Source organism: Schistocerca serialis, chromosome 1 (assembly GCF_023864345.2).
Source record: "Schistocerca serialis cubense isolate TAMUIC-IGC-003099 chromosome 1, iqSchSeri2.2, whole genome shotgun sequence".
Lineage (NCBI taxonomy): Eukaryota > Metazoa > Arthropoda > Insecta > Orthoptera > Acrididae > Schistocerca > Schistocerca serialis.
In genome coordinates, this window is record NC_064638.1 from 48,084,112 (window position 1) to 48,156,200 (window position 72,089).

The window sequence follows — 72,089 nt, forward strand, 5'->3', positions numbered from 1 at the left end:
TAGATCCTACTAATACCATGTGAACACATTTGTGTAGCTACTGTTGCATTTTTAGCATTTGCAAGGAAGAATGCTCTAGTCACTAACACTAGTAAGCATAACCCAGGGGCAAGAAGTAACACCATTCAAAGCAGAACTAAATACCCAATCTGTGACAAGCTGGTGTCCACGGTTCTTCAAATTGTCATGGTGTAAAGACTGTTCCATTAAATTTTTGGCATTCACCCACATAAATTCTGCTTTTTCTTCTTCTTCTTCTTCTTCTAATATTTTGGCTGAATACCATCCAGCCATCTTCAGAGAGATCAGAGGTGACTGACACTCAAGCACTTGCTCTGTCATTTTTAACTCTAAGACTGAGCCACTGAATATGCGGCCTTAATGAGCTACAACAGATTTCTGCTTGTAATGCATTGAATGAGGTTTGCTAACATTTCCACTCAAAATGAAAGGAAAAACTTGACAGCATAACCACTGTCAGAAAGTGTCCACATTCCTTTGCAATCAACCTGAAGTGATCATATAATCCTGCTGATTATGTGACAATCGATGAAATGTACACAAGCTGCCAGTAGTGGAAGACATGTTAGAGAAAAAAATTGACCATCCTAGGCACTCTTCACAAGAAGGAAAGAGAGATCCCTCCTGAATTTCACATCTAAGAGATCAACCTGTGGAGTTTCAAAACTTGGCTTCCAAGCTAATAAATCCCTTGTCTTGTACCCAACAAAAAGTAATTGTTCACTGATACTCGTGTCCACAATGCATGATATCAACCCTGAAACAGGAAATCCAGGTATCACTATTAAATTACAATCACACCGAAGGAGGAATGGATACTGTGGATAAAATGATTATAGGTTATGCTGTTTCCAAATTTAGGAGTTGGCCTATGGTGTTAGTTTATAGTATGCTGAACATGTGTGTTGTGTTGTGGTCTTCAGTCCAGAGACTGGTTTGATGCAGCTCTCCGTGCTACTCTGTCCTGTGCAAGCTTCTTCATCTCCCAGTACCTACTGCAACCTACATCCTTCAGTATCTGTTTAGTGTATTCATCTCTTGGTCTCCCTCTACGATTTTTAGCCTCTACATTGCCCTCCAATACTAAATTTGTGATCACTTGATTCCTCGGAACATGTCGTACCAACCAGTCCCTTTTTCTTGTCAAGTTGTGCCACAAACTCCTCTTCTGCCCTATTCTACTCCATACCTCCTCATTAGTTATGTGATCTACCCATCTAATCTTCAGCATTCTTCTGTAGCACCACATTTCGAAAGCTTCTATTCTCTTCTTGTCCAAACTATTTATTGTCCATGTTTCACTTCCATACATGGTTACACTCTATACAAATACTTTCAGAAACGACTTCCTGACACTCAATGTTAACAAATTTCTCTTCTTCAGAAACACTTTCCTTGCCATTGCCAGTCTACATATTATATCCTCTCTACTTTGACCATCATCAGTTATTTTGCTCCCCAAATAGCAAAATTCCTTTACTACTTTAAGTGTCTCATTTCCTAACCTAATTTCCGAACCTAATTTGCTCAGCATCACCCGATTCCACTACATTCCATTATCCTCATTTTGCTTTTGTTGATGTTCATCTTATATCCTCCTTTCAAACCACTGTCCATTCCGTTCAACTGCTCTTCCAAGTCCTTTGCTGTCCCTGACAGAATTACAACATCATCGGTGAACCTCAAAGTTTTTATTTTTTCTCCTTGGATTTTAATACCTACTCCGAATTTTTCTTTTGTTTCCTTCACTGCTTGCTCAATATACAGAATGAATAACATTGGGAAGAGGCAACAACCCTGTCTCAATCCATTCCCAACCACTGCTTCCCTTTTAAGTCCCTCGACTCTTATAACTGCCATCTGGTTTCTGTACAAATTGTAAGTAGCCTTTCGCTCCCTGTATTTTACCCCTGCCACCTTCAGAATATGAAAGAGAGTATTACAATTAACATTGTCAAAAGCTTTCTCTAAGTCTACAAATGCTAGAAACATAGGTTTGCCTTTCCTTAATCTTTCTTCTAAGGTAAGTCGTAGGGACAGTATTGCCTCACGTGTTCCAATATTTCTGTGGAATCCAATCTGATCTTCCCTGATGTTAGCTTCTACCAGTTTTTCCATTAGTCTGTAAAGAATTCGCGTTAGTATTTTGCATCCATGACATTTTAAACTGATTGTTTGGTAATTTTCACATCTGCCAGCACATGCTTCCTTTGGGACTGGAATTTATTTATTCTTCTTGAAGTCTGAGGGTATTTCGGCTGTCTTATACATCTTGCTCACCAGATAGTAGAGTTTTGTCAGGACTGGCTCTCCCAAGGCTGTCAGTAGTTCTAATGGAATGTTATCTACTCCCAGGGCCTTGTTTCAACTCAGGTCTTTCAGTGCTCTGTCAAACTCCTCACGCAGTATCTTATCTCCCATTTCATCTTCATCTACATTCTATTGCATTTCAATAATATTGTCCTCAACTACATTGTCCTTGTATAGACCCTCTATATACTCCATCCAGCCTTCTGCTTTCCCTACTTTGCTTAGAACTTGGTTTCCATCTGAGCTCTTGATATTCATACAAGTGGTTCTTTTTCCTCCAAAGGTCTCTTTAATTTTCCTGTAGGCAGTATCTATCTTACCCCAAGTGAGATAAACCTCTACATCCTTACATTTGTCCTCTAGCCATCCCTGCTTAGCCATTTTGCACTTATGCTGAACATAACTGGGCCAAATTGCCAAATTTTGTATTCACTTTCGCAACCAAAAGGAAATGTCATAATTCAATGTATTTATCTGAAGAATTTCCATTGGCAAATGAACACTTGAAGAATAGAAATTCAGGTATCAGTCCTCATTGAGATGATTTCCAACCTAAGAAAGAAATTCCCTTCAGAAGCTGTCATTGACACACCAGAGCCATCAGAGATGATGGTTCAAATGGCTCTGAGCACTATGGGACTCAACTGATGAGGTCATTAGTCCCCTAGAACTTAGAACTAGTTAAACCTAACTAACCTAAGGACATCACACACATCCATGCCCGAGGCAGGATTCGAACCTGCGACCGTAGCGGTCTCGCGGTTCCAGACTGCAGCGCCAGAACCGCGCGGCCACTTCGGCCGGCCATCAGAGATGAAGAAGAATGGGTGTTACATGTGTGTGGAAGGAAAAAAAAGGCAACTCCATGATAAAAGTTTGTATGAAGTGCAGCATGTTTACTTGTCAAGCACATCTGACTACAGAGCCTTTGTGTGTTGCATGTCATAGAGAGGAGACTGACTAGATGTGTTGTGTCAGCTGTCTAATGACACTCTTATCAGTGGTCATGTGAGTATTGTCACACCCATTGCTCGGTTGGTTGATTTGGGGGAAGGGACAAAACAATGAGGTCATTGGTCCTACTGGATTATGCAAGAATGGGGAAGAAAATTAGCCATACATTTTCAAAGGAACCATCGCAGCATTTGCCTGAAGTGAATCATGGAAAACCTAAATCAGGATAGCTGGACGCAGGTTTGAACCATTATCTCCTTATCTCCCAAATGTAAGTCCAGTATGCTAACCACTTCACCACCTCCCTCGGTGTGTCACTCACATGAAAGAGATCCTGGACCTACACACCGCACAGACAACTGTATAGACAGACATATGGTAAGGGATCCAGTGGCAGTTCATAGAGCTACCACACACAGATAAGAGGTCTTGTGAGCCCACATGTGCCAACATGAACTGTTGAAAATTGGTTATTAGCAGTCGGGCTAGCCTATCTCCCAACCACGGCACAGCATCGATTTGCACTGTTCATGCTATCAGAGGATCATTTGGATGACAGCATGGTGTGTCATAGACTTCAATGATGAAAGCAGATTCTGCCTGCAAGCAAGTGATGCTCATTTGCATGTATGACAGACCTGGTGAGCGATGTCTCATAAACTTATTTCATTCGAGGCACACTGGTCCCACCACAGTCCTTACGTTTGGGGTTGCGATAAGCTACAACTCTCGTTTATCTTTGCATTTATGAAAGTGATGTGAACCATTGATCTGTATGGGCAGAATGTTGTTAGCCCAATTTTTTTTTGCCATTCTTGCACCATGACAATGATGTGTTATTCAAACAGGATAACGCTAGCCCAAACAGTGCCCATGGAACTCAACATGCTCTGCAAGACCTGAAGAAAATTCTTGGGAAAGCACTTTCTCCACACTTGTCCCCAATGGAGCCCGAGCTACAGATGATGGTTGATGAATGGCACGAGTCATTGCTTGTCCCAACAGCTCTTACAAAACTGCAAGAACAGGTCTGGCAGGTGTAGCATAATGTATTCCTGTACAATATTCACCATCTGTATGATGGAATGGATGCCAGAGTCAGTATCCGCATTGACACATTTGGAGGCTGCACCACATACTAAAACGGAAATTTCAGCATGGGCCGATATCTGAGACCTCAGTACCACTTCGGCTACCAACCTGTAAATTTAGTCATTTCATGTACTCTATACACACTGTTGCAACAATAAATCTTGAGTGTGAATGTTTCAACAAATCTTGAGTGAATTGGAAACCTCTGAAAGGGTTTACCTAATTCTTTTTCCAAGAGTGTATTTCACACAAGTCACTCTTACTTTTAATTATGACAAAATCTGTATAAACCTGAAGTAAATATGTGGATAATGTCAAATGCATGGAAGAAACCAACACAGTTGCTCTCACAGCAGCAAAATACATAATACACATTGGACATACATATAGCTACGTGTAGCGACAAACACATTTTCTCTCAAAACATTAACAGCATCATGTTAACAGGGACATTATGCAACTAATTCTGATGTCCACATCATATCAGTGTTGAAGATGATGCTGGGAAGGTGGTTAAATTAGCTTACATTGCAAACTCTGATAATTGTAAAAACCTGGTAGGGAAATACGTGGAGGCCATACCGCATATGATTAACAAACCAGAGGTGCAGTCAGCCATCTATTATTTTTACTCATGTCTCTTGCACCTGTACTCGATACTCTAGTGACAAATTCTCTACTGAGTCTACCAAGAAGGATCTGTCCCCACAGATTGGGGATCCTGCATTAACTCAACAGAATGGCAGCACTTGTCTGACACTGATGAGTGGATGATGCTAATGTAATTAGAGGCTCGTGTGAGGAATCCTTGTATGAGCAAAGAATCCACTTTCAGGACAAAAAGCCAATATTGGCTGAAGCTGGCAAAATTCCTCAGAGTGCAGTGAAAGAACTATGCTCGAAGAGTTTAGCCTGTTCAGAGAATGTAGTCCTCAAATTATGGCCTAATCAATGTAGTTTTAATTTCAAATTCACCTAGTAAATGATGACAAGAAGTAAAACACAGCAGTTATTAGAAGAAAATAATCAGTTTTTGAATATATAATGTAACTGAATAAATGAAAAGTCTACTCAGCAACCTTTGGCAGGAGAACAATCATATAGAGGGTATTACAGTTTGTAAGTTTTGGGAGCCAGTGGCCCCTCTCCTGGCAGAAGAGTTGAAGGGGAAGGAAGAGGGGTGACGGAGATGGCCTGATGAATTTTAGTAAAAGTAGTAAATTTGGAAAAGTCAACCAAAACAAGGGGGTATGGCTGCATGAAGTCTTCCAAATTTTCCCATCTCTACTCCTTTTTTCTAAACCTCACCAGTTTTTTCCTTGACCACTCTTCCTTCCCCTTCAACATTTCTGCCACAAGGAAGGTCCACTCGCTCCATGAGCTTGTAAACTTTAAGACCTTCTATATATTAGACTCTCTATGTATCCAATTACATTATGAATTATCAGAAGAGTAAGTCAACTGAGGACATAAAGACAAGATAGACACTCGACACAGTGAAGGTGGGACATTCGATGCGCTCCGAGCATCGGTCAACCACAAAATACCCCGACCCAACTGAATTATGGCTCCTCCTCTCAAATGTCGTCAACCTTCTGTCATTACCTTCTTATGACACAATACAATTACAGCCTTAATTAATCATGTTTCCCCTCTCTTTAAGTCATCTGAAAACATCACCATTCCCTTTTACTTATTTATGTAGATAGTCCCTGTGAGTTAGTATGGATAGGTTATATTTGACAACTTGAACAAATTAATGACTAGCTCATTTTACCAACCACCTGGAAGAGTTGCTGAACAGCTCAAAGACATGCTCAGTCATTTCAAATTGGTACCCCAGTCATAGAATTACAGATGGTGATGACTTCAATCTACCCTCCATATGTTGGCTAAAATAGACATCACAAATTGATTGTAAGTATAAGATGTCATCTCAGATCGTACCAAAAGCATTCTCAGATAAGTATTTCAACAATAATTATTAGCTCAGGGTCCCACTTTAAGCATAAATTGTTTCAAAAGCATAATAGACCAATTACCAACAAATAATCCTGAGCAAATAGGGAGCATTATGACTGATACATGGGTTAGCGTCCAGACATATATTGTAGTGAATCTAGATATCATAAGATCCAAGCACACAAAAATAAACACTATATAAACGCTATATACATATATAAAAGCAGATAAAAATTGTGGTTGACCCCTTTTTAAGAGACAGCCTCAACTTCTTCTAATCTGACTATGTAGACCTAGACAAGACGTTATGGATTTGAATAAATAGAATCGGTGGCAGTTGTGGGCTATATATCAAATGAAATGATAAAAGAACCTTCATAGTACACAAAACAGGTCAGAACACTATTACAGGAGCTATGAGGAAATGCATGCCAAATGTAAAATAATGTAAAATCCCAAAACTGGCAAAAAAGGTTTTACAAAAACTGGAAATTTAGTGCAAACTGCAGTGAGAGAGGCTTTTAATAGTTACCACAATGAAACTGTCCTTAAATCTGGCAGAATTGAAAGTGATTCTGGTTGTATGTAAAGTACAACAGTGCCAACACGCAATCAATACCTTCACTGCATGATAACACTGGTGATGTTACTGATGAAGTGCCACAAAAGCTGAGTTACGATGCATAGTTTTCTTTGCTGACACAATTTCAAAAACCAAGTAAATATTCCAGTATTCAAAACAAGAATGACTGCCAACATTACTAACTTAGTTATAGGTGTCCTCCATGTTGAGAAGCAGCTTACATCACTCAATAAAAGCAAGGCCTCCAGTCCAGGTTGTATACCACTCAGGTTCGTTTCAGAGCATGCTGATACAATAACTCCATGATTAGCAATCATACACAGCCGTTTGCTCTTCGTAAGATCCACACCTGAAGAATAAGCTGCAAAATTTGCACCAATACAAAGAAAAGGAATGGGAGTAATTTGCTCAATTACAGACCTATATCAATAATGCAGATTTGGTGCAGGATTTTTGAACATAAACTGTGTGTGTTCATCATGAATTTCCTCCAGGAAAACAATCTGTTGACACACAGTCAGCATGGATTTGGAAAATATTTTTCTCATGGAGCACCGCAATACAACTAGCACTTTAGTTCCATATAGTAATGAGTGCTATCGACAGGGGGATCTCAAAATGATGCCATAATTTTAGATTTTCAGAAGTCTTTCAACACTATTCCTCAGACGTGACTTCTAATAAAATTGCATCACATCTTAGTTGTGCACTGGATTCATGATTTCCTGTGAGAAAGGTCATAGACTATAATAATTTATGGAAAGCCATCAAGTATAATGGAAGTAATATCTGGTGATCTCCACCAGAGCGTTAAAGGCCCTCTGCTGTTCCTGATCTACACAAATGAATTAGGAAACAATCTGAGCAGTCCTCTTAGATTGTTAGCAGTTGATGCCGTCATTTACCTTCGTGTAAAGTTGTCAGATGATCAATACGAATTGCAAAATGTTTTAGATAAGATATTTATATGGTGCAAAGTGTGGCATTTGTCTCTCAATAAGGAGAAATGAGATCATCCACACGAGTATGAGGGGATACCCGCCAAATTTTGGTTTCACAATACATCAAAATAAAGGCTGCTAGTTAAGCTTAATACCTAAAATTAGAATTACAGATGAATAAAATCAGAATGATCATATAGACTATGCTGTGAGGAAACCAAACCAATGACTGCAATTTATTGGCAGAACACTTGGAGAGTGCCAAAGGTCTACAAGAGAGACTGCATATAATCAAGCACATCCTCCATCTTCTGAAGTATTGCTGTGCTTTGTGAGATCTGTGCAAGATATTATTGACATAGGACAACAATCAGTTCAAACAAGGGCCGTTCGATTAGTATTATAGTGAAATTAGGGGAGACAGGGTCATGGATATAATACGCGAATTGGGGTGTCAATCATTAAAACCAAGCCCTTTTTCATTGCAGTCAGATCTTCTGATGAAACGTCTGTGGTGTCTCCGCCAGACACCACACTTGCTAGGTGGTAGCCTTTAAATCGGCCGCGGTCCGATAGTATACGTCGGACCTGTGTGTCGCCACTGTCAGTGATTGCAGACCGAGCGCCGCCACACGGCAGGTCTGGAGAGACATCCTAGCACTCGTCTCCAGTTGTACAGCCGACTTTGCTAGCGAAGCTACACTGACAAATACGCTCTCATTTGCCGAGATGATAGTTAGCATAGCCTTCAGCTACATCATTTGCTACGACCTAGCAAGGCGCCATGACCAGTTTATATTGAGATTATATAATGTATCAACAAGAGCGATGTTCTCCAATTATGGGTTAAAGTTAAGTATTACATCAACTCCGTACTTTATTTATTAGAATCAACTACTTTAATCTGTTCCAGACCTCACACCAGCCTGCGTGAGTTAAACACATGCTATTCGGCTACAAGTCATAGTGGATTGGCTGTCTGGTCAGTCCACTACAACTTCAATCACCAGCTTTCTCCTAGAGTGTGAAAATATTTTGTTGCCACCCACCTACATAGCGAGAAATGATCATCATCTTCACCAACACCAAATAAATTAGAGCTCACAGGGTGTGACTGAAGTGTTCATTTTCCGCTCATGCTGTCCGTGAGTGGAATGGAAAAGATAGCTTGAAGATGGGTAGACAAACAATCTGCCACACAGTTTATTGTGAACTCCAGATCAGTCATGCGGATGTAGATTGTGTCAAGCATCACAGTACTGTATTTGAACATTAATGGCTTGTTTCTCCTACTCATCCACATTCACTTACATTTTTGTACATGTAAAACAAGCTGCCATTCATCACAATAAACAGAAATTCAGTCCAAGTCAACATATTTCCTCCTAGAATCCCTAAACAATGTTACTTTTCTGTGTATTACAGTGTCATCAGCAGATGGTACTCTAGGTAAAGTGACCAAAAGGCGAAGCAGCTGAACATAATGCATGTAAGTATAGAAGAATATAAAGATATCCTATTTGCTAATGGTTCTACAGGTCTACTAAAAGTTGAAAACAGCGAGAAGCTGCAACAGGCTGTTAACTGATCTACAAATCGAATCAGCAGTCTGGCAGACCACATCCACCAATGAGATTGTATACAACAATAGAACAACCCATATAATCTGCAAACATTCACTGCAACTGTGTTTTCCTTAAGGGTGATACAGTGGTGAGTAGCCCTGTTACAAAAGTCAGTGGTGTTTGGCTGTGAGAGGCTATGAAACAGCTTCCTACTGGCCCACTTATTACGTTTAATCCACCACAGAAAATCTTGTTCCTAGAGACTGGATACTTGGTGACAGAACTCAACAATTCACAAGTGTGGCAGTAAACAAAACAATTATGTGCAGTGTCTCTGCTGCAGAGAGATGCTATGTATGCTGCTGTAAAAAATTTTCAACCTCCTTCCCACTGAGCTGAAAACCTTATGTTGTTTTCTTATTTAGTTCAGCTTTGAATAGTTATTTACTATTCCATAATTGTCCCTTTAATCACTATGTTGTACAATATGTTTATAAACAACTTATCCAACAGAAGATATACCTAACAAGTTGCATAACTGACAAAAGATTAATAAAAGTATTTCAGCTGACAATGCAGCTTCACATGCACACATATCAATCTTAGACGACTCTTCACATGATCCCTGGGTGGTACTACAAAACCAACACATCAAAAGCCCTTTACCAGGTCCAAACATCTGCAGAAGTGAGACCAAGTATTAAAACATGTCAACTGAACACCTAAGGCATTAGTTGAACCTAATGCCAAATTCTAGGGAAGATGCTGTCTAAGCATGTTATCAACATGGTTGCCCAACACAAAGTCATACAAGTAATGGAGATCAGCTATGGGCAAGAGGAAAGTGGCTAGCAAGCATCAATGTGCAGTAGCGTGTGTGGCAAGAAAGGTCAGTAGAGGTTGTGGGCAAGTGCTAGAGTGTACTGGAGAATATGAAATCCACTGGCAATCCACAGTCTGTGACAAAGGGTCAAAAGGAATAAATAAAGAGCTTCTTCTGCACAAGATTAATGCAGCATTGAATGAAATAGAGACTAACATTGACAATGCACCTCAAATAAATGTAGATAATGGAACTTTCAGGAGAATCAAAAAAGGGCACAGGGTGTTCACCTTGCTTGGGTTCCAACAGTTCAAACTTTTCAAACATTTATTTCACAAACATTAAACCAAACAGGCAAAGTAGACACGTGCGTTAGCCACATGTAATGTTAAGCAAATGTATGTGTCATTTGTGTAATCAAAATTTATTGCAACTGTGAAGAATTTTAACCACATTCTTAAAAAAAATTTGGTTGTGTGAAAAAGAGCAGGATTAAAAATAAAAATTTCCAACATATGCCAGAGACAGAGTGCAAAACAAATGGCCAGAAATTCCACAAGTCAAAGTCATAATATGTGAAGTCTTTATTCAGTAAACTAAATGAAGTTATCAAAGGAGGCCGCTCAGAAATTCAAATTGTCAGAAATGCGTCAGAAGTTACAATGAACACTACCTAGCGCAAACCTGTCACTGAAGTGAAAGAGGATTGATAGAGGGAGGAAAAATAGAATCATGAATACATTTTAATGTCTTTCGTGTGAGGAAGATGGGAGCTATTACAGAAAATCTACATCCTTGCATTTTCAATATTTACTCTTAATGATCTGTGTATTGACACTGCTGTAAACAATCAAAGTAAACCCACTAAAGGCCAGGCACTGTTAAAGTTCAGAGTTTAGGAGAGTATGTATGAGCAGAGTGTATTCATTTTTGGATGACTTAACATCAGTTTGGTTCTCAGAATTCACTGATTCTGAATAGGTTTGTCAATGCATTCTTTCACACTTCTGTTCCTTCCACTAGTCAGACAGAAATGAAGAGGAGAGTGTTTCAGGATTCGTCAAGGGAGACGATTAGGTTACTCCATTCGTAAATATGAGTTTGGGAACTGCATCTTTAAGTAAGTCGGGGGAAGACGCTGGGCTCCAGGAGAATAATGATGATTAAAATGCTCTGACCAGCACTCAAAGTATGACTCAAACATTAGGGGACATGCCTGAAGCTAAACAGAAGGAACAGGTAAAAATATAAGGGTGTTATGTCGATCTATTTTAAGAACATCTTGTCCAATCAGATGATGTGCTTATAAAACTCAAGTTAAGAATCATGAGCCATTCCATAGTAACTTGTACCCATTACCCTTGCCCTAGAAAGCCATAGTTAATAAAGCAATTAAGGGTGTGTAGAAGAATCAGATTATTTAACACTCAGATAGTGAAAGTTCTAATGCAATCCACACTGTAACAAAAAGGGATGGCAGTGTGCATTTACTAACTGATGCCCATGGAGAAATGATGCAGTTTACTGTACAATGTGACCAACTGGAGGATGAAGGTATAGCAGGAAGAACACAGCCTTTCTGTGGAATGGAAGGTGTTAGCAGTTTAAAACGATGGCCTTCGGGCTGTCAGTATCATCAGTGGCCTTTATGACAGCACTCACAGAAGTTCTAAGAGAAGAATTATTGATACACTTATCACCTACATAATGTTATTCTAATTAGTACTACCTTTAGGGAGAACATTTATACATTCTATGTCGTGTAATGTAAGCGTTTAGTGGCTGGGTAAATAAGAATTTGCCAAATCGCTTGTTTCCTTGGGCATGTAATTTCTTTGCATGGAATCAAACCTGATCCAATGAAAATGGAACCAGTGAGAAATTTTCCTGCACAAAAATGATGTAATCAACTGAAAATCTCTCAGTTTGTGCAATTTCTATCACAGTATTTATCCTCGATTTTTTTATCTTCACAAGTACATCTCCACTGGAAATGGAATAAGGAAATCCAGAAGCATTTGAGTTAATTAAAAACCAATTGCATGAGGCACCGATACTTCATCATCCTGATTGAAGCAAAAATTTCTACACTGGAACCGATTCAATTTATTCCTACTGCTAGCTTAGTACATTTAATCCACCACGGAAAATGAATGAGTATAGCAGTCTCTCTAAATAGCCACATTACAAGTATTTAGAATCATTCTAGAGAAACACTCCAGCACTTTGCCTTCTTTTCAATTGGAAATGTACTGAATCACAGTAATAGAGGGGAACAATGAAAGAATGGAAGTGCGCAAACGTGTCATCGCAGTACTCAGGCAGCAGTAGCTTACTGCGACAGATGCAGCAACAGATAAGTAACCACATTTGTCATTTACGAGTTCCTAACCAGGAGCGAATTTTATTATATCATCTGTCTACTTTAATAGTTTAATTTCTTGAGTTTCTGCGTGTAAATTTAACATCTAATAGCCACAGTTCCCGTGTTTTCATTTGCGTCAGAAAGTAAACTGATTTTGTGACATATTACAAGTTCCAGATCAGGGTCAAATTATTTAGTTTGACCTGAGTGCTTCGGTAGTTAGGTTTCTGAACATACACATATTACTAGTCACAGTTTGTATTTTTGGCAGGTTCTATAGTAGAATTGCACAGCATGTGCTGACAGTTTGTTTATCTGCATAGTTTAGTCTTCCATGGTCTTTTGTATGGACAGGGACTGTGATTGTTGTGTGTGAATGTGAACCGAGTTGGTGACACTTCGCTCTCAGCTTCAGTTAGTGTTTTTGGCAGGTTCTATAGTAGAATTGCACAGCATGTGCTGACAGTTTGTTTATCTGCATAGTTTAGTCTTCCATGGTCTTTTGTATGGACAGGGATTGTGATTGTTGTATGCGGATGTGAGCCGAGTTGGTGACACTTCGCTCTCAGCTTCAGGCTGTGATGGCTTCCGTTACAGAGCTTGAGGCTGCAGTGGATGGGCACCACTGTTGTGGGCCGGCCATGGGGACACAACAGACGCCCAGCATGTCAGAGTCTTCTGATCAGTCCTCACCAGTGGCCAACCCAGTTACTGCTCGCACTGAGGCTGACCCCTCACCTGTTGTCGAGTGGGAGGTTGCCCCGGGGCGAAGCACATGGTGAAACACTTCCCAGGTGGCCACACATAATGCCTCTCCGGTTTGTCTGACAAACAGGTTCCGGGTTCTGTCTGTGGCTGACACTGTCACTGAGCCAGATGCTGTCACCTGTCCTGTTTCAGAGGAAACCACTCAGCCTCCAAGATCTGGGCAATCTCAGAGGCTGAGATTATTGGTAGTTTGGAGCTCCAAGGTTAGGTGCATTATAGGGCCCCCTTAGGGACTTGGATGACAAGAATGGTAAGAAATCCAGTGTGCATTTCGTGTGCATACCGGGTGGAGTCACCCCAGATGTGGAAAGGGTACTCCCAGATGCCATGAAGAGCACAGCATTCAGCCAACTGTAGGTGGTTGCTCAAGTTGGTACCAATTACACATGTCACTTTGGATCAAAAGAGATTCTCTTTGGTTTTGAGCAGCTAACAGAAGTGGTAAAGGCTGCCATTCTTGCTTGCAAGATTAAAGCAGAGCTGACCATTTGCAGCATAGCCGTCAGGGGCAATTCCGGACCTCTGGTACAGAGCCGAGTGAAGGGTCTGAATCAGAGGCTCAGACGGTTCTGTGACCGTGTAGGCTGCTGATTCCTCGACTTGCGCCAAAGGGTGGTTGGGTTTCGGGTTCCACTGAATAGGTCAGGTGCCCACCACATACAGGTGGCGGATACACAGGTAGCAGGGTCTGTGTGGCTTCGACTGGGCAGTTTTTTACGTTAGAGGGTCTCGGGAAAAAAACACAAAAAGCACTTCAGTTACAAAGGGTGGAGGCTGAACACAGCAAAAATGTAGATACAGGAACCACTGGTATAACAGTTGTAAATTGTCGTAGCTGTGTTGGGAAAGTACCAGAGCTCCAAGCGCTAATAGAAAGCACTGATGCTTAAATTGTTATAGGCCCTGAAAGCTGGCTAAAGCTGGATATAAGCTCAGCCAAAATTTTTGTGAAGAACCTAATGGTGTTCCAAAAGGATAGGCTAAACATGGTTGGCGGAGGCGTGTTTGTTGCTGTCAGAAGTAGTTTAACTTGTCACGAAATTGAAGTAGATACATCCTGTGAATTAGTATGGGCAGAAGTCATTGTTGGCAAATGGAATAAAATAATAATTGTATCCTTTTACCGACCTCCCAATTCAGATGGCACAGTTTCTGAAAGGATCAAAGAAAACTTGAGTTTGATTTTAAACACATACCCGAATCATATGATAATAGTTGGTGGTGACTTTAATTTACCCTCGATATGTTGGTGAAAATACATGTTTAATTCTGGAGGTACGCATAAAATATCATCTGAAATTGTGCTAAACACATTCTCTGAAAATGATCTCGAGCAATTAGTTCATGAGCCCACGTGAATAGTAAACGGTTGTGAAAACACGCTTCACCTCTTAGCAAGAAATAATCCTGAGTTAATAACGAGCATAAAAACTGATTCAGGGATTAGTGAACACAGGACTGTTGTAGCAAGACTGAATATTGTAATCCCCAAATCATCATTCTTGTGAAACACAAGTAGCTCTCTATTCACATGAAGTGCTGAGTGCTATTGACAAGGGATTTCAGATTGATTCCATATTTCTGGATTTCCATAAGGCTTTTGACACTGTAGGTACTACACAAGCAGCTTGTAGTGAAATTGTGTGATTATGGAATATCATCTCAGTTATGTGACTGGATCTGTGATTTCCGTCAGAGAGGTCACAGTTCATTGTAATTGTAGGAAAGTCATAGAGTAAAACAGAAGTGATTTCTGGCATTCCCCAAGGTAGTGTTGTAGGGCCTTTGCTGTTGCTTATCTATATAAACAATTTGGGAGAGAATCTGAGCAGCCGTCTTCAGTTGTTTGCAGATGATGCTGTCATTTATCGACTAATAAAGTCATCAGAAGATCAAAACAAACTGCAAAACGATTTAGAAAAAGAGGATCAGAATGGTTGGAAAAGTGGCAGTTGGCTCTGAATAATGAAAAGTGTGAGGTTATCCACATGAGTGCTAGAAGGAACTCATTAAACTTCAGTTACACGATAAATCAGTGTAATCTTAAAGCTGTAAATTCAACTAAATACCTAGGTATTACAATTATGAACAATTTAAATTGGAAGGAACACACAGAAAATTATGTAGGGAAGGCTAACCAAAGACTGTGTTTTATTGGCAAGACACTTAGAAAATGTAACAGACCTACTAACAAGACTGCCGACACTATGCTTGTCCGCCCACTTTTAGAATACTGTTGCACAGTGTGGGATCCTCACCAGATAGCACTGACTGAGTACATCGAAAAACTTTAAAGAAAAGCAGCAGGTTTTGTATTATAGTGAAATATGGGAGAGAGTGTCACAGAAATGATATGAGATTTGGGATGGACATCATTAAAAGATAGGTGTTTTTCGTTGCGATAGAATCTTCTCACGAAATTCCAGTAACCAACTTCCTTCTCCGAATGTGAGAATATTTTGTTGACACCGACTTACATAGGGAGGATTGATCACCAAGATAAAATAACGGAAATCAGAGCTCGTACGGAAAGATATAGGAGAATGAAGAACCTTCCACAACTAGGAATTGCTTCTATCATTAGGCATAAATTAATGGATTGAGTTAATGATTTATGATCACCTAACAACCATGTATGCAAACAAGATCTACACTAATCAATGTTCATGTACCCAAAATTCTGACACATTAAGTAAGAAATGTGCATAGAGTGGACGTGCACGGATACATGCATCTGATGGAGAAAAATCTGTAGCCAAAGGCTAGTGTAATAAAAATAGACAAGAGCCCCATTGAAGATGCACTAATATTAATAACTCAAGGCTTATTATGTTAAAAAAGTCACTTTACAATCAGACAGTATTGCGAAACTAACTTTAGGCACAGATGTTGCTTACATAACAATGAATGACATCATCACTTATTAAACTAATGCTGTTCGAGTAACTGACCTTCAAGTTAACTCTTACACTGGGCTACTGGAGATTCAGCTGTATGTCCAGGAACCCGGTACCAGTTGCAAGTTGCCTAATTAATGCCTTCCAGAAACTACAAAAAATATTTTGGATAATTATTGATGGACTTGAACACAACAAGACATTTTTAACATAAGACTACACATCTTAGCGAGTAGGTATTGGCAAGTAGTACAGTGGGAAACAGTGTGCTTGCCAAGGCAGTGTAACTGATCATGTGTGCAAATACCCACACTTTATTTATTGAGTATTTCAGGATGAGTGCACTTACAGACTTCTGATGAACTTCAAGCATGTAAGGAAGAAAAAGTTTAGCAAATGATTGCACTTATGCTTTAAGTGGAACATTTAGCTCATTAACTTATTTGCAAACCAGTCAGAAGTTTAACTCTTGTGTACAACAGGGCATCAGAGTCTAAACAATTAGCAATTTACCGGTACCTGTACAATATCTGGACGGTAAGGTACTAAATTTTCACATATGAATGACAGGAACATGGAAATATCACTATAATTGGTGTACATACCAATGTCACAATGGTGTTGATATTGTGAATACAAAGAAATTATTGCAGTAACTTGTGAACAACAAAAAAGCTTGTTGTAATAGAATAAAGGTGACATGTATACTTTCTTGTTAACAGCACATGCACTCTGAACATATTTATGAACAAACCATTGTACTATTACCTATTGTGTTTCAATCACATTCTTCATCACTGTAATACTGAATTTATAAGGGAAACATGGAAGTCGATAACTGACAACTCCAAACTGGGGTAACATTTCCACAAAAATATCTAAACTGATAATCGTATGGACATCACAGAATAACGATGTATTTGTATTATTGCAGATTTATATCCATTAGGTAAGACCAAAGCAAAGCTTCCTAAGTGCAAGCATTTTTTTTTTCACTGCCAGGTAATGAACTACTTGCAAAACAAAGTTTCAAGAATTTACAAAACCCTTACAAAAACTTTATTCACTACATTGGCAACAAAATAAGCTTTACTGCAAACAACAAGCTTCTAAGGAATCCAATTGACCAATTGGCATTATGACAAGAAACGAACTCACACACAAAATTAATATAAAATTTCTATCTGTGTAGTAATATTTATAACACTTGTATCAAGTGGAATGATGTCCATAATAGATATAAAGGAAACTGACTACTGAGCATCAGTAAGTCTACACTCGACACATGCCATCCATCTGCTCACTAAAAATCCAGAGTGTTTCACAATTCCTATTACAGAGAGGTTCCAGAGCAAACTGTATCCACCAGGTTTCATTACTGAACCCATGTCTGGAAATGTACAAAGTCCCTTCTTCAACTCTTACACACCTGTAACAGGAATTCTGACATGCCCTGGGTACAGCAAGAAAACCCTGTAGCAATTTTACAACAGATTGCATAGTTTACATTAAGTGCATGTAACACCAATGAAAATATCCCAAGAGCATATGGTATTTATGACTACATAAATAAATGACCAAAATAGTGACTTTATCATTTCTTTTATCCATGTAATTCTGAAGTTATGGTAGTATCTGGGAAACTGTTTACTGAGGAGGTACTCTTTTGTGAGGAAGTACAGCAGTACCTCATATACTTTCAACAATGCTCAACTATAAAGTCCTGTCCTCATTTTCATTTCAGTCTTCTCCAAACACCTGCCACCTCCAAATTATTTTTGTGTGCATCAGGAATGTCCAGCCTTTTGCACAACTTCACAGAAATTTAATAATGCTCCTCCACAGCATGGTCATCACTGTTCTGATACAAGCATGGCTAAAGGTTTCTCCAGCCACATTGTGGAGATACAAAGTAGTATCACAACTACTTCCTCTTCCTCTTGTTCTTGTTCTTGTTCTTCAATACCCGAACAGGTCCTCCCCCATCAGAGAGAAGATGAAATAAGGAAAATGAAAGACACCCTCTGGCCTCGTAACCTAATACCATCGGGGTCGAAAAGATCAAGAGTTGGTCAAGAGAGACCGACAGAAAAGAGAACAGAATACGTCTGACACACGTAAGTGGAAGCAATGTCAGACGTTTCTAAAAAGAAGATTGTGAGACACATATGAGTGTTCTGTTTATGGCAAGTGGTACCTGACCATATTTAAAACCAAAGTAATGTCAAATTTAATATGTGAGATTCACATGTTTATGCTGAGCTAACAAGTTGACACAATACCATGTATTCTAACATCACAAGTATATTCTTTGGACATAACACAATTAACAATGGGTAAATATACAAAAGTGAAACATTAAATGATTCAAAAATGTAACAGCACTTTATGCACTGATATATGCTGTTAGATATTCCTCCCAAGTACCTGGTACCTTGCTGATATTAAATTTTTTAAACTGTAATATTTGCAACATAGAAACATTAATGAAATGTAACATCTAACAAGCCTCTGTAGTCACTACAGAGAGATATAATATTAAATACTAAGTGTTAAAAGAAATTTCTTGACATCTATTACACTTGAAGTAGCTATTCAGATTGTTTGAGCTAATCATAATACACAAGTTAGTACATTCCATACTACTAATCTGGAACATTCGATTGTCTAAAATGCTGACTTAATTATATGAGGGGTGTTCAGTAAGTAACGCAATAATTTTTCTGAAAGCAGGTTGGCTTTATTCAGGATCCCATTACACCATATTATTTCCTATGATCTTTGATACAAAACCCGAGTTTTCAGCACAATTTCTGTTCAATTTGATGGCCTTATGCCACCTTACTGGGAGGGCTTGTATGCCTCATGACACCATTCTACTAATTGATGACAGCACCATCTTGTTACATCAACAACTGCCCCCATCATCCACACACTGCTTTCTGCAGAGTGCAGAATGGACAGTTCTTCCTTGTCTACCCAACAGTCTGGACATCGCACCATCTGGATTTTGTCTCTTTGTCCCAATGAAGTATGTGTGCTCCTCTCAGGTGTGCAGACTTGGTGAGGTCTTGCAATGTCACGGAGAAGAAGAGTTCATTTCCATTTTTGTGGTGACGTACATGCTGAAGTTGTTTCTTCAACTTCATGATGGTAGTGCAAAACACTACACCATGATGGAGGTAATCACACAGAATAACAACTTCAAAATTCCAGAAGACCACCACCATGACTTCACTGGTTGAGGATGCAGCTTTGAACTTTTTCTTCAGAGCAGGTGATGTGGTGCCACTCTGTGGATTGCTGTCTTGTTTCTCAGTTCAGAGTGTTTCACCGTCTGACAATGTTTGACAAAAATTATCACTTTAACGCTTGTAATGTGCAGACAGTTTGGCACAGGTGGTCATTTGTTGGTCTTTACAGTCTCCAGTTTGGCGGGGCACACCTTTGAGTACCCTAACTGGTGGATGAGTGTGTCTGCACTAACAACAGAGACGTCCAGCTGAGCAGCAAGGTGTTCCATCCTTCGCGATTGCCAGATCACAATCAGAGTGTTCGCATGTTCCAACATTGCAGAATCACAACTGTGTGCAAATGGCATACTTCTTTTTTCCACAACCAGGTCTCTGTAGATATTCTGCAAGTGCCTATGAATACCTGTGATGGTCTGCTTTTGCACTGAAAACTCAACAGGTCCCTGCTTGCAATACACCTCTGTTATAGATGCCATTTTTAAGGCACAAATAGTGCTGCCACTTATTGCAACTTTGTGGAATATTCCTTCTTCAGCCCCTATAGCTTTATCATATCCGAAGATGTTAAATGCAGAATTTTTCGAAGTGACATTGGCCGAGAATAGAAATATGTTGCATTACTTATTGGATGCCCCTCCTACATTGTGTTACAAATGCAGACTGTCATTATGTAGAAAATCATCATATAGAAATATCAAAGTTGAGAGATACTACAATTTTGGGTAAACATATTGCTATTGTGGTAATGATATAAATGTGCGCAGGTAACAATTTAACCATGGCAAAATATCGTAATTCCCTGTACACACAGGTTACCTAACACAAAGTGAATATAACTTGCCATAAATTCCTCTGTGTGTTTGTAAATTATTTATTCATAAAAAACATACTTTAGCATAAAATTTAAAATGTAATGACAATCACATATTTACAATGTCATTAACAAATTCACATCTGCAGTTATTCCTTCTTGACCAGCAGTTATTGTAGCCACATTTGATTATATGCAGATCCACAGCCTCCATATATGATAATCATTTTGTAAAAGAAAATACTGTCCATGAACTGCTTCTTCAAGTTGTAATGCATGTAACAGTGTAACAGACAACTAATATTCAGATTATTAGGACAATGGCAGAATACATTTCAGCAAACACATGTATCCATTACTTACCTGTGAAGTACATTTAGAAGAGTAACCTATAACTGAAATTTTTAATAATACTTTGTAATCATTTAGTGTGTATATTATTGTTACATCTGCATAAGAGAATTTCTAGCATGAGTGATGAGCCACATTATTATAAAAATACGCTCAAATTATGATGCATGATAAATATCTTCCATATAAATCATATTCAGTATGTTTAAAGACTCAAACTACAAGGTATAAAACAACTTCATACATCTGACTGCTTTAGAAATGCACAACTATGTTATGACATTAAGCATTTACGAGAGGTTTGAAATTATGTTTGAAGTTTTTTGGAAATCACATAGTGCTCTCATTATGAAACATGAGATATATGCAGTGGGTATAATTTGTGCAACTTGATCTACACTGCTGCAAGACATATATGCACTGTTTCTGACTGTAATACTCATCCTACAGGGTTAAACTTTTGTTATAAGTGCTAAGCCCCGTGGGATTAGCCGAGCGGTCTAAGGCGCTGCAGTCATGCACTGTGCGGCTGGTCCCGGCGGAGGTTCGAGTCCTCCCTCGGGCATGGGTGTGTGTTTGTCCTTAGGATAATTTAGGTTAAGTAGTGTGTAAGCTTAGGGACTGATGACCTTAGCAGTTATGTCCTACAAGATTTCAAACACATTTGAACATTTTACATGTACTAAATCATGGCAGGAATTTAAATTCACCCCACATCTGTACGAAATATTGAAAATTAAAGAAAGCACTTGTATAGGCTACATGCAACAAGCACTGTTTGTCATGAACCCAATTAGTCACTTAGTAATACAGCCAGAACAGTGTTTGGGTAAAGTAACACCTTCTGTCCTTCTGAGTCCTTCAGTGTCTCTGTTTTATGCTAAGATCTGCCTGCAGTAGTCAATGGTGCCCAGTGGAAATGTACCATGTTTACAGATGACACCATCATTGTAACAGAATATCTGTCTAACACAATCTCCAATGACATTTCACCAAAATTCTGTAGCAGGTTTGTTAACTCCTTTCCTGCCAAGCTAAACACAATAAATTTTATGTAATTTACATAAAGTCATGAAAAGCCAGACAAACACTCAGTGACACTGAATAACCAGCATATAATCAGGTGATAGAAATATGTCCTGGGGGAACTCTTCCTTAATCAAACTATCATCTCCCTACTGAGCAGTGAAAATAATCATATAGAGAATGAGTCCATCAACCTCCCATTGCAAGTAATTTAGCCAGCTGAGATAACTGACTACTGCTTCTCAACACTGATTTTCTCTAATGTATCGTGTTCCTGGAGACTGGATCCTTGGTGACAGAACTCAAAAATTCACAGGTGTGGCACTAAAAAAAAGAATTACATACACTGTCTCTGCTGCAGAGAGATACTATGTATGCTGCTGTAAACATTTTTGATCTCCTTGCCACTGAGCTCAAACTCTTATGGAATAGTAAATCTCTTTTAAAAACTAAATGTCCTGACCTTACCTTGAATCAATATGTTGTACAATATGTTTATAAACAAGTTATCCAACGTAAAATATATTTTTATTAACCTTTTTTCAGTTACTTGTTACTATTTCAGGGGTCAATGCAGCGTCACAAGCACACATGTCAACCTCAAAGGACCCTACATGTGATCCCTGAGTGGCACTAAAAAAGAAACACAAGTGGCTAATCTCCCAACTACATGAGAAGTACATACCAGTCAGGGAACGAATGACTCATCATCACATCAAGAGCTCTTTACCAGGGCCAAAGATCTACAGAAGTGGGACCAAGTAATAAAACACGTCAACTGAACATTGAAGCATTAGTTGCACCAAAGGCCAAATTCTAGGAAAGATACTGTTTAAGCACGTTATCAACATGGTTGTCCAAAAATGATCTCCGTTATTTGTATGTCTTCAGCTACGTGCAAGGGTAAAGTGGCTAGGAAGTGGTGTCGTCGTTACAAAGTTGGGTTCAAACAGTTCAAACATCTATTTCAGAGACATTAAACCAAATAGGGCAAAATATACACATGTGTTAGACACATGAAATGTTAAGCACATATATGTGTCATTGGTGTAATCAAAAATTACTCTAAAGGTGAAGAATTTTAAACCATTTTCTTAAAGTTTGGTTTTGTGCAAAACAACGGGATTAAAAATCAAAAATTCCAACATATGCCAGAGACAGAGTGCAAAAACAATGGCCAGAATTTCCACAGGCACAAGGCATAACATGAGAAGTTGTGATTCAGTAAACTAAATGAAGTTTGGGAAACGGGCTGCTCCGAAACTGAAGTTGTTGGAAATGGGTCACAAGTCACAACGAACACTACCAAGTGCAAACCTGTCACTGAAGTGAAAGAAGATTTATAGAGGGAGGTAAAAATAGATTGATAAATACATTTTAATGCCTTTCATGGAAGTCCAAATATGCTGGATTATGGTCGCAACATCTATTTTGGTGAGGAGGACGGGAGCTTTTACAGAAATCTACCTCCATGCATTTTCAGTATTTCCTGTTAACAATTTGCGTATTGCCACTGCTTTAAAAAAATTGAAGTGAACACATTAAGGATAAAGGGTACTTAAAAAATTTCGATTTTTCCACAATATATACAATATATATATAGTGTTTAAAATGAAAAATTACCAATATATAGCAAATTTCAAAGTTACAGTAATGTATGAAGTCATGCCTACTTTATTTCTGTTGCAGAAACCAGTATTACTTCGAAAAGAACTGATAACTTTCTGTTTCCAGTGATGATACATTGTATATGTTGTAACAGTGCAGGTTTCTAGTGTCCATTAATGATTATCTTTGCTAGTATTTACTTTTGTTTTGCTGAAGCAATTTGTTCATGTGTTACTGAATGTTTGTTGCCCAAGTACTACATATATTTGTGGAAGTATATATCATTTAGTGTGCAATAAATGCAAACTATGCCATGCATCAAGAAATTCAATAAAAGGAAATTCCATGGTAACCAGTTCACAAGCAAACGAAGCCACACTATTGAAAGTAACGTACGTATCATCTCCCGCCAATCCTACTGCTGATTCAAATTTTTGTGTTAACGGTGACACTGTTTGTAGTGGATTTGTTGTTGTTGATGTGGGCACCTTATCTGCTTTGATAAAGGAAGTGGTGAAATGTAAGCAATGTGATGGTATAGGCTGTCTGGAAATAACTGAACAACAAACTAGCAGGAAGGGTTTAGCATCAAAAGTAGTTTTTCTGTGTAGATCCTGCAATAAATCTCGAAAATGACTTCAAACATTGTGCGTAATTCAATGTGATTTTGAAGTTGGTGTATGCATGTGTGCAATACGAAAAGGGAAAAAGGCTATCAAGTGTTTTGTAGTTTGATGGACCTTCCCCCTCCTCGCACTAGGAACAACAAGTACATAAAACACTTTTAGGTGCCTTGACTGTTGTGTCGAAAGCATCTATGAAATGTGCAGTAGAAGAAACTGTAAATATTATTGGAACCAGGGACATTGTTGTTGCATTTGATGGAACATGAAAACATAGAGGACAAGTGCTACTTCTCTAGAGAATGGAAAAGTTGTTGATGTTGAGTGCTTATCTAAGTACTGCCATACCTGCCATGGTAACACTGGAGGACATATTGAACATTTGTGTTCTAAGAATTATGATGGTTACACAGGAGGTATGGAGGAGTGTGGTGGAGCTCTTAAAATATTTCTGAGGTCGATTCCCATTTATAATGTTATATACATGAAGTACCTAGGCAATGGGGACTCTAAAGCTTTCAATAAAATTAATGAGTTCAATGTTTATGGTGATACCTTGGTAAAGAAACTTGAGTGTTGTAGACATGTACAAAAGAGGATGGGTGCTAGATTGAGGAAGCTACAAAGAGAAATGACAGGAAAGTTGTTATCAGATGGATGATCTCTGTCTGGCTGAGGCAGATCAACAGAAACTGGAATAGATCTACTTCAGAGTTACTATGGACGGGCTATTATATGAACTGCACCTCTTCTTTTTTTTTTTTTTTGTCGTTTTAGGGCACACAACTACAATGGTCATTAGCGCCCATACTAAGTTAGGAATGCACCGTGAGGCACAAGGTTAAAACAGCAACTAAAAGGGTCAACACTATATAGGACGTAGTAACAGCCATAGGATTAAAAGAAACAGCATAATCAAATGTCCTTGGACAGGTTTGTCAAGTTGATAAAACAAAGAATGCGAGCAGCTGCTCTTGGGTCATCTGCTAAAATGGCATCCAGTATACATGGCAGGCCAAGATCAAGATGCAGAGTATTAAAATCGGGACAGGACGTTAAAATGTGGTGGACCGTCACCAACTGCCCACATGGGCAGAACGGTGCCGGCGCAGCCGTCAGCAGATGGCGATGGCTGAATCAGCAGTGTCCGATTCGTAACTGAGCCAAAACGACCTCCTCCCACCGAGAAGAGTGGGAGGAGGACGTCCAAGCCGCGGGAAGAGGTTTCAAGGCCCGAAGCTTGTTCTCCGTAGGTGCAGCCCAATCGGCATGCCACAGCGATAAAATGCGCCAACAAATGACCCTGCTGCAATCTGATGAAGGGACACAACAAGAAGCTGTCCGAGGCTGGAGGACTGCAGCCTTGGCCGCGGCATCTGCAGCTTCACTCCCAGGGATACCGACATGGCCAGGAACCCACATAAAGCTAACCGGAGAACCGTCGTCCACCAGCTGCTGAAGAGAGCATTGGATCCGGTACACGAAAGGGTGAACCGGATACGGATCACTGAGGCTCTGGATGGCCCTCAGGGAATTGGAGCAGATGACATAAGCAGAATGTCGGTGGCAGCAGATGTAAAGAACAGCTTGGTAGAGGGCAATGAGTTCAGCTGTGAAGACCAAACAATGGCCATGGAGCTGGTATTTGAAACTTAGTGCCCCGACAATAAAAGAATACCCGACTCCGTCATTGGTCTTAGAGCCATCTGTGTAAATGAAAGTCATATTAATGAACTTCGAACGAAGTTCGAGAAAACGGGAGTGGTGTACCGAACCGGGGGTAGCCTCCTTTGGGAGCGAGCTGAGGTCAAAGTGAACGTGAACGCGAGCCTGGAGCCATGGTGGCGTGTGGCTGTCGCCGACTCTAAAGGTTGCAGGGAGTGAAAAATCAAGGTGGTGAAGGAGGCGACGAAAGCAGACTCCAGGGGGTAGCAGGGCAGAGACATACAACCCATATTGATGGTCGAGAGAGTCGTCAAGAAAGGTACGATAAGATGGGTGGTCGGGCATTGACAGTAGCCGACAGGCATACGACAAAGCAGTGTATCGCGCTGGTAGGTGAGTGGCAATTCACTGGCTTCAGCATGAAGACTCTCAACGGGAGTAGTATAAAATGCTCCGATCGCAAGACGTAAACCCCGATGTTGTATGGAGTTGAGGCGGCGTAAGATGGACGGCAGTGCCGAGAAGTATACGAAGCCCCCATAATCCAGTTTGGAGCAGACGATCGACCGATATAGACGAAGTAGGATGGTTCAATCCGCTCCCCACGACATACCACTAGGAACACGGAGGACATTTAGAGAACGGGTACAACGGGCAGCCAAATATGACACATGTGGAGACCAGCTAAGTTTCCTGTCAAATGTAAGACCTAAAAATTTTGTTGTCGCCACGAATGGGAGAGCAATGGGACCGAGTCATAGGGAGGGTGGGGGAAACTCTTTGTAGCACCAGTAGTTAATACAGACAGTCTTTTCGGCAGAAAAACGGAAGCCAGTGGCGACACTCCAGGAGTAAAGACGGTCAAGAGAACGCTGAAGACAGCGCTCCAGGAAACATGTACGCTGCGTGCTGCAATAGATGGTAAAATCGTCCACGAAAAGGGAGCCAGATACATCAGATGGGAGGCAATCCATTATTGGATTGATCGCTATGGCGAAGAGAGTGACGCTCAAAACTGAGCCCTGTGGCACCCTATTCTCGTGGCAAAAGGTGTCTGACAGGACAGAACCCACACGTACCCTGAACTGTCGATCCATTAAAAAGGAACGAATAAAAAGAGGGAGGCAACCGCGAAGGCCCCATGTATGCATGGTGCGGAGAATGTCCGCCCTCCAACAGGTGTCGTAAGCCTTCTCCAAATCAAAGAACACAGCCGTGGTTGGGCGCTTGCGCAAGAAGTTATTCATAATGAAGGTCTTTCTTGCTTTCTTTAATAATACGACGACACTGTGCATGTAATCGTTTATAATTGATACAATTTGCCATTGTAGGGTGACGTTTAAAGGTGCGTAAAGCACATCGATGAGCACGTAAAGCACCTCTACATGCTGCGGTCCACCAGGGGACCGGTACACGACGTGGAGAAGAAGTAGTGTGAGGGATGGAATATTCAGCAGCAGTGAGAATGACTTCCGTGAGGTGTGCGACCTGACTATCGCAGCTTGTGAAGGTGTGATCCTGGAAGGTCGCCCTGGAAGAGAAGAGCCCCCAGTCTGCTTTGGAGATGGTCCAACTAGATGAGCACAGAGAGGGGGTATGCTGCAGGAGATGGATAACACACGGGAAGTGGTCGCTCGAATATGTATCAGAAAGTGCATACCACTCAAACCGGCGTGCAAGTTGGGGAGTATATATAGAGAGGTCTAAATGGGAATAGGTGTGAGATGTGTCCGAAAGAAAAGTAGCGGCGCCAGTATTGAGGCAGACAAGATTGAGCTGGTTGAAAAGGTCTGCTAACAGGGAGCCCCTCTGGCAGGATGCTGGAGAGCACCAAAGGGGATGGTGGGCATTGAAGTCTCCAGTTAACAAAAATGGTGCAGGTAGCTGAGCAATAAGTTGCATCATGTCTGCCCTGGTAACGGCAGACGACGATGGAGTGTAAACAGAACAAATGGAAATTATAAAAGTGGGGAGAGTAATGCGGATGGCAACTGCCTGCAGGCCGGTGTGCAACGGGATGGGATCGTAGTAAATATCATCCTGGACCAGCAAAATAACCCCTCCATGAGCCGGGATACCTACCACAGGGGGTAGGTCAAAATGCACAGAGGTGTAGTGTGCCAAGGCAATTTGATTGCATGGGCGTAGCTTCGTTTCCTGGAGGGCTACGACGAGCGGACGGTGCAAGGGGAGCAGCAACTTCAAGTCCTCTCGGTTGGAGCGAATGCTGCGAATATTCCAGTGAATAAGTGCCATCGTAAGAAGAAAAGGAAGAGGAAAGAAGGGGTCACCTCGAAGGCCGCTGAGGGCCTGACTTCGAGCGAGCACTGCCACCGCTATCAGTAGGCGGACAGTCATCGTCCATTGGGTCTATAAGTTCATCCGCCATCTCGGCAACATGACCGGGAGGGGAAGCTTCCGCCGCCAGTGAACGGCCAGATGTTCAGCTACCAGTGGTGCGGCCAGGCCAAACGGATGACGGCCTGGGGCGGCAACCGCTGGGTGGCGCAGGAGAAGAAATGTGCCATGGCGGAGAAGGAGAACTGTGCTTTCTATGAGCCTTCTTGGAAGGTCGTTTGGTGGAGGTACCGGTCGACGGCTGGGAGGTCGAGGGACGTAGGAAGTCTGCACGGGATGGTTCCTTCTTGAAGGCCCGTGCATCTGACTTCGGGTTCTTCGTCTTAGCAGAAGCTGATGAAGGGGCTGGTGTCTGAGGGATGATGGGAGGAAGAAGTGACGTCGACCGCGCGATCTTAGCACTGGCCGAATGGACGACCGTGGTGCTGAAGGTCAGATCGCATGTCTGGGTTGCCACCTCCGTGGTAGTCCGAGGAGAGGCGAGGACAGTACCGTATTTCCCCACTGGGAGCAGCGTGGGCTTCTTGGATACAGCGTTCTTCCTTATAGACAGGACAGTCGCGGGAGGATGCGGCATGGTCACCCTGACAGTTCACACAACGAGGAGACGGAGGTGGACAGTCACCCTCATGGGCATCCCTGCCACAAGTGACACATTTAGCCGCATTGGAACAAGACTGTCGAGTGTTATTGAAATGCTGACACTGGTAGCAGCGCGTAGGTGTCGGGACATAGGGGCGAACAGAAATAACCTCGTAGCCCGCCTTGATGCGCGATGGCAGCTTAACACTATCAAAAGTCAAGAAAAGTGTCCAGGTCGGTACAAGGTCATTGTTGACCTTTTTCATGACCCTATGGACAGCCGTCACGCCCTGCTCAGCGAGGAAAGATTGAATCTTCTCATCAGTCAATCCGTCGAGGGATCTAGTATACACCACACTACGAGACGAATTCAAAGTTCGGTGAGCCTCCACCCAGACCGGGAACGTGTACAGGAGTGTTGCCAGAAGCAGTTTTTGTGCCTGAAAGGCGCTCTCAGTTTCTAGTAATAAGGTACCGTTACGCAACCTGGTACAAGATTTGACAGATCCGGCTATGGCATCTACGCCCTTCTGGATAATGAAAGGGTTGACAGAAGAAAAATCGTTTCCGTCCTCAGATCGAGAAACGACGAGGAACTGTGGGGCAGGCGGTAGTACTTTTGTCACTGGTGGCTGGTCACGTTTCCGTTTTTGGGCAGAAGTCGAAAGAGATGGAGTAGAATCCATTGCGGAGAAATCCCCCATGATTGCCAGCGTCTCCGATGGCGCGCTCCTTCCTTGTGGGGACCCTCTCAGAGGGCACTCCCGCCTTAGGTGAATGTTTACACCTCAGGTCACACCTCCCGAGAAACAGACGGAGGGACCAATCGGCATGGTCAGAAGGTATCAGCTCAGGCAATCACCCCTCCCTGGGCCTGGCCTTTACCAGGGGGTACGTGCGTGCCTTACATGTCTACCCAGGGCGGGGAATTACGCATTACCCCGTCACCGGCTACGCGTGCGAACGCATGGGTCAGCCTTCAGGCACGCACAGGGAGGAAGGAAGAAGAGGAAAAAGAAGAGAGAGAGGGAGAAAGAGGACAGACTGTCTCAAACGCCGAGGCCTAGACCAGAGAAGGCAAGGAGAAGAAGGCAATGAGAAGGCAAGGAGAAGAAGGCAAGGAGAAGAAGACAATGAGAAGGCAAGGAGAAGAAGGCAATGAGAAGGCAAGGAAAGAAGGCAAAATGAGGAGGCAAGGAGAACAAGTCAAGGGAAAGAGTAAGGAAGACAGTGAGGTGGAGAAGAGCAAAGAAAGGAACCAACCAAAGGTAGGAAGAAACGAGAAGTGAAAAACCAAAAAGACCACAATTATAGGTCGTGGAACCGTCCGTCTCTGGACGCAGGCGCTAACTACCCCCGTGAGGGGGATGGACTCCTTTTAGTCACCTCTTACGACAGGCAGGAATACCTCGGGCCTATTCTAATCCCCGGACCCGCAGGGGGGACATTCAGTCTGACTCCCCAACAACATTGTTTCTTCCTAAGTAATGAATCACCCCCACAATGGGTAATCCTACTATGACCATTGCATAGAGGGTATAAAACAGTTGATTCCTTTCTAGAGGAGTGCAAGGAAAAGAGCCAAACTGCAGCAGATTCCTTGCCCTTGCGGAGTTCATTACCAGGAGCAGTAGCACACCGGATGTCATTCCACTTCCGGGCAAAGAGGTTTGATCTAGATCCAAATATCTGCAGCTGAAATCATGAAAAGGAATGGGGTTAAGTATCATCTTTCTCTGGGTCCCAAGTCATGTGGGCATCCCAGGGAATTAACTGGCTGAGTGTCTGGTTAGAAAAGCAAACTGAGCATGTGGCATGGCCAAGGACAGTGAGAAGGTCATGGATAGCAGAGATCAAAGGGTGACAAAAGTAGCAACAGTTGATAGGCTGCAGGCTGCTCATTGTGTCTGAACAAATTAAAACACTGTGGAGGGAAGCCTGAGAAATGGAAAGGAGGGCCCTGTGAATACCTAAAAGCTCTGCTGTGAACACACCACATGATCCTGGCAATAAATATTGTTCAATGGCAGTACAAGATGTGGAAGTGTATCCCACCTTGTCAACTGTCTTAGAACCATCAGTGTAAAAGATGAAGGCACCCTGTAACTGCATGGATGGCACCTAAAAGATTCTAGAAAACCATAGGTGCAGCAGAGACCTTAGGACCCTGAAACAGGTTGCTCCTAATCTGTGGTCTAGGTACCATCCAAGGATCATAGGAAGGGGGGGGGGGCTGAAAGGGAAGGGGGAGGGGAGATAAGTGAAATTCACAAGGTCCATTCCAGTGAGTGGATATGGAGATCCCAACGAACGACAAAGGGAAGTGAGACACATGCCAACCAGCAATCCCACCTGTGGGAGGTTGCCACCAGGGAGACAGCCCTCACTTGCAAAGAGGACACCATTCACAGGATGGTCAGGGAATTGGCAAATGGTGATTGTGTAATTTCTAAGCAGAGATGTCAATACATGTATAGATTAATTTACTTACATTTACAGAATGAAATTTTCACTACAGTGCAATGTGCATGCTATTTCTGAACTTGGTGGCAGATTCAGACTGTTTGTTGTAATGGAACCCTAACCTAGAACTGCGCCTTTTCTTTTCTTCTTCTTCTTTTTTTTTTTTGAGAACAGATCATAGCAACTGTGTTTTCTGGTTATGACTCACAGCCTGTCCTCACAGCTTTTCTTTTTCCAGCACCTCAATATACCTTCCACAACTTCAGACATTCTCATGCATTAATTTCTGAACGAGCACTCCTGAGAAAAAGAGTATCATGGGGAAACCATTACCAAAATTAATCTCCATTGCAGAGTGAAAACTTGATCTTGTTAAGTCTTTATCTTGTTAAAAGCATAGGTTGGTGGTGAAACACACACATGTAAATGACATGAATACTAGCCCTGTGCTGTCCTTATCCCTTCTTGTGAGAGAAATAATCGTTCTTATGTCAGATATTAAACACTTATCACCAATTGCATGTAAATAAATTTCAAATTACTACAGGATACTTTGTTTCATTTTGAGCCACATGACACTGGTGAAGTGAGTTTATTTGATACTTTGTTGTTTGATGTACTCTTACTTGAGAATTACTTTCTTATTTCTAAATCCCACACTGAAAAAGCACTGGGCGATCCATTGTTGTGCGAACTATGTCAAGATTAGACATGTTGTCCTCTCCTTTGTTATAAAACAGTAAGGAATATTGTGTAGTGCGCATTTTAACTGTACAGTTATGTGGAGAATTTCTACGAGTTCAGCTGATGCTCAAGAGAGATTGTCTGTCTACAGTTCAAGGGGCTGAAGATTACACCCAGGTATGCAGAATCTACCTGCTCGACTGCCAGCTGTGAGCAAAGCTGTCAGTAGGACGGTGCAGAGGTTCCTCCATTCCAGTGGTGAACTGTTAGCCACACGAATGCACCCACCAGTCACTGGCACAGTGCACACAATGGAGGCAACACTGCAGTTCGGAGAAATCTACATCTACATCTACATCTACATTGATACTCCGCAAGCCACCCAACGGTCTGTGGCGGAGGGCACTTTACGTGCCACTGTCATTACCTCCCTTTCCTGTTCCAGTCGCGTATGGTTCGCGGGAAGAACGACTGTCTGAAAGCCTCCGTGCGCGCTCTAATCTCTCTAATTTTACATTCGTGATCTCCTCGGGAGGTAGAAGTAGGGGAAGCAATATATTCGATACCTCATCCAGAAACGCACCCTCTCGAAATCTGGCGAGCAAGCTACACCGCGATGCAGAGCGCCTCTCTTGCAGAGTCTGCCACTTGAGTTTATTAAACATCTCCATAACGCTATCACGGTTACCAAATAACCCTGTGACGAAACGCGCCGCTCTTCTTTGGATCTTCTCTATCTCCTCCGTCAGACCGATCTGGTACGGATCCCACACTGATGAGCAATACTCAAGTATAGGTCAATCGAGTGTTATGTAAGCCACCTCCTTTGTTGATGGACTACATTTTCTAAGCACTCTCCCAATGAATCTCAACCTTGTACCCGCCTTACCAACAATTAATTTTATATGATCATTCCACTTCAAATCGTTCTGCACGCATACTCCCATATGTTTTACAGAAGTAACTGCTACCAGTGTTTGTTCCGCTATCATATAATCATACAATAAAGGATCCTCCTTTCTATGTATTCGCAATACATTACATTTGTCTATGTTAGGGGTCAGTTGTCACTCCCTGCACCAAGTGCCTATCCACTGCAGATCTTCCTGCATTTTGCTACAATTTTCTAATGCTACAACTTCTCTGTACACTAGAGCATCATCCGCGAAAAGCCGCATGGAACTTCTGACACTATCTACTAGGTCATTTATATATATTGTGAAAAGCAATGGTCCCATAACACTCCCCTGTGGCACGCCAGAGGTTACTTTAACGTCTGTAGATATCTCTCCATTGATAACAACATGCTGTGTTCTGTTTGCTAAAAACTCTTCAATCCAGCCACACAGCTGGTCTGATATTCCATAGGCTCTTACTTTGTTTATCAGGCGACAGTGCAGAACTGTATCGAACGCCTTCCGGAAGTCAAGAAAAATAGCATCTACCTGGGAGCCTGTATCTAATATTTTCTGGGTCTCATGAACAAATAAGGCGAGTTGGGTCTCACACGATCGCTGTTTCCGGAATCCATGTTGATTCCTACATAGTAGATTCTGGGTTTCCAGAAATGACATGATACGCGAGCAAAAAACATGTTCTAAAATTCTACAAGAGATCGACGTAAGAGATATAGGTCTATAGTTTTGCGCATCTGCTCGATGACCCTTCTTGAAGACTGGGACTATCTGTGCTCTTTTCCAATCATTTGGAACCCTCCGTTCCTCTAGAGACTTGCGGTACACGGCTGTTAGAAGGGGGGCAAGTTCTTTCGCGTACTCTGTGTAGAATCGAATTGGTATCCCGTCAGGTCCAGTGGACTTTCCTCTATTGAGTGATTCCAGTTGCTTTTCTATTCCTTGGACACTTATTTCGATGTCAGCCATTTTTTCGTTTGTGCGAGGATTTACAGAAGGAACTGCAGTGCCGTCTTCCTCTGTGAAACAGCTTTGGAAAAAGGTGTTTAGTATTTCAGCTTTACGCGTGTCATCCTCTGTTTCAATGCCATCATCATCCCGTAGTGTCTGGATATGCTGTTTCGAGCCACTTACTGATTTAACGTAAGACCAGAACTTCCTAGGATTTTCTGTCAAGTCGGTACATAGAATTTTACTTTCGAATTCAATGAACGCTTCACGCATAGCCCTCCTTACGCTAACTTTGACATCGTTTAGCTTCTGTTTGTCTGAGAGGTTTTGGCTGCGTTTAAACTTGGAGTGGAGCTCTCTTTGCTTTCGCAGTAGTTTCCTAACTTTGTTGTTGTACCACGGCGGGTTTTTCCCGTCCCTCACAGTTTTACTCGGCACGTACCTGTCTAAAACGCATTTTACGATTGCCTTGAACTTTTTCCATAAACACTCAACATTGTCAGTGTCGGAACAGAAATTTTCGTTTTGATCTGTTAGGTAGTCTGATATCTGCCTTCTATTACTCTTGCTAAACAGATAAACCTTCCTCCCTTTTTTTATATTCCTATTAACTTCCATATTCAGGGATGCTGCAACGGCCTTATGATCACTGATTCCCTGTTCTGTACATACAGAGTCGAAAAGTTCAGGTCTGTTTGTTATCCGTAGGTCCAAGATGTTATCTCCACGAGTCGGTTATCTGTTTAATTGCTCGAGGTAATTTTCGGATAGTGCACTCAGTATAATGTCACTCGATGCTCTGTCCCTACCACCCGTCCTAAACATCTGAGTGTCCCAGTCTATATCTGGTAAATTGAAATCTCCACCTAAGACTATAACATGCTGAGAAAATTTATGTGAAATGTATTCCAAATTTTCTCTCAGTTGTTCTGCCACTAATGCTGCTGAGTCGGGAGGTCGGTAAAAGGAGCCAATTATTAACCTAGTTCGGTTGTTTAGTGTAAACTCCACCCATAATAATTCACAGGAACTATCCACTTCTACTTCACTACAGGATAAACTACTACTAACAGCGACGAACACTCCACCACTGGTTGCATGCAATCTATCCTTTCTAAACACCGTCTGTACCTTTGTAAAAATTTCGGCAAAATTTATCTCTGGCTTAAGCCAGCTTTCTGTACCTATAAGGATTTCAGCTTCGGTGCTTTCTATCAGCGCTTGAAGTTCCGGTACTTTACCAATGCAGCTTCGACAGTTGACAATTACAATACCGATTGCTGCTTGGTCCCCGCATGTCCTGACTTTGCCTCGCACCCTTTGAGGCTGTTGCCCTTTATGTACTTGCCCAAGGCCATCTAACCTAAAAAACCACCCAGCCCACGCCACACAACCCCTGCTACCCGTGTAGCCGCTTGTTGCATGTAGTGGACTCCTGACCTATCCAGCGGAACCCGAAACCCCACCACCCTATGGCGCAAGTCGAGGAATCTGCAGCCCACACGGTCGCAAAACCGTCTCATCCCTGAGGAGCACGCTTAGGTAGGTGGGCTGATGGGCGATAAGCCAGCGGCACGACTTCAAACCATTATAGGTGGTGCAGGAGCGCAACTGCCACCTGTGCTTTTAACAAGATGAAGATGCACATCTGTCAGTTCTTGGAGGCATTTGAGGTCAACCCAGTTGGAGGATTGGCAGCCCAAGATAGGTTTCAACTGATGCACCAAATCCACGACACATAAGTGAGGTTTCTCACTATGTTTGGCCACATGACAATCTGACAATGCACCTTGGTCAATGCTCTGTTTGCAAAGGGTGGGGGTGCTCAGAAGAGCCATTATGGGCCACCCTTGCAAAGGAATAGCCAAACAGCCATCGACACACCATGCTGGTAGGATGCCAAAGATATGCAGAGACTGAACTGGGACTACTGCTGTGCACCATGTCAACAGAATGTTTGGGATGGCATTGACCACTTCCAGATGTGCTACCTTGCTGTCTCAGTCATCTCAGGAAACCATCACAGGTGCAAAGTACGGCCCCTGCTGACACCTGCAATGCAAAACCACTTCTAGTTTGTGTCTTACGAAGGTTTACCCACTGCACTTGTCAAAATACTGTGAGTTTCTGAACAAAACATCTGTTTGAGGCACGACTTACTGTTAACATTTGTTTTTTTGTTTCAAAGAATCACTTTATGAAATAATATCAACTTTCCTCTCCTCTAATGTAGCATCTTAAGATCGCCATTCCAGGCTGAAACCAGTCAAAATTAAAACTAGAAACAAGTATAAATATTTTCCCTAGGTCTACTTTCAATCTTAGTGAATTGGTATTAAATGCGTATGGTTATATTTATGGGTGGCGTTTGGTGAACAGGTGTTTTCTGCTTTTATGTTTAGCTGAAAATGCACAATCAAGGAATTATATTCATACAACTAAGTGTACTGTTGCTTCTCTACTCATTGCACAAGATATGCATGTCCAGTATAAAGCAATATTCGACTGTAAAAATTCTATAATAGACAAATATTGTAACAACATTTCAAGCAGTTATTCACTAACAGTGAAAGTAATAAAGCACCTGCACATCTAGTGCAACATGTAGGGAAGCAAAAGCACACTCAGAATATTGGAAATCAGGTAATTTCAGACATAAAGCTGCTTAGTTGACAATGCACCCATTCACCAAATGCCTCCCATTATTATGAATCATGTGTATGTTGGTACCATTTTAGGAACTCTACAGTAGACCTAGTGAAAATATTTGCACTTGTTCAGGTCTCAATGTAAGTTGTTCTTTTCTTTATTTTGGCATTTGGAGATAAGGAGATAGCCAATGGCGGAAGAAACTGATGACTAAAATAAAAGTTGTCAAGAAATAAAAAATTTTAACTTTATAGTGTCAGAGTTGTATAGTGTGTTGAGATGAAGGGTCAGTTTTTTATTGGGAGAATTTTCAAAAAATAGTCTTCTTCATGGGTAAACTGAGTACATAACACTAGTGTGACCCACTCTTTAGTACTTTTCTATTGTGGCATCTCCACCAGATTAATACATTGGTCCCATAACCCCTCTCAGTTTATCAATCAATCAAACGGCAAGGTCATCAGTCTGTGATTCCAAAGTGAGTCACAGAAGAAAGAGGGCCTGCTAAAAGTGGACGGATCCAGTTAGGGGAATCAAATTATAAAATAATGATTATCAAACACATACATTAAAACATAAAAGGTAAGATCAAACCAAAAAACTGGGAAAAGGGGAAGGAGGGGGGGCACTGTGTGGGGTCACAGACCGAGAAGACTGTAAAAGAAGTCCCAACCACAACCAACCTGCCCCAGCACCAAGACTAAAGTAGAACCTTAAATCTGGAAATAAAAACCACTTCCATGGAAGAAACTGAGGACCAGTTCAACCATCCATGGATCGTCTGCTAATATTACATTTAAGGAATCTGGAAGACAGTATCTCACATATTGTTGGAATGTCCCCCCCATCTCTTGGCCCTTCGTGTTAAGTACAGTCAGTCTGGTTCGACAACCACATTGTGGGGGAAGGGTCATTATGTAGGAGGAAACAATGGGTGAGCCTTGTACAACCAATGTGTAAAAGGCATAAAACAGTGGACTCCTTCTGAGAGGAGTGGAAGGAAGAGAGCCGTACTGCAGTAGACTCCTTGATCATACAGAGCTTTTTACTCATAGCAGTAGCACTGCAGAGGGCATTCCTCTTTTGAGGAAAGAGAGATTTAATGTAGATCCACATATCCACAGCTGGAATCGGGAAATGAAATGGGGGTAAGTATCTGCTTCTCTAATCAGTCAGCCAGTTCACTACCTGGCATGCCCACATGACTTAGGATCCAGAGAAAGAAAACTTAAGAGGCAGCACCCTCAAGGTCAGAGAGAAGGTCATGAATAGTAGAGACCAAATGCTGACAAGAGTAACATTGATCAATAGCCTGCAGGCTGCTCATGGAGTCTGAACAAATTAAAACACTGTGGAAAGAGGCCTGAGAAAGAAAGGAGGGCTCTCTGAATAGCTAGATGCCCTGCTGTGAACACACTACATGATCTCAGAAATAGATGGTGTTTGAAGCCAGTAGAAGACAGGAGGGAGACATCCCTCATTGACAAAGAGCACAGGTTACAGACGATGGTCAGGGAATTGGCAAACTGTGATTGTGTAAGAAAAAGGGTTTGGCACCTTTGGATGTGTAGAAGGGAACTCCCCACTTCTGTGAGGAGACTATCAACAGGATTAGTGCAAAAGGCACCAATAGCCATATGCACCACACAATGATTGACAGGGTCAAGGAGTTAAAGTGGAAGCAGCTGCTGAGCCATAAGCCTGACTACCATGCTCTGCTCATGTCCAGACTAGATTATGGTAAAGATGGAGAAGAGTGGAATGGTCAGCACCCCAACATGTGTGGGCCAGGAGGTGGAGAACATTAAGCTTCCACATACATGTAGTCTTTAGGTGGTGAGTGTGGGGCAGCCATGCCAGCTTGTTATCAGAAATAAGGTCCAAGAAATGGGACTGTGCTATAACATCAAGGAACTGGTTACATTAATAAAGTTCTGGATCGGGGTGTAATGTGGGTCTATGACTAAAATGCACAATGCACATTTTGGAGGAAGAAAACTGGAAGCCACGGGTAGTGGCCCATGCAGAGGCCCATCGGATGGAAGCATCTGCTAAGCGCCAGCTCCAAGGTGCCGAGTGGAAGCTGCACCAGATATAAAAATTGTCGATGTACAATGCCGGTGTAACCAGAAGCCCAACAGAGGTCACAAGCACATTGATGGCAATGACAAACAGTGTGACACTTAGCACAGAACCCTGTGGGATACCATTCTACCGAATCTGGGGGGCACTAAGTGAAATGCCAACCAAAAGCCAGAAGAGCTGGAGAAATAAAAACTTATGGATAAAAATTGGATGGGGACTACGGTAGCCCCAGTTATGGAGGGTAACTAAAATGTGATGGCGCCAAGCCATGTCATATGCCTTATGTAGTTCAAAGAAGATGGCAGTAAGGTGCCAGCGGTGAGTAAAAGTCTGTGAAATGGCTGATTCCAATCTGGATAAATGACCATTCGGAGGTCGCTCTGTCCAAAAGCCACACTGATACAAGGACAAAAGGTCCTGAGATTCAAGTACCCAACATAATCTGAAGCTGATCATCCTTTTGATCAGTTTACAAAGTACATTGAACAGCTACCACCCAATTAGTCTGACTAGAGACACTGGGTTTTTCCTGGGCTTAAGGACAGGGCTAACTATACTGTCTTGCCATTGTGACAGAAAAGCACAAGTGAGCCAAATGTGGTTTAACAGCAGTGTCAGCAGAAAATAGTGGCAGGGACGCCTTGCACGACTGCATCAAAGGTATTTGAGAGGGGGGTTCACAGCAAACATATATAAAGGCTAATTGGCCCAGTGGAATGCACAACATGGGGGCCTGTCTGCCTGGTATCAGCAGAGGAACCATAGAATCACCAGAAAGTGGTCACTATCACAAAGGTCATCATGGGATGACCAATGTAGGGAAGCCACCAGGGCAAGGGAGGAGATCGTGAGATTGATAGCAGAGAAGGTTCCATGGGTGGCATTGAAGTCAGTAGGGGAACCATCATTGAGGAGACACAAATCGAGGTCCGTGATAAGTTGGTCAATTAGGATACCCCTACCCATTGAAGTAACACTCCCCCACAGTGGATGGTGGGCACTGAAGTCCCCAAGGAGGAGAAATGGTGGTTGGAGTTGCTGGATTAAGGTAGACATAAGGAATTGGCCTACGTGGATGGAGGTAGACATTGAAAATGGTGATTGGATCCCCTATGTACCAACTTGGAAGCGATAGTGGTTTGAGAGCAAACAAATCTGGCAGTCACTAATGAGATCGGAGAGAACCAATGTGCAGAACCCACCACATGCTACCCCAGAGCCAGCATGGTTCCAACAGAACACCAGGTAACCACGAAATGTTGATCACGCTCCCTCACAGAAATGTCTTTCTTGAAGAACAAGACAGCATGCAGAATAGGAGGAGACAAGATGTTGCATTTCTGGTAGGTGATGTACTATTCCCACATGATCATCCAGTGGAATTGCAAGGGATACTATCAAGGTAGACATGCAGAAGCTGGGGAGGAGGTCAGTCACTTGTCATCACCTGCAAGGATGGGGTGATAACCATGAATAAGATGTCAGACTCATGTTGCGAGAGGCAAGATGGCACCTCCAGGGGCACTGTTGGTGCCTTGTCTTGGGATTTATGTTTCTTCTTCTTCTTTTTCTGAGGTGGAGAAGGGCAGGACACAGGGGGTGTACAGGTTTCTGCAAGATCTGGAACTGAAAGAGAATGGGTGACCTTGGGGTGCACAAATGGTGCACTTCGTGGCTGAGTGGTGGTCAGAGTCTTCTGGCCTGAGAGACACTGGGGAGAGGAATCGCAGAAGGGAGCCCAATCACCAGCTGATGCTGAAGAATGGAGCACTCGGCACTTCTTTGACTGGGCAGGGGGAGCCACTCCCTGATGGGAGGCTGTGGGAACTGCAAGGGGTGGGGGGTTTGGGGAAACCGGGAAGGAGAAGGGGTAAGGACAAGGGAGGAGGAGGAAAGGAAGTAACAGAGGCAAAAGTTGAAGACAGTGGCAATGGGTTGAGTCTCTCATACCTTCGGCGGGCCTCAGCATATGACAGGTGATTCAGGGACAAGTATTCTTGGATCTTCTTTTCTCTTTTGTAAACTGGCAATCCAGGAAGCTAGGGGAGTGGTGGTCAGCTCAACTGACACACACAGGTGTTGGAATACAAGAGATTCCTTCATGGACTGGATGGCCATAGTCACCACACAAAGGGTCCCCTGTATGGCAGGAAGAAGACATATGCCCAAAATGCAAGCACTGAAAGCACCGCATACATGGAGGGACATATGGCTTCATGTCACATCTTCTCTGGGAGGGTATCCCTCTCAGAAGGCAGAATAAGGGAGCCAACACTGGTGCAGTTGTCTTTGCAAGCCTCCTCCACAAGTCGAATAAAATGAACACCACACCACTCCAGATTAGCTGGGAGTTCCTCATCAGTTTACAGGATGACGTCCCTGTGAAAAATTAATCCCTGGACCATATTTAGAGATTGGTGAGGAGTAATTGACACTGTCACAAGAAAGCCTGCAGTGTGGCAAAGACAGCCTTCATCAAAGGCTGCAGCACATCTACCTATTCCATCTTCTGACCATGAAAAAATGACAAGGACTATGTTTCTCTAATTAGTACAATAAAAGAGGAACTTAAGTGGTTTATGGAGATACTAAATCTATCCCAAGCTTTCGAATTGCTTTGAGATCTTTTTCTACTTCTGTAGATGACATTCCTCACAATTTGCAAATGAAATTAATAGATCTACTTTCCACAGCATTAGCCTCCTTGTCTTCATCATGAGTCTGTGAAAGTAATGGCAATGTTTGGCTCAACATAACTCTGTGACAGATTTTTTACTGTTATAAAAATTAATGTATTGTGGCTAAGAGCACAGTAGTTGATGAAAATTTATATAACTGTTGTGGAGTTAGTCTGTATGTAGAAATTTTGTTTCCGACATTAATTTCATTGCAAAGTCGACTTGCAGTACTTAAATAAGCTGGATCTCAAGTGATATGCAGCTAGGAAAAAAAAGACACCATGGAGAAGGCAGGGAAGAATTTGGGGCGGGGGGGGGGGGGGGGGGGGACTGAGGGGAGTAAGAAAGCAGCTGCCTGGCACCCCTGTATGCACGCCACACTCAGGTGCCTGCTCAAGTGCAAGTGTACCTCACACAAGCAGGTTTCTTGCCCACTCCTGCACTACAGTTTACATAATTTCTCACTCCTTGTGACTAACGGTACTTTTCCTCCCCAGCGCAAGCATTCTTTCATTCATATAGGGGAAGATGAGGTAATCCCAAAGGGTAGATCACAGTGAACATTTAAATTTCCAAGAAACCAACCACATTGCATAGGTTAAACTTTATATTTTAAATGCTTGCCCCCTGGAGTAAAAACATACAACTTAGTTGCAGTGTAGCCAGTGATTGAGTTTTGCTGGCAGCGAAAAATATTCATTGCTCATGTCAGATGACATTGGAGATCACCACGTATAGTATTTAAATCTGCATGCTTATTTTTTGTTTAAATATAGCAAATATCCAAAAACTCAAAAATTTGTATTAGCTTTCAGAACATTTTTAGTATGATTTGAGAGCTGTCTCTAAAAATGTTGTATTACAGCCAACAGGTACTACTGTAGAGTTTTTACGTCTTGAATTATGTAATATTGTTGTAACAAGCTAAAATTGTATTGTCAGTTTGCTGATTTATGGAAACAATTTTACAATGGTGTTTTTATTGTTGTCGGAAGACATGAATTACAAAATTCAAGGGAAGAAGGGATCATAGAGGAAAATAGTGATAAATTGTCTTCCATTTAATTTTCATTCTGAGATGAGGTGCAGACATGTATGATGTATTAAGCAGCCCACCTCATGAGCACCTGAAAGCTTTGAAAAGTGGCAGATTATTTTCCAATTAAAGCTGGGGGGGATTTGAACCCACATTTTCCAGAAACTTTGCTAAATAATTTGTTAACACATTAAACACCTTGACAGTCATCCAGTGCTAATCGATATGAACAAGTTTCTGAAATCAGAATTTGATCTAGCAGCAAGTCTCAAAATTGCTCAGAGATTTAATGAAGTGAAGAGAATCACAGGAAAACATTTTTTTTTACAGTTTTAGAAAATATTATCCTGAAATTTTTTAAGAACTCCATAATTGACAAGTATTGTGTGGGCTCTTGTGTTCCATAAACCACAAGTTGACAATTTCTATGGGAACACTATATTTCTTTTGAAGGTAATTAAATTTCTTCTCTCTCACATTTGTAACACCACTCAAACAGGTGCACCAAATGCGCATAAAAATGATGAAGTCCCTTAAATAAAAGGGTGAAAAACTGGGCAAACTAACATCCGCACAAAATGGTTGAAATATAACACTAACTCAATTAAAGTCACTGGTTATTTTCTACCACCACTTTTCATCAATGTTGCCAACGTGGGGGTACCCATAAGATTTGCAAGCGGGGATGGTGGGAGGGGGAGGGGGGGGGGGTCACTGTTCTGTGGGTACTTCATACTGGTCTCAATGTGCACAAGAAAGATTCAATTTAACATGCAAAAACAAAGGAGCACAGTGAGAAAGTGAAAATGGACAGAATTTCAAAATCTTGCCACAAAATTGAGCAGTGGGGAGTCAGTAACAGAGTGAAAAATGCTGAATTCTAAATTGTCAAGTGCAGAGCAACATCAACTGCAATTACTTAGTTTCTTAATGATGTGGAATGAGGCACTTTACATTAATATCACCAATAGTGTTTAGAGATTTTCCGCGTAATTTCTAGAACCACTCGGCCTTCTACTTTCTCGAATACATGATATTTTAAATATAAGTGTGAGAGAGCCTATCTACTGTGTGTCACCTGTCTGTGTGTGCAGGTCTAAAAGTGTGTAGTGACAAGACCGTAGACATGGCAGTCAAATGGAACCAACAGCACTTGTCGGTCATGTCAAGGAAATTGTAATGAAAGAACACACCAGCCCCAAGAAACTTATGTGTTGTTCTGAGCTGTTTCGTAACTTTATTGTAGTGATGAAATAAACAGATGAGTTGAAAAAAGATTTTTAGCAACTTTTAACACAGATGTACTAGAGGCAAGACTTGTTCACTGTTTCGGTGGCTGTTGAATCAACTATGTGGTAAATGTATCTTAATTTGTGTCTAATGTGAGATGATATGGATGACTTACAAGAAGTCTAATGTTTATGTGTGAACTGATTATTTTTTTCTTTATGAAAGTTGAACTGTCCGTCTGAAGTTTGGGATGAGATTATCTCGAAAACTATACATTGAGTAAAAATAGTGGGTAAGATGAGTTCATAAGCTCAAAGGGGGCCATCAAATAATACTACATGTGACCCCCATCCCCCACCCCCTTGCGTGAGGGGCAACTTTTAAATCTTAAATGGAAACACCATTTTTTATTGCAGATTCGTATTCTCAATAAAAAAGTAATCAAGTTTCATCTGATACATTTTTTTAAACCACTGACAGATGGCACTGGAATCAAGAAACTTTAAAATTGGGAAAGAACTCCAATTTATTTAGAATGATTAGATAAAGATGCATCAAATTAATGCAAAATGTGCACCAATTCTTTCATTACACCAAATTAAGCTTTTCTTCTTTTTTTTTTTTTTTACAAAAAAAATTTTTGATAGAGGGAGGGGAATGGTATTAAAGTTTTTTTAGGGAACTCTTCACAACACCATTACTCACCCGACTGTGGTGCTACCATCGCCAAACTGCGAACTATTGCTCAGTATAAAGGTCGGTTCATTGTGATCTGACGTCACTTCACTTTCCGATTGTGAAGCGTAAACATCAACTGACTAAGGTAAATTATTCTTTAGCAAAACATGGCTCACTATCCTCCTTCAGAGACTGTTGATGTGATGTTAATTTTAGATGAATGTCATAACAATTATGATGCAGCTGCACAATTGTATGCCGATCGTTTCCCAAACAAACGACATCCAAGCAAAAACATTTCAAGCTTGTTGAGAGCAGTTTCGAATAATGAATATGTGCACCATCCAACTTGTCATTGTGAATACAATGAAAATTATGCTGTTGCCCATACCATTCTCACCTGTGTTGAACTGGATCCTGAAATTAGTAGTCATGCGATTCAGAGACAAACTGGAATACCGAAATCAACTGTTTTGAGGATTTTGAAGGCACATAAATATCATGCTTATCATATCACACTGACACAGGCATTAATGCTGAAAGATATGCAAATACACGTGCATTTCTGCCAATGGGCCTTGGAAATCACAAGAGGTGACAATGATTTTTTTAGATAATCGAAAATTAAATCATCATGATTGTCAATGGGTCTGTGCCAGTGTGGTTTGACAGAGGACCAATATTGACATTCAACACAGATGGTGGTTAATGGTCTGGTGTGAAACTTTAAATGGTTTACTTGATAGGACCATATTTTTTGGCTAAAATGTCACTAGGGAATCTTATTTACAACTTCTCTACAATGATTTGTTGGAGCTAATGGAAGATATTGATTTAGAAACTAGGCAGTGAATGTGGTTCCAACAGGACAAAGCAGCTCCCCATTATGCTAAAAATGTGTGTAACATTTTAAATTTACAGTACCCTGGTAAGTGGATAGGACGCAGCGGACCAATTCAGTGACCTCCTTGTTCACCAGACCTAACATCTCCTGATTTTTTCTTGTGGGGTTATTTAAAAATTATTGTCTGTGAAAGACAGCCCACAACCTGAAACGATATGGAGCAACGCATTCAAAGAGCATGTGCAGCCATACCACAGGATGTGCTGCTCAAAACTGTGTACAACTTTTGCAGACAATTGACTTTATGCATTCAAGCAAATGGGGTAATTTTCAACAATTTCTTGGTAGCTAATTTCATTAATTAAGCACCCCAAATTGTGAGAGGTAAGGGGATTCACACTAATGAAGCACCCAAAAATGTGAGAGGCAAGGGGACTCTCACTAATGAAGCAACCCATGGGAACATCATTCCACTACATCCATGTTGTCGTTCCTGGGTAATGCTGAAAGTAGGATACAGTACGTTTTGTACAAAAATAGGTTAATTTTGCATAACAAAACATTTGGCACACATTCTTTAGTGATTTTACGCATCTTTCTTGGATGATTCTAGATAAATCAGAGTTCTTCCCCAATTTTACTTTTTTCTCTATTTCAGTACCATCTGTCAATGGTTTAAAAAACTGATTCAGACAAAACTTGATTACTTTTTTATGAAGAATTCAAATCTGGAATAAAAAATGGATGTTTCTGTTTAATATTTAAAAGTTTCCCCCTGCCCCACTCAATGGGGCAGGGGATGGAGGTTAAGTCTAGTATCATTTGATGTCCCCCTTTGAGCGTATGAACTCTTCTTACCCACTACTTTTACTCAATGTATAGTTTTCAAGATAATCTCATCCAAAACTTCAGTTGGATCACCCTGTATATATTGCTTTAACTACCATCATTCTTTGGAGAAGAAGTTTTTGGAGACTGACATAGAGCCAGCTATCCAGACAAGAAGATCAGCTAAGCATGCCAAGTAAGTCCATGCATGTAAAAGAAGTGAGAAGGTTGCAATCCAACTTCACACATTCTTGTGGTCAAAAACATTAGAATGTAGTGACCAGTGTGAAACGACCAAAGGAAAAAAGGAATTTTGATACAAAAACAAGAGAAAATCTATCAAGTGTTTCAATAGCAACCAAGCATAACAAGACAAAAGAACTATTTCAAGGAATTGGATTCTGCCTAAATATCCAATGAAGAAAATTTGTAACTGTAAATAAGGGAGAAGAAGTGAAAAAACCACAATGAGTAAAAACTGGAGAGTTGATCTCGACCTATTAGTTTAAGAAGAGATATGCCTAGAATGGTATGTAGCAGCGAATGGAAAAGTAACAACCAAACTAATGTCTTACACCCAAACATGTGGAGAGAACAATGCAGTTGCTCTTATAACGTTAACAGAAATATGCAGGGTGAAAGTAGTGAAAAATGACAGATGAATGTTGTGGTGACACCACAAGGCACCAAACTTGCTAGGTTGTAGGTTTCAAATCGGCCGCAGTCTGTCAGTACACATTGGACCCGCGAGTTGCCACTCTCAATGCTAGCAGAAAAAGTGCCGCCACTCAGCTGGTCTTAAGAGACAGGCTAGCTCACTGGCCAGTTCTACAGCCAACTTTGAAGCCGTAACAAGTGAACCATTCCTATTAGAGATCTCATTTGCAGAGATACGCTAGTTAGCACAGCCTTCAGCTAAGTCAGTAGCTATGACCTAGCCGGGTGCCACTTACAGTTTACACATTGAAAATTGATCTATATGCGTGAAGCAATCAGAATTGTAAAGAATTATTCAGTCTATAACTGCACTCTAAATATTATTGTACAAAGTCAAGATCAACGTTCACCGCTGATGCTGAATTAAAGCTAAGTATTTAATTGTATTGCTGTCTACTAACTTGCTAACCACCTAAGTTACAGATACATCCCATCAAGTATAGTTCATTGATCCTCATGTGAGCCCACGAGATCAACGCTGCAATTAATGGCCACACCGCATTATTAGACTAAGAGTCAAACTGCGTGACTCAACCGGGTCACCCTTTTCCCACGAGGCCCATAGTTCCGCCTCATACATAACGAATGTGTGTGGCAATAAAAAGGAAAACATTCCTGCAAACACTAGCAAGTAAATTAGTCATTAGTGATGTAACTGTAGAAGTAGCTGTGAATGGCCACTGATTTAAGTCAAATATATTTGTACTAAGTAGTATAAAATTCCTGAAGATAAACTTTTAAATTACCTAATTAGGCTCAAATATTATCCATGACCAACACATGTACATTTCCTTTAACAGGTAATTGTGTAAAACAGATATTGCCAAATAATGTCATGAAGTAGTATTGAACTTCCTGTTCAAATACCCCATGGATGAAATCTTAGCACAATTAAATGAGGAAAGTTTGCATTTGATGGAAATTTTCACTAAGCCAGACAGTATTCCATATGAGGCAGTGGCAAGACCATATATTTTCACTCTTGCTCACCATTCACTTCTCCTTATGATACATCCTGTACAAAACTTAACTGAACAGGAGGATAATGCTAAATACATGGAGAGACCAAATACAATTGCTCCAGCAGGAAAATTCTAAATACATGTCAGATGTACACCTAGCCATGTTTAGGGAGGAACACAGTTTCTCTCAAAATATTAACAGGAACACACAAACATTAACTCAACAGATGCATTATGTACCTAATCTAACTATCCAGACCTAACCAGTGTTGAAGATGATGCTAGGAGTGTGCTTAAATGAACTTGCATTATGAACTCAGAGAAATGTAATAACATGGTAAGGCAATACATGGAAAAAATACTGCATATGAGTAAAAACCCCCAATGACCGACTCTGCTATCGAGTTTAAATGTTCATCTCTCACATGTATGCTTGCTCTTCTGAAACTGGTGCCAGGGACCTGCACCCACAGATTAGGGATCTCGTAGGAACAGGATGGAGTGGAAGCACTTCTGCAACACCGGCGACCAGATAATGCTAAGCAACTTGAGGTTTGCATCAGAAATGATTTACATGAGCAAACCATATTCTGTTGTTACTACTTACCGGAGTATACAACCACTACCTTCACTTGTCCTGTTTCAAATTCAAATTTAAATGGCTCTGTGCAATATGGGACTCAACATCTGAGGTCATCAGTCCCCTGGAACATATAACTACCTAAACCTAACTAATCTAAGGACATCAGACACATCCATGTTCGAGGCAGGATTCCAACCTGTGACTGTAGCAGGTGCGCAGTTCCAGACTGATGCGCCTAGAATTGCTCAGCCAACATATCCTGTTTCCTCTGAGGTTAAGTCACCTGAGGCCATCACCATCAATAAACCCCAATCTGCTTCTTCCCATAAGTTCTAGTCCAATCTCATTCCTTATTTTCTCGTTCAGAATTCTTGAACATACTGAAATACAGTTGATTCAGTAATTAATTACAGACTACAATACCCTAGTCCCAGAACAGTCTGGATTCTGTGGATTCTGCACCGAGCATTCCACGATCCACTAATTCCTGCACTCAGCAGATGGCATCCTCATGGCAAAGTATCAGCGATAAAGCACTACATTAGTGTTCGGAAACAGAGAGAACTTTTGACCCCATCTCCTGTGATTACATAATATTTAAATCACACATCATATTGTAACCAGGATACTTGCTTATAATGATCGATATGTTTCTGGGGTGGGATGATTCTCTGTTAGGAATGTCAAACATCACAGCAGCATAAATTTGATTAAGGCTAGAATTCTGTAGATTGTGTGCCATCCCGCACTGTAATATCTACACAAAAATGTCCCCAAAGCGTTTGGTAGATGATATTACCATGGGAAATAGGTTATTCCACAAAAATGGAAATAAAGCCAGACAAATACTGCAATTCAGGAGTATACAAAATAAACTGAAATGGCTGAGACAAGTTTTATATAGGACAAATGAGGAGCAGATGCATGACAAGTTTTAGGGAGTAATCCTATGATAGAAAAGGAAGTGCATATACAATGCACTTCTAATGGAGAAGCATAAGTTATGTCACCTAAATGAAAGCATGGAAGTGTGGTGTAGAGCCCCAAAGGGGGAACCTAGAAATTTTGAACCACAAAAAAACACAGGTCCACAATCTTAACGAAACAAAATAAATTTAGCCCTAAATGGTTTTTTGACACTTTTCCAGAATTGCTGGTGTAATGTATGCCAACTGTGACATGCTCTCCTGCTGCTGACTGGGCCACACCTGACCTCAGATCTGCTGGTCTGGCAGATTCACTGCTGGTTGCACAGTAAATGACCAACACCGGGAAGTGAGTTGCTGGTTCTTCCACAAGATAGAGTGGCCTTCAAAATATTTGAATTTAATAGTGAGGTTCTTTTTTCTATTAAGAAAATAATATATTTTACAAGTCTACATCTTTTAGTGTATTCTTTGGTAAGCTTTAGTTCACAAGGCACAGTTTTTCTATCCATTATACAAGCCTAATTGTAACAATATTACTTCTATTTATTATTATTATTATTATTATTATTATTATTATTATTATTATTATTAAATACTGCCATTTCATGTGCCTGATGTGTAGATAATATTAACAGATTCAGTGATTACTTGGTAAGTTTGGGTCCACTGTACATGGACTACATGTCATATCTAAAAAGTTGTCCCATTAGTAAGAAATTTTACTGAATTTAATCCTGTTTTATAATTTGAATGTGTATATTTGTAATTTAACTTATTTCTGCTTTTTAATAATTATAACTAGAAGAAGGAAAAATACAATAATAAAAAAGTGAAACTTGAAGGCAATGTTTCCCACATCAGTGCTGCCTGTAAGCTAGAACTCAAATCTTTGTATTAACTTTCAACCAGTTATTAAGTGATGTGCTGATTAGACATAGATTTCAATATTGACACTGAATTTTGCTTCACAAGTTCGAAGTTTCTTTGTGAGTGAACCTTTAAAATAATTTTTACTTTTTAAATTTTTTGAGCTCAATGTCGTTATCAAGCATCTATCACTCTTTATGTTCCTTTAATCGTTATTGCAGATATCTCATGAAGACAATGAACAAAGACCATATTTTTAATGATCTAGACAGTTTTATTTGCTTCAAAAGTTTCATTGGAGTGAAGGATGATCCCAGTACATTCATTTCTGCTAATATTTATTCTATGTAGATCCTACTAATACCATGTGAACACATTTGTGTAGCTACTGTTGCATTTTTAGCATTTGCAAGGAAGAATGCTCTAGTCACTAACACTAATAAGCATAACCCAGGGGCAAGAAGTAACACCATTCAAAGCAGAACTAAATACCCAATCTGTGACAAGCTGGTGTCCACGGTTCTTCAAATTGTCATGGTGTAAAGACAGTTCCATTAAATTTTTGGCATTCACCCACATAAATTCTGCTTTTTCTTCTTCTTCTTCTTCTTCTTCTTCTTCTTCTTCTAATATTTTGGCTGAATACCATCCAGCCATCTTCAGAGAGATCAGAGGTGACTGACACTCAAGCACTTGCTCTGTCATTTTTAACTCTAAGACTGAGCCACTGAATATGCGGCCTTAATGAGCTACAACAGATTTCTGCTTGTAATGCATTGTATGAGGTTTGCTAATATTTCCACTCAAAATGAAAGGAAAAACTTGACAGCATAACTACTGTCAGAAAGTGTCCACATTCCTTTGCAATCAACCTGAAGTGATCATATAATCCTGCTGATTATGTGACAATCGATGAAATGTACACAAGCTGCCAGTAGTGGAAGACATGTTAGAGAAAAAAATTGACCATCCTAGGCACTCTTCACAAGAAGGAAAGAGAGATCCCTCCTGAATTTCACATCTAAGAGATCAACCTGTGGAGTTTCAAAACTTGGCTTCCAAGCTAATAAATCTCTTGTCTTGTACCCAACAAAAAGTAATTGTTCACTGATACTCGTGTCCACAATGCATGATATCAACCCTGAAACAGGAAATCCAGGTATCACTATTAAATTACAATCACACCGAAGGAGGAATGGATACTGTGGATAAAATGATTATAGGTTATGCTGTTTCCAAATTTAGGAGTTGGCCTATGGTGTTAGTTTATAGTATGCTGAACATGTGTGTTGTGTTGTGGTCTTCAGTCCAGAGACTGGTTTGATGCAGCTCTCCGTGCTACTCTGTCCTGTGCAAGCTTCTTCATCTCCCAGTACCTACTGCAACCTACATCCTTCAGTATCTGTTTAGTGTATTCATCTCTTGGTCTCCCTCTACGATTTTTAGCCTCTACATTGCCCTCCAATACTAAATTTGTGATCACTTGTTTCCTCGGAACATGTCCTACCAACCAGTCCCTTTTTCTTGTCAAGTTGTGCCACAAACTCCTCTTCTCCCCTATTCTACTCCGTACCTCCTCATTAGTTATGTGATCTACCCATCTAATCTTCAGCATTCTTCTGTAGCACCACATTTCGAAAGCTTCTATTCTCTTCTTGTCCAAACTATTTATTTAGACTTCAATGATGAAAGCAGATTCTGCCTGCAAGCAAGTGATGCTCATTTGCATGTATGACAGACCTGGTGAGCGATGTCTCATAAACTTATTTCATTCGAGGCACACTGGTCCCACCACAGTCCTTACGTTTGAGGTTGCGATAAGCTACAACTCTCGTTTATCTTTGCATTTACGAAAGTGATGTGAACCATTGATCTGTATGGGCAGAATGTTGTTAGCCCAATTTTTTTTTGCCATTCTTGCACCATGACAATGATGTGTTGTTCAATGATAACGCTAGCCCAAACAGTGCCCATGGAACTCAACATGCTCTGCAAGACCTGAAGAAAATTCTTGGGCCAGCACTTTCTCCACACTTGTCCCCAATGGAGCCCGAGCTGGAGATGATGGTTGACGAATGGCAAGAGTCATTTCTTGTCCCAACAGCTCTTACAAAACTGCAAGAACAGGTCTGGCAGGTGTAGCATAGTGTATTCCTGTACAATATTCACCATCTGTATGATGGAATGGATGCCAGAGTCAGTATCCGCATTGACACATTTGGAGGCTGCACCACATACTAAAACGGAAATTTCAGCATGGGCCGATATCTGAGACCTCAGTACCACTTCGGCTACCAACCTGTAAATTTAGTCATTTCATGTACTCCATACACACTGTTGCAACAATAAATCTTGAGTGTGAATGTTTCAACAAATCCTGAGTGAATTGGAAACCTCTGAAAGGGTTTACCTAATTCTTTTTCCAAGAGTGTATTTTCACACAAGTCACTTTCACTTTTAATTATGACAAAATCTGTATAAACCTGAAGTAAATATGTGGATAATGTCAAATGCATGGAAGAAACCAACACAGTTGCTCTCACAGCAGCAAAATACATAATACACATTGGACATATATATAGCTACGTGTAGCGACAAACACATTTTCTCTCAAAACATTAACAGCATCATGTTAACAGGGACATTATGCAACTAATTCAGATGTCCACATCATATCAGTGTTGAAGATGATGCTGGGAAGGTGGTTAAATTAGCTTACATTGCAAACTCTGATAATTGTAAAAACCTGGTAGGGAAATACGTGGAGGCCATACCGCATATGATTAACAAACCAGAGGTGCAGTCAGCCGTCTATTATTTTTACTCATGTCTCTTGCACCTGTACTCGATACTCTAGTGACAAATTCTCTACTGAGTCTACCAAGAAGGATCTGTCCCCACAGATTGGGGATCCTGCATTAACTCAACAGAATGGCAGCACTTGTCTGACACTGATGAGTGGATGATGCTAATGTAATTAGAGGCTCGTGTGAGGAATCCTTGTATGAGCAAAGAATCCACTTTCAGGACAAAAAGCCAATATTGGCTGAAGCTGGCAAAATTCCTCAGAATGCAGTGAAAGAACTATGCTCGAAGAGTTTAGCCTGTTCAGAGAAAGTAGTCCTCAAATTATGGCCTAATCAATGTAGTTTTAATTTCAAATTCACCTAGTAAATGATGACAAGAAGTAAAACACAGCAGTTATTAGAAGAAAATAATCAGCATTTGAATATATAATGCAACTGAATAAATGAAAAGTCTACTCAGCAACCTTTGGCAGGAGAACAATCATATAGAGGGTATTACAGTTTGTAAGTTTTGGGAGCCAGTGGCCCCTCTCCTGGCAGAAGAGTTGAAGGGGAAGGAAGAGGGGTGACGGAGATGGCCTGATGAATTTTAGTAAAAGTAGTAAATTTGGAAAAGTCAACCAAAACAAGGGGCTATGGCTGCATGAAGTCTTCCAAATTTTCCCATCTCTACTCCTTTTTTCTAAACCTCACCAGTTCTTTTCCTTGACCACTCTTCCTTCCCCTTCAACATTTCTGCCACAAGGAAGGTCCACTGGCTCCATGAGCTTGTCAACTTTAAGACCTTCTATATAATAGACTCTCTATGTATCCAATTACATTATGAATTATCAGAAGAGTAAGTCAACTGAGGACATAAAGACAAGATAGACACTCGACACAGTGAAGGTGGGACATTCGATGCGCTCTGAGCATCGGTCAACCACAAAATACCCCGACCCAACTGAATTATGGCTCCTCCTCTCAAATGTCGTCAACCTTCTGTCATTACCTTCTTATGACACAATACAATTACAGCCTTAATTAATCATGTTTCCCCTCTCTTTAAATTATCTGAAATCATCACCATTCCCTTTTACTTATTTATGTAGATAGTCCCTGTGAGTTAGTATGGATAGGTTATATTTGACAACTTGAACAAATTAATGACTAGCTCATTTTACCAACCACCTGGAAGAGTTGCTGAACAGCTCAAAGACATGCTCATTCATTTCAAATTGGTACCCCAGTCATAGAATTACAGATGGTGATGACTTCAATCTACCCTCCATATGTTGGCTAAAATAGACATCACAAATTGATTGTAAGTATAAGATGTCATCTCAGATCGTACCAAAAGCATTCTCAGATAAGTATTTCAACAATAATTATTAGCTCAGGGTCCCACTTTAAGCATAAATTGTTTCAAAACCATAATAGACCAATTACCAACAAATAATCCTGAGCAAATAGGGAGCATTATGACTGATACATGGGTTAGCGTCCAGACATATATTGTAGTGAATCTAGATATCATAAGATCCAAGCACACAAAAATAAACACTATATAAACGCTATATACATATATAAAAGCAGATAAAAATTGTGGTTGACCCCTTTTTAAGAGACAGCCTCAACTTCTTCTAATCTGACTATGTAGACCTAGACAAGATGTTATGGATTTGAATAAATAGAATCGGTGGCAGTTGTGGGCTATATATCAAATAAAATGATAAAAGAACCTTCATAGTACACAAAACAGGTCAGAACACTATTACAGGAGCTATGAGGAAATGCATGCCAAATGTAAAATAATGTAAAATCCCAAAACTGGCAAAAAAGGTTTTACAAAAACTGGAAATTTAGTGCAAACTGCAGTGAGAGAGGCTTTTAATAGTTACCACAATGAAACTGTCCTTAAATCTGGCAGAATTGAAAGTGATTCTGGGTGTATGTAAAGTACAACAGTGCCAACATGCAATCAATACCTTCACTGCATGATAACAATGGTGATGTTACTGATGAAGTGCCACAAAAGCTGAGTTACGATGCATAGTTTTCTTTGCTGACACAATTTCAAAAACCAAGTAAATATTCCAGTATTCAAAACAAGAATGACTGCCAACATTACTAACTTAGTTATAGGTGTCCTCCATGTTGAGAAGCAGCTTACATCACTCAATAAAAGCAAGGCCTCCAGTCCAGGTTGTATACCACTCAGGTTCGTTTCAGAGCATGCTGATACAATAACTCCATGATTAGCAATCATACACAGCCGTTTGCTCTTCGTAAGATCCACACCTGAAGAATAAGCTGCAAAATTTGCACCAATACAAAGAAAAGGAATGGGAGTAATTTGCTCAATTAAAGACCTATATCAATTATGCAGATTTGGTGCAGGATTTTTGAACATAAACTGTGTGTGTTCATCATGAATTTCCTCCAGGAAAACAATCTGTTGACACACAGTCAGCATGGATTTGGAAAATATTTTTCTCATGGAGCACCGCAATACAACTAGCACTTTAGTTCCATATAGTAATGAGTGCTATCGACAGGGGGATCTCAAAATGATGCCATAATTTTAGATTTTCAGAAGGCTTTCAACACTATTCCTCAGACGTGACTTCTAATAAAATTGCATCACATCTTAGTTGTGCACTGGATTCATGATTTCCTGTGAGAAAGGTCATAGACTATAATAATTTATGGAAAGCCATCAAGTAAAATGGAAGTAATATCTGGTGATCTCCACCAGAGCGTTATAGGCCCTCTGCTGTTCCTGATCTACACAAATGAATTAGGAAACAATCTGAGCAGTCCTCTTAGATTGTTAGCAGTTGATGCCGTCATTTACCATCGTGTAAAGTTGTCAGATGATCAATACGAATTGCAAAATGTTTTAGATAAGATATTTATATGGTGCAAAGAGTGGCATTTGTCTCTCAATAAGGAGAAATGAGATCATCCACACGAGTATGAGGGGATACCCGCCAAATTTTGGTTTCACAATACATCAAAATAAAGGCTGCTAATTAAGCTTAATACCTAAAATTAGAATTACAGATGAATTAAATCAGAATGATCATATAGACTATGCTGTGAGGAAACCAAATCAATGACTGCAATTTATTGGCAGAACACTTGGAGAGTGCCAAAGGTCTACAAGAGAGACTGCATATAATCAAGCACATCCACCATCTTCTGAAGTATTGCTGTGCTTTGTGAGATCTGTGCAAGATATTATTGACATAGGACAACAATCAGTTCAAACAAGGGCCGTTCGATTAGTATTATAGTGAAATTAGGGGAGACAGGGTCATGGATATAATACGCGAATTGGGGTGTCAATCATTAAAACCAAGCCCTTTTTCATTGCAGTCAGATCTTCTGATGAAACTTCTGTGGTGTCACCGCCAGACACCACACTTGCTAGGTGGTAGCCTTTAAATCGGCCGCGGTCCGATACTATACGTCGGACCTGTGTGTCACCACTGTCAGTGATTGCAGACTGAGCGCCGCCACACGGCAGGTCTGGAGAGACATCCTAGCACTCGTCCCCAGTTGTACAGCCGACTTTGCTAGCGAAGCTACACTGACAAATACACTCTCATTTGCCGAGATGATAGTTAGCATAGCCTTCAGCTACATCATTTGCTACGACCTAGCAAGGCGCCATGACCAGTTTATATTGAGATTATATAATGTATCAACAAGAGCGATGTTCTCCAATTATGGGTTAAAGTTAAGTATTACATCAACTCCGTACTTTATTTATTAGAATCAACTACTTTAATCTGTTCCAGACCTCACGCCAGCCTGCGTGAGTTGAACGCATGCTATTCGGCTACAAGTCATAGTGGATTGGCTGTCTGGTCAGTCCACTACAACTTCAATCACCAGCTTTCTCCTAGAGTGTGAAAATATTTTGTTGCCACCCACCTACATAGCGAGAAATGATCATCATCTTCACCAACACCAAATAAATTAGAGCTCACAGGGTGTGACTGAAGTGTTCATTTTTCGCTCATGCTCTCCGTGAGTGGAATGGAAAAGATAGCTTGAAGATGGGTAGACAAACAATCTGCCACACAGTTTATTGTGAACTCCAGATCAGTCATGCGGATGTAGATTGTGTCAAGCATCACAGTACTGTATTTGAACATTAATGGCTTGTTTCTCCTACTCATCCACAATCACTTACATTTTTGTACATGTAAAACAAGCTGCCATTCATCACAATAAACAGAAATTCAGTCCAAGTCAACATATTTCCTCCTAGAATCCCTAAACAATGTTACTTTTCTGTGTATTACAGTGTCATCAGCAGATGGTACTCTAGGTAAAGTGACCAAAAGGCGAAGCAGCTGAACATAATGCATGTAAGTATAGAAGAATATAAAGATATCTTATTTGCTAATGGTTCTACAGGTCTACTAAAAGTTGAAAACAGCGAGAAGCTGCAACGGGCTGTTAACTGATCTACAAATCGAATCAGCAGTCTGGCAGACCACATCCACCAATGAGATTGTATACAACAATAGAACAACCCACATAATCTGCAAACATTCACTGCAACTGTGTTTTCCTTAAGGGTGATAAAGTGGTGAGTAGCCCTGTTGCAAAAGTCAGTGGTGTTTGGCTGTGAGAGGCTATGAAACAGCTTCCTACTGGTCCACTTATTACGTTTAATCCACCACTGAAAATCTTGTTCCTAGAGACTTGGTGACAGAACTCAACAATTCACAAGTGTGGCAGTAAACAAAACAATTATGTGCAGTGTCTCTGCTGCAGAGAGATGCTATGTATGCTGCTGTAAAAAATTTTCAACCTCCTTCCCACTGAGCTGAAAACCTTATGTTGTTTTCTTATTTAGTTCAGCTTTGAATAGTTATTTACTATTCCATAATTGTCCCTTTAATCACTATGTTGTACAATATGTTTATAAACAACTTATCCAACAGAAGATATACCTAACAAGTTGCATAACTGACAAAAGATTAATAAAAGTATTTCAGCTGACAATGCAGCTTCACATGCACACATATCAATCTTAGACGACTCTTCACATGATCCCTGGGTGGTACTACAAAACCAACACATCAAAAGCCCTTTACCAGGTCCAAACATCTGCAGAAGTGAGACCAAGTATTAAAACATGTCAACTGAACACCTAAGGCATTAGTTGAACCTAATGCCAAATTCTAGGGAAGATGCTGTCTAAGCATGTTATCAACATGGTTGTCCAACAACAAAGTCATACAAGTAATGGAGATCAGCTATGGGCAAGAGGAAAGTGGCTAGCAAGCATCAATGTGCAGTAGCGTGTGTGGCAAGAAAGGTCAGTAGAGGTTGTGGGCAAGTGCTAGAGTGTACTGGAGAATATGAAATCCACTGGCAATCCACAGTCTGTGACAAAGGGTCAAAAGGAATAAATAAAGAGCTTCTTCTGCACAAGATTAATGCAGCATTGAATGAAATAGAGACTAACATTGACAATGCACCTCAAATAAATGTAGATAATGGAACTTTCAGGAGAATCAAAAAAGGGCACAGGGTGTTCACCTTGCTTGGGTTCCAACAGTTCAAACTTTTCAAACATTTATTTCACAAACATTAAACCAAACAGGGCAAAGTAGACACGTGCGTTAGCCACATGTAATTTTAAGCAAATGTATGGGTCATTTGTGTAATCAAAATTTATTGCAACTGTGAAGAATTTTAACCACATTCTTAAAAAAAATTTGGTTGTGTGAAAAAGAGCAGGATTAAAAATAAAAATTTCCAACATATGCCAGAGACAGAGTGCAAAACAAATGGCCAGAAATTCCACAAGTCAAAGTCATAATATGTGAAGTCTTTATTCAGTAAACCAAATGAAGTTATCAAAGGAGGCCGCTCAGAAATAGAAATTGTCAGAAATGGGTCAGAAGTTACAATGAACACTACCTAGCGCAAACCTGTCACTGAAGTGAAAGAGGATTTATAGAGGGAGGAAAAATAGAATCATGAATACATTTTAATGTCTTTCGTGTGAGGAAGATGGGAGCTATTACAGAAAATCTACAGCCTTGCATTTTCAATATTTACTCTTAATGATCTGTGTATTGACACTGCTGTAAACAATCAAAGTAAACCCACTAAAGGCCAGGCACTGTTAAAGTTCAGAGTTTAGGAGAGTATGTATGAGCAGAGTGTATTCATTTTTGGATGACTTAACATCAGTTTGGTTCTCAGAATTCACTGATTCTGAATAGGTTTGTCAATGCATTCTTTCACACTTCTGTTCCTTCCACTAGTCAGACAGAAATGAAGAGGAGAGTGTTTCAAGATTCGTCAGGGGGGACGATTAGGTTACTCCATTCGTAAATATGAGTTTGGGAACTGCATCTTTAAGTAAGTCGGGGGAAGACGCTGGGCTCCAGGAGAATAATGATGATTAAAATGCTCTGACCAGCACTCAAAGTATGACTCAAACATTAGGGGACATGCCTGAAGCTAAACAGAAGGAACAGGTAAAAATATAAGGGTGTTATGTCGATCTATTTTAAGAACATCTTGTCCAATCAGATGATGTGCTTGTAAAACTCAAGTTAAGAATCATGAGCCATTCCATAGTAAATTATACCCAGTACCCTTGCCCTAGAAAGCCATAGTTAATAAAGCAATTAAGGGTGTGTAGAAGAATCAGATTATTTAACACTCAGATAGTGAAAGTTCTAATGCAATCCACACTGTAACAAAAAGGGATGGCAGTGTGCATTTACTAACTGATGCCCATGGAGAAATGATGCAGTTTACTGTACAATGTGACCAACTGGAGGATGAAGGTATAGCAGGAAGAACACAGCCTTTCTGTGGAATGGAAGGTGTTAGCAGTTTAAAAGGATGACCTTCGGGCTGTCAGTATCATCAGTGGCCTTTGTGACAGCACTCACAGAAGTTCTAAGAGAAGAATTATTGATACACTTATCACCTACATAATGTTATTCTAATTAGTACTACCTTTAGGGAGAACATTTATACATTCTATGTCATGTAATGTAAGTGTTTAGTGGCTGGGTAAATAAGAATTTGCCAAATCGCTTGTTGCCTTGGGCATGTAATTTCTTTGCATGGAATCAAACCTGATCCAATGAAAATGGAACCAGTGAGAAATTTTCCTGCACAAAAATGATGTAATCAACTGAAAATCTCTCAGTTTGTGCAATTTCTATCACAGTATTTATCCTCGATTTTTTTATCTTCACAAGTACATCTCCACTGGAAATGGAATAAGGAATATCAAGAAGCATTTGAGTTAATTAAAAACCAATTGCATGAGGCACCGATACTTCATCATCCTGATTGAAGCAAAAATTTCTACACTGGAACTGATTCAATTTATTCCTACTGCTAGCTTAGTACATTTAATCCACCACGGAAAATGAATGAGTATAGCAGTCTCTCTAAATAGCCACATTACAAGTATTTAGAAACATTCTAGAGAAACACTCCAGCACTTTGCCTTCTTTTCAATTGTAAATGTACTGAATCACAGTAATAGAGGGGAACAATGAAAGAATGGAAGTGCGCAAACATGTCATAGCAGTACTCAGGCAGCAGTAGCTTACTGCGACAGATGCAGCAACAGATAAGCAACCACATTTGTCATTTACGAGTTCCTAACCAGGAGCGAATTTTATTATATCATCTGTCTACTTTAATAGTTTAATTTCTTGAGTTTCTGCGTGTAAATTTAACATCTAATAGCCACAGTTCTCGTGTTTTCATTTGCGTCAGAAAGTAAACTGATTTTGTGACATATTACAAGTTCCAGATCAGAGTCAAATAATTTAGTTTGACCTGAGTGCTTCGGTAGTTAGGTTTCTGAACATACGCATATTACTAGACACAGTTTGTGTTTTTGGCAGGTTCTATAGTAGAATTGCACAGCATGTGCTGACAGTTTGTTTATCTGCATAGTTTAGTCTTCCATGGTCTTTTGTATGGACAGGGACTGTGATTGTTGTGTGTGAATGTGAGCCGAGTTGGTGACACTTCGCTCTCAGCTTCAGTTAGTGTTTTTGGCAGGTTCTATAGTAGAATTGCACAGCATGTGCTGACAGTTTGTTTATCTGCATAGTTTAGTCTTCCATGGTCTTTTGTATGGACAGGGATTGTGATTGTTGTATGCGGATGTGAGCCGAGTTGGTGACACTTCGCTCTCAGCTACAGGCTGTGATGGCTTCCGTTACAGAGCTTGAGGCTGCAGTGGATGGGCACCACTGTTGTGGGCCGGCCGTGGGGACACAACGGACGTCCAACACGTCAGAGTCTTCTGATCAGTCCTCACCAGTGGCCAACCCAGTTACTGCTCGCACTGAGGCTGACCCCTCACCTGTTGTCGAGTGGGAGGTTGCCCCGGGGCGAAGCACATGGTGAAACACTTCCCAGGTGGCCACACATAATGCCTCTCCGGTTTGTCTGACAAACAGGTTCCAGGTTCTGTTTGTCTGACAAACAGGTTCCAGGTTCTGTCTGTGGCTGACACTGTCACTGAGCCAGATGCTGTCACCTGTCCTGTTTCAGAGGAAACCACTCAGCCTCCAAGATCTGGGCAATCACAGAGGCTGAGATTATTGGTAGTTTGGAGCTCCAAGGTTAGGTGCATTATAGGGCCCCCTTAGGGACTTGGATGACAAGAATGGTAAGAAATCCAGTGTGCATTTCGTGTGCATACCGGGTGGAGTCACTCCAGATGTGGAAAGGGTACTCCCAGATGCCGTGAAGAGCACAGCATTCAGCCAACTGTAGGTGGTTGCTCAAGTTGGTACCAATTACACATGTCACTTTGGATCAAAAGAGATTCTCTTTGGTTTTGAGCAGCTACCAGAAGTGGTAAAGGCTGCCATTCTTGCTTGCAAGATTAAAGCAGAGCTGACCATTTGCAGCATAGCCGTCAGGGGCAATTCCGGACCTCTGGTACAGAGCCGAGTGAAGGGTCTGAATCAGAGGCTCAGACGGTTCTGTGACCGTGTAGGCTGCTGATTCTTCGACTTGCGCCAAAGGGTGGTTGGGTTTCGGGTTCCACTGAATAGGTCAGGTGCCCACCACATACAGGTGGCGGATACACAGGTAGCAGGGTCTGTGTGGCGTCGACTGGGCAGTTTTTTACGTTAGAGGGTCTCGGGAAAAAAACACAAAAAGCACTTCAGTTACAAAGCGTGGAGGCTGAACACAGTAAAAATGTAGATACAGGAACCACTGGTATAACAGTTGTAAATTGTCGTAGCTGTGTTGGGAAAGTACCAGAGCTCCAAACGCTAATAGAAAGCACTGATGCTTAAATTGTTATAGGCCCTGAAAGCTGGCTAAAGCTGGATATAAGCTCACCCAAAATTTTTGTGAAGAACCTAATGGTGTTCCAAAAGGATAGGCTAAACATGGTTGGCGGAGGCGTGTTTGTTGCTGTCAGAAGTAGTTTAACTTGTCACGAAATTGAAGTAGATACATCCTGTGAATTAGTATGGGCAGAAGTCATTGTTGGCAAATGGAATAAAATAATAATTGTATCCTTTTACCGACCTCCCAATTCAGATGGCACAGTTTCTGAAAGGATCAAAGAAAACTTGAGTTTGATTTTAAACACATACCCTAATCATATTATAATAGTTGGTGGTGACTTTAATTTACCCTCGATATGTTGGTGAAAATACATGTTTAATTCTGGAGGTACGCATAAAATATCATCTGAAATTGTGCTAAACACATTCTCTGAAAATGATCTCGAGCAATTAGTTCATGAGCCCACGTGAATAGTAAACGGTTGTGAAAACACGCTTGACCTCTTAGCAAGAAATAATCCTGAGTTAATAACGAGCATAAAAACTGATTCAGGGATTAGTGAACACAGGACTGTTGTAGCAAGACTGAATATTGTAATCCCCAAATCATCATTCTTGTGAAACACAACTAGCTCTCTATTCACATGAAGTGCTGAGTGCTATTGACAAGGGATTTCAGATTGATTCCATATTTCTGGATTTCCATAAGGCTTTTGACACTGTAGGTACTACACAAGCAGCTTGTAGTGAAATTGTGTGATTATGGAATATCATCTCAGTTATGTGACTGGATCTGTGATTTCCGTCAGAGAGGTCACAGTTCATTGTAATTGTAGGAAAGTCATAGAGTAAAACAGAAGTGATTTCTGGCATTCCCCAAGGTAGTGTTGTAGGCCCTTTGCTGTTGCTTATCTATGTAAACAATTTGGGAGAGAATCTGAGCAGCCGTCTTCAGTTGTTTGCAGATGATGCTGTCATTTATCGACTAATAAAGTCATCAGAAGATGAAAACAAACTGCAAAACGATTTAGAAAAATAGGATCAGAATGGTTGGAAAAGTGGCAGTTGGCTCTGAATAATGAAAAGTGTGAGGTTATCCACATGAGTGCTAGAAGGAACTCATTAAACTTCAGTTACACGATAAATCAGTGTAATCTAAAAGCTGTAAATTCAACTAAATACCTTGGTATTACAATTATGAACAATTTAAATTGGAAGGAACACACAGAATATTATGTAGGGAAGGCTAACCAAAGACTGTGTTTTATTGGCAAGACACTTAGAAAATGTAACAGACCTACTAACAAGACTGCCAACACTATGCTTGTCCGCCCACTTTTAGAATACTGTTGCACAGTGTGGGATCCTCACCAGATAGCACTGACTGAGTACATCGAAAAACTTTAAAGGAAAGCAGCAGGTTTTGTATTATAGTGAAATATGGGAGAGAGTGTCACAGAAATGATATGAGATTTGGGATGGACATCATTAAAAGATAGGTGTTTTTTGTTGCGATAGAATCTTCTCACGAAATTCCAGTAACCAACTTCCTTCTCCGAATGTGAAAATATTTTGTTGACACCGACTTACATAGGGAGGATTGATCACCAAGATAAAATAAGGGAAATCAGAGCTCGTACGGAAAGATATAGGAGAATGAAGAACCTTCCACAACTAGGAACTGTTTCTATCATTAGCCATAAATTAATGGATTGAGTTAATGATTTATGATCACCTAACAACCATGTATGCAAACAAGATCTACACTAATCAATGTTCATGTACCCAAAATTCTGACACATTAAGTAAGAAATGTGCATAGAGTGGACGTGCACGGATACATGCATCTGATGGAGAAAAATCTGTAGCCAATGGCTAGTGTAATAAAAATAGACAAGAGCCCCAATGAAGATGCACTAATATTAATAACTCAAGGCTTATTATGTTAAAAAAGTCACTTTACAATCAGACAGTATTGCGAAACTAACTTTAGGCACAGAAGTTGCTTACATAACAATGAATGACATCATCACTTATTAAACTAATGCTGTTCGAGTAACTGACCTTCAAGTTAACTCTTACACTGGGCTACTGGAGATTCAGCTGTATGTCCAGGAACCTGGTACCAGTTGCAAGTTGCCTAATTAATGCCTTCCAGGAACTACAAAAAATATTTTGGATAATTATTGATGGACTTGAACACAACAAGACATTTTTAACATAAGACTACACATCTTAGCGAGTAGGTATTGGCAAGTAATACAGTGGGAAACAGTGTGCTTGCGAAGGCAGTGTAACTGATCATGTGTGCAAATACCCACACTTTATTTATTGAGTATTTCAGGACGAGTACACTTACAGACTTCTGATGAACTTCATGCATGTAAGGAAGAAAAAGTTTAGCAAATGATTGCACTTATGCTTTAAGTGGAACATTTAGCTCATTAACTTATTTGCAAACCAGTCAGAAGTTTAACTCTTGTGTACAACAGGGCATCAGAGTCTAAACAATTAGCAATTTACTGGTACCTGTACAATATCTGGACGGTAAGGTACTAAATTTTCACATATGAATGACAGGAACATGGAAATATCACTATAATTGGTGTACATACCAATGTCACAATGGTGTTGATATTGTGAATACAAAGAAATTATTGCAGTAACTTGTGAACAACAAAAAATCTTGTAGTAATAGAATAAAGGTGACATGTATACTTTCTTGTTAACAGCACATGCACTCTGAACATATTTATGAACAAACCATTGTACTATTACCTATTGTGTTTCAATCACATTCTTCATCACTGTAATACTGAATTTATAAGGGAAACATGGAAGTCGATAACTGACAACTCCAAACTGGGGTAACATTTCCACAAAAATATCTAAACTGATAATCGTATGGACATCACAGAATAATGATGTATTTGTATTATTGCAGATTTATATCCATTAGGTAAGACTAAAGCAAAGCTTCCTAAGTGCAAGCATTTTTTTTTCACTGCCAGGTAATGAACTACTTGCAAAACAAAGTTTCAAGAATTTACAAAACCCTTACAAAAACTTTCTTCACTACATTGGCAACAAAATAAGCTTTACTGCAAACAACAAGCTTCTAAGGAATCCAATTGACCAATTGGCATCATGACAAGAAACGAACTCACACACAAAATTAATATAAAATTTCTATCTGTGTAGTAATATTTATAACACTTGTATCAAGTGGAATGATGTCCATAATAGATATAAAGGAAACTGACTACTGAGCATCAGTAAGTCTACACTCGACACATGCCATCCATCTGCTCACTAAAAATCCAGAGTGTTTCACAATTCCTATTACAGAGAGGTTCCAGAGCAAACTCTATCCACCAGGTTTCATTACTGAACCCATGTCTGGAAATGTACAAAGTCCCTTCTTCAACTCTTACACCCCTGTAACAGGAATTCTGACATGCCCTGGGTACAGCAAGAAAACCCTGTAGCAATTTTACAACAGATTGCATAGTTTACATTAAGTGCATGTAACACCAATGAAAATATCCCAAGAGCATATGGTATTTATGACTACATAAATAAATGACCAAAATAGTGACTTTATCATTTCTTTTATCCATGTACAAAGTAGTATCACAACTACTTCCTCTTCCTCTTGTTCTTGTTCTTGTTCTTCAATACCCGAACAGGTCCTCCCCCATCAGAGAGAAGATTAAATAAGGAAAATGAAAGACACCCTCTGGCCTCGTAACCTAATACCATCGGGGTCGAAAAGATCAAGAGTTGGTCAAGAGAGACCGACAGAAAAGAGAACAGAATACGTCTGACACACGTAAGTGGAAGCAATGTCAGACGTTTCTAAAAAGAAGATTGTGAGACACATATGACTGTTCTGTTTATGGCAAGTGGTACCTGACCATATTTAAAACCAAAGTAATGTCAAATTTAATATGTGAGATTCACATGTTTATGCTGAGCTAACAAGTTGACACAATACCATGTATTCTAACATCACAAGTATATTCTTTGGACATAACACAATTAACAATGGGTAAATATACAAAAGTGAAACATTAAATGATTCAAAAATGTAACAGCACTTTATGCACTGATATATGCTGTTAGATATTCCTTCCATGTACCTGGTACCTTGCTGATATTAAATTTTTTAAACTGTAATATTTGCAACATAGAAACATTAATGAAATGTAACATCTAACAAGCCTCTGTAGTCACTACAGAGAGATATAATATTAAATACTAAGTGTTAAAAGAAATTTCTTGACATCTATTACACTTGAAGTAGCTATTCAGATTGTTTGAGCTAATCATAATACACAAGTTGGTACATTCCATACTACTAATCTGGAACATTCGATTGTCTAAAATGCTGACTTAATTATATGAGGGGTGTTCAGTAAGTAACGCAATAATTTTTCTGAAAGCAGGTTGGCTTTATTCAGGATCCCATTACACCATATTATTTCCTATGATCTTTGATACAAAACCCGAGTTTTCAGCACAATTTCTGTTCAATTTGATGGCCTTATGCCACCTTACTGGGAGGGCTTGTATGCCTCATGACACCATTCTACTAATTGATGACAGCACCATCTTGTTGCATCAACAACTGCCCCCATCATCCACACACTGCTTTCTGCAGAGTGCAGAATGGACAGTTCTTCCTCTCTACCCAACAGTCTGGACATCGCACCATCTGGATTTTGTCTCTTTGTCCCAATGAAGTATGTGTGCTCCTCTCAGGTGTGCAGACTTGGTGAGGTCTTGCAATGTCACGGAGAAGAAGAGTTCATTTCCATTTTTGTGGTGACGTACATGCTGAAGTTGTTTCTTCAACTTCATGATGGTAGTGCAAAACACTACACCATGATGGAGGTAATCACACAGAATAACAACTTCAAAATTCCAGAAGACCACCACCATGACTTCACTGGTTGAGGATGCAGCTTTGAACTTTTTCTTCAGAGCAGGTGATGTGGTGCCACTCTGTGGATTGCTGTCTTGTTTCTCAGTTCAGAGTGTTTCACCGTCTGACAATGTTTGACAAAAATTATCACTTTAACCCTTGTAATGTGCAGACAGTTTGGCACAGGTGGTCATTTGTTGGTCTTTACAGTCTCCAGTTTGGTGGAGCACACCTTTGAGTACCCTAACTGGTGGATGAGTGTGTCTGCACTAACAACAGAGACGTCCAGCTGAGCAGCAAGGTGTTCCATCCTTCGCGATTGCCAGATCACAATCAGAGTGTTCGCATGTTCCAACATTGCAGAATCACAACTGTGTGCAAATGGCATACTTCTTTTTTCCACAACCAGGTCTCTGTAGATATTCTGCAAGTGCCTATGAATACCTGTGATGGTCTGCTTTTGCACTGAAAACTCAACAGGTCCCTGCTTGCAATACACCTCTGTTATAGACGCCATTTTTAAGGCACAAATAGTGCTGCCACTTATTGCAACTTTGTGGAATATTCCTTCTTCAGCCCCTATAGCTTTATCATATCCGAAGATGTTAAATGCAGAATTTTTCTAAGTGCCATTGGCCGAGAATAGAAATATGTTGCATTACTTATTGAATGCCCCTCCTACATTGTGTTACAAATGCAGACTGTCATTATGTAGAAAATCATCATATAGAAATATCAAAGTTGAGAGATACTACAATTTTGGGTAAACATATTGCTATTGTGGTAATGATATAAATGTGTGCAGGTAACAATTTAACCATGGCAAAATATCGTAATTCCCTGTACACACAGGTTACCTAACACAAAGTGAATATAACTTGCCATAAATTCCTCTGTGTGTTTGTAAATTATTTATTCATAAAAAACATACTTTAGCATAAAATTTAAAAAGTAATGACAATCACATATTTACAATGTCATTAACAAATTCACATCTGCAGTTATTCCTTCTTGACCAGCAGTTATTGTAGCCACATTTGATTATATGCAGATCTACAGCCTCCATATATGATAATCATTTTGTAAAAGAAAATACTGTCCATGAACTGCTTCTTCAAGTTGTAATGCATGTAACAGTGTAACAGACAACTAATATTCAGATTATTAGGACAATGGCAGAATACATTTCAGCAAACACATGTATCCATTACTTACCTGTGAAGTACATTTAGAAGAGTAACCTATAACTGAAATTTTTAATAATACTTTGTAATCATTTAGTGTGTATATTATTGTTACATCTGCATAAGAGAATTTCTAGCATGAGTGATGAGCCACATTATTATAAAAATACGATCAAATTATGATGCATAATAAATATCTTCCATATAAATCATATTCAGTATGTTTAAAGACTCAAACTACAAGGTATAAAACAACTTCATACTTCTGACTGCTTTAGAAATGCACAACTATGTTATGACATTAAGCATTTACGAGAGGTTTGAAATTATGTTTGAAGTTTTTTGGAAATCACATAGTGCTCTCATTATGAAACATGAGATATATGCAGTGGGTATAATTTGTGCAACTTGAGCTACACTGCTGCAAGACATATATGCACTGTTTCTGACTGTAATACTCATCCTACAGGGTTAAACTTTTGTTATAAGTGCTAAGCCCCGTGGGATTAGCCGAGCGGTCTAAGGCGCTGCAGTCATGCACTGTGCGGCTGGTCCCGGCGGAGGTTCGAGTCCTCCCTCAGGCATGGGTGTGTGTTTGTCCTTAGGATAATTTAGGTTAAGTAGGGTGTAAGCTTAGGGACTGATGACCTTAGCAGTTATGTCCTACAAGATTTCAAACACATTTGAACATTTTACATGTACTAAATCATTGCAGGAATTTAAATTCACCCCACATCTGTACGAAATATTGAAAATTAAAGAAAGCACTTGTATAGGCTACATGCAACAGGCACTGTTTGTCATGAACCCAATTAGTCACTTAGTAATACAGCCAGAACAGTGTTTGGGTAAAGTAACACCTTCTGTCCTTCTGAGTCCTTCAGTGTCTCTGTTTTATGCTAAGATCTGCCTGCAGTAGTCAATGGTGCCCAGTGGAAATGTACCATGTTTACAGATGACACCATCATTGTAACAGAATATCTGTCTAACATAATCTCCAATGACATTTCACCAAAATTCTGTAGCAGGTTTGTTAACTCCTTTCCTGCCAAGCTAAACACAATAAATTTTATGTAATTTACATAAAGTCATGAAAAGCCAGACAAACACTCAGTGACACTGAATAACCAGCATATAATCAGGTGATAGAAATATGTCCTGGGGGAACTCTTCCTTAATCAAACTATCATCTCCCTACTGAGCAGTGAAAATAATCATATATAGAATGAGTCCATCAACCTCCCATTGCAAGTAATTTAGCCAGCTGAGATAACTGACTACTGCTTCTCAACACTGATTTCCTCTAATGTATCGTGTTCCTGGAGACTGGATCCTTGGTGACAGAACTCAAAAATTCACAGGTGTGGCACTAAAAAAAAGAATTACATACACTGTCTCTGCTGCAGAGAGATGCTATGTATGCTGCTGTAAACATTTTTGATCTCCTTGCCACTGAGCTCAAACTCTTATGGAATAGTAAATCTCTTTTAAAAACTAAATGTCCTGACTTTACCTTGAATCAATATGTTGTACAATATGTTTATAAACAAGTTATCCAACGTAAAATATATTTTTATTAACCTTTTTTCAGTTACTTGTTACTATTTCAGGGGTCAATGCAGCGTCACAAGCACACATGTGAACCTCAAAGGACCCTACATGTGATCCCTGAGTGGCACTAAAAAAGAAACACAAGTGGCTAATCTCCCAACTACATGAGAAGTACATACCAGTCAGGGAACGAATGACTCATCATCACATCAAGAGCTCTTTACCAGGGCCAAAGATCTACAGAAGTGGGACCAAGTAATAAAACACGTCAACTGAACATTGAAGCATTAGTTGCACCAAAGGCCAAATTCTAGGAAAGATACTGTTTAAGCACGTTATCAACATGGTTGTCCAAAAATGATCTCCGTTATTTGTATGTCTTCAGCTACGTGCAAGGGTAAAGTGGCTAGGAAGTGGTGTCGTCGTTACAAAGTACCAATGTACCTAATGAAGGGAAAAGTAACTGTACATCTTCAAATCTAATATCCCTTACAGCATCAATGTGCAAGAGCACGTGGCAAAGGTCAGTAGAGGTTGTGGGTGAGTGTTAGTGTGAACTGGAGAGGATGAAATCCACCGGCAATTCACTCACTGCGATGAAGCATCAAATGGAATAAATAAAGAGTTTCTACTGCATGAGATTAATGCAGCATTAACTGAAGTACAGACTAACATTGATAATGCACCTCAAATAATTGTAGATAATGGAACTTTCATGACAATCAAAAGAGGGCACAGGATGTATGCCTTGGTTGGGTTCAAACAGTTCAAACATCTATTTCAGAGACATTAAACCAAATAGGGCAAAATATACACATGTGTTAGACACATGAAATGTTATGCACATATATGTGTCATTTGTGTAATCAAAAATTACTCTAAAGGTGAAGAATTTTAAACCATTTTCTTAAAGTTTGGTTTTGTGCAAAACAACGGGATTAAAAATCAAAAATTCCTACATATGCCAGAGACAGAGTGCAAAAACAATGGCCAGAATTTCCACAGGCACAAGGCATAACATGAGAAGTTGTGATTCAGTAAACTAAATGAAGTTTTGGAAACGGGCTGCTCCGAAACTGAAGTTGTTGGAAATGGGTCACAAGTCACAACGAACACTACCAAGTGAAAACCTGTCACTGAAGTGAAAGAAGATTTATTGAGGGAGGTAAAAATAGATTGATAAATACATTTTAATGCCTTTCATGGAAGTCCAAATATGCTGGATTATGGTCGCAACATCTATTTTGGTGAGCAGGACGGGAGCTTTTACAGAAATCTATCTCCATGCATTTTCAGTATTTCCTGTTAACAATTTGCGTATTGCCACTGCTTTAAAAAAATTGAAGTGAATACATTAAGGATAAAGTTTACTTAAAAATTTCGATTTTTCCACAATATATACAATATATATATTGGGTTTAAAACGAAAAATTGCCAATATGTAGCAAATTTCAAAGTTACAGTAATGTATGAAGTCATGCCTACTTTATTTCTGTTGTAGAAACCAGTATTATTTCGAAAAGAACTGATAACTTTCTGTTTCCAGTGATGATACATTGTATATGTTGTAACAGTGCAGGTTTCTGGTGTCCATAAATGATTATCTTTGCTAGTATTTACTTTTGTTTTGCTGAAGCAATTTGTTCATGTGTTACTGAATGTTTGTTGCCCAAGTACTACATATATTTGTGGAAGTATATATCATTTAGTGTGCAATAAATGCAAACTATGCCATGCATCAGGAAATTCAATAAATGGAAATTCCATGGTAACCAGTTCACAAGCAAACGAAGCCACACTATTGAAAGTAACGTACGTATCATCTCCCACCAATCCTACTGCTGATTCAAATTTTTGTGTTAACGGTGACACTGTTTGTAGTGGATTTGTTGTTGTTGATGTGGGCACCTTATCTGCTTTGATAAAGGAAATGGTGAAATGTAAGCAATGTGATGGTATAGGATTAAAAGAAACAGCATAATCAAATGTACTGGGACAGGTTTGTCAAGTTGATAAAACAAAAATGCGAGCAGCTGCTCCTGGGTCATCTGCTAAAATGGCATCCAGAGTACATGGCAGGCCAAGATCAAGACGCAGAGTATTAAAATCGGGACAGGACGTTAAAATGTGGTGGACCGTCACCAACTGCCCACATGGGCGGAACGGTGCCGGCGCAGCCGTCAGCAGATGGCGATGGCTGAATCAGCAGTGTCCGATTCGTAACTGAGCCAAAACGACCTCCTCCCACCGAGAAGGGCGGGAGGAGGACGTCCAAGCCGCGGGAAGAGGTTTCAAGGCCCGAAGCTTGTTCTCCGTAAGTGCAGCCCAATCGGCATGCCACAGCGATAAAATGCGCCGACAAATGACCCTGCTGCAATCTGATGAAGGGACACAACAAGAAGCTGTCCGAGGCTGGAGGACTGCAGCCTTGGCCGCGGCATCTGCAGCTTCATTCCCAGGGATACCGACATGGCCAGGAACCCACATAAAGCTAACCGGAGAACCGTCGTCCACCAGCTGCTGAAGAGAGCATTGGATCCGGTACACAAAAGGGTGAACCGGATACGGATCACTGAGGCTCTGGATGGCCCTCAGGGAATTGGAGCAGATGACATAAGCAGAATGTCGGTGGCAGCAGATGTAAAGAACAGCTTGGTA